The sequence below is a fragment of the Cibotium barometz genome, chromosome 4 (genome assembly GCF_041138505.1).
Source record: "Cibotium barometz isolate CiBa-2024 chromosome 4, ASM4113850v1, whole genome shotgun sequence".
Taxonomy (NCBI): domain Eukaryota; kingdom Viridiplantae; phylum Streptophyta; class Polypodiopsida; order Cyatheales; family Cibotiaceae; genus Cibotium; species Cibotium barometz.
In genome coordinates this window covers 40,402,361-40,474,449 of record NC_141049.1, presented here as the reverse complement: position 1 = coordinate 40,474,449, position 72,089 = coordinate 40,402,361, and the positions used below count along the sequence as shown (strand labels likewise).

General features: G+C 41.5%; 1 protein-coding gene across 1 annotated transcript; it reads right to left on the bottom strand.

Moving 5' to 3' along the window:
• Positions 1-36,575: 36,575 nt before the first annotated feature.
• Positions 36,576-43,469, bottom strand: LOC147639256 (putative cellulose synthase A catalytic subunit 5 [UDP-forming]). Its single transcript, XM_086788971.1, has 15 exons — positions 42,581-43,469; positions 42,083-42,348; positions 41,680-41,875; positions 41,291-41,505; positions 40,946-41,063; positions 40,667-40,856; positions 40,206-40,472; positions 39,724-40,069; positions 39,505-39,642; positions 39,281-39,406; positions 38,981-39,193; positions 38,574-38,856; positions 38,295-38,491; positions 37,851-38,201; positions 36,576-37,745 (listed from the first exon to the last, which is right to left on the bottom strand). Exons 2-15 carry the CDS (start codon positions 42,158-42,160, stop codon positions 37,158-37,160), a joined length of 3,306 nt encoding a protein of 1,101 aa, XP_086645097.1. The 5' UTR covers positions 42,161-42,348; positions 42,581-43,469; the 3' UTR covers positions 36,576-37,157.
• Positions 43,470-72,089: the final 28,620 nt, after the last annotated feature.

Sequence of the window (72,089 nt, the reverse complement as noted above, 5' to 3'; positions counted from 1 at the left end):
AGGCAATGAACAACTGCTAAGAGCTCCAAATCATGGGTGGCATAATTTGCTTCATATTGCTTCAGTTTGCGGGAAGTATAAGCGACTGGTCTTCCTTCTTGGCCTAAGACACCACCAAGTGCTAGACTACTAGCATCAGTAATCACTTCAAATTCCTTGGCAAAATCAAGAAGTTTCAGGACTGGGGCAGAAGTAATAATGACCTTGAGCTAATCAAAACTGTTTTGATGGATTGGCAGCTACACTATTTTGCAATCCTTCTTAAGAAGATCCGTCAAAGGTGCAGCTACCAAGGCATAATCTTTGATAAAAATCCTATACCATCCCGTGATTCCCAAAAACCCACGAGCTTCACGAATTGATTTAGGGGGTGGCCACTCGAGAATATCCTTGACCTTGGCGGGGTCTACTGAAATGCCATCTTTGGAGACGATGAATCCAAGATACTCAATTTGATGAGTAAAGAAGGTACATTTGCTCTTCTTGGCATAGAGTTTGTGTTTGCGCAACAATTGCAGAACTCTACGCACATGCTCCTCATGCTCTTCCATTGATTTTTGGAGTAGATTAAGATGTCATCAAAGAAAACAAGCACAAATTCATCCAAGTAAGGACGGAATATATCTTGCATTAGGCGGTTGAAGGTTGCAAGAGCATTGGTTAATCCGAATGATATTACAGTAAACTCATAGTGGCCATAACGGGTATTGAAGGCTGTCTTGGGTATATCTGCTTCCTTGACTTTGATCTGATAGTAACCAGACCTCAAATCTATTTTTGAGAAGACTTTGCCCCCATGAGGCCTGTCAAGAAGTTCATCGTCGATGCGAGGGATAGGATACTTATTCTTGACAGTGACTTAATTTAGCCCTCGATAATCTATGCAGAGGCGGAGAGTTTCGTCCTTCTTTTTTTGGAAAAGAACAGGTGCCCCCCAAGGAGAGCTACTGGGGCGTACGAATCCTTGCTCAATGAGTTGGGAAAGTTGCTCTTTAAGTTCAATGGCTTCAGAAAGGGACATTTTATAGGGCGTTTTTGAGACGGATTGAGCTCCAGGGATCACCTCAATTTCATGATCGACTTCTCGAGGAGGCGGTAGCCCTGTAAGCTTGTCAGCGAAGATGTCAGAGAATTATTAGAGCCAAGAGAGTTCTGTCTCCATACTAGGTTCAATGGCTTTGTTGAGCTTGACTAAGTAAACTTGCTGACCCTTACGTGTTCCCTTGAGAAGATGTTTTGCCTTGACTACCCTAGATTTAGGTTTTCTTGTTATCCCCTGAATAGATATTACTTGGCCATGCTCATTTTCAAAAGTGATACTCCCCTGGTTACAATGAATGCTAGCTTTTTTTGCAATTAACCAATCCATCCCAAGGATTCCATCATAAATTCCTAATGGCAAGACTCTAAAGTGGCCACACATGAGTTTGCTCATTACCTAGCTCAAAATCAAGGTTTCCTATAGAGTGGCGAGATACTACTTCTTTCCCACTGGCTAACTCTACAGTCATTCTTCTAGCTGTTTTTTGACTCAAGTTTAATTTTTGCAAACACCTAGGAGAAAGAAATGAATGGGTACTGCCACAATCAATCAAAAGCTGAAATGGCTTACCGTGATGAGTGGCTGGGGTTTGGATTACACCAAATTGTTTATTCGGACCTTGGTGTTCTACTACCACATGGACGGTGGCGCGCTCTTCTTCAGCCATTTCCAAGGTTGGTTCTTCACTTATAATACAGGCGATCCTAGCAACTGCTCCTCCGCGGCCTCTGCCACGCCCACCGCCTCTTGCACCTTGGTGGATAGGGGTTCCACGGCCTTGATTTCCTCTGCTACCTTGGGGAAATGATGTTGCCATCTTGGGACAATTGGCTCTAAAGTGTCCTGGCTCATTGCACTCAAAACACAGAGGGCCTTCTCTGGAAGAAGCAGCATACGAGCGGGAGACAAAAGAGTTGCCTTGTCGCCCTCTGTTGTAGTAGGAAAATTATGTTGGGGTTTCTTGTAGGGTTGATCTTTAGGATTTGCCTCAGGGTATGATCTCTTTTGATGCTTAGGTTTGTCAGTCTTCATTTCTTTCACAATGGGCTTTGCTCGCATGAGAGCATCCTGTAATGTGCTTGGCCTCATTGCTTCAAGGCGGGAATCTAAGGGTTCATTTAACCCTTGGCAGAAACGAGCCACTTGCTGGGAAGTAGTCATAGCTGGGGCATACTTCCGAAGAGTGATAAATTTGGAATAGTAGTCCTCAAGATTTAAGCTGCACTGCCTAAGACTAAAAAACTCATTCATCTTTATGGATTCATGGGATGGGGGAAGATATCTTTCCTTCACTGCTTGATGTCTTCCCATGTTTGAGAATGCTCGGTGACTTCCTTGTCATAGCACCACTGTTTCCACCAGAGTTTAGCATCTCCGATGAGGCGAAACCGTGCAAGCATAGACTGATTTGCTACTCCAGTACCGGCAGAGAAATAATCATCCATCTCCTCAATCCAGACTTCAGCATCCTTCTCAACCTTTGAGCCTTCTCCTTTAAAGGAGGGAGGTTGCATTTGCTTGAGCAGGAGCTTCTTCTCTTGGGTATCAGTGTAAAGCGCATTGGGAAGTGGAGGGTGATCGTCCTGGCCATCATTGTAAAAACAATTTTAAGATTACAAGATTCATATTTGCACAACACTTATTTTTGTGGAGAGTAAAACATTGAAATTACTTTATTTCCAAATATTTACAAGGACAAGTTTTATTACAAAGATCTGAGACTAATATAATTAGTCTTATTTGCCATCAAGGGAAATTCCTAAGCTTGACTATGACATAAGGGTAGAGCGGTCTACATAGGTGAAATATGGGGGCTCCGCTGTAGTTTCTAAGACTCTAAAAACTGATGGTAAGGGTGGTAGACTCTGGATTGGGGTAGATCCCAACACATCTACTCTATCAGGTAAGATTTGCATCACTTGGTCATACACCCAGTGATCCTGAGGTATGCGAATCCCATCTATAGTCACAGAGGTGTCAGCCCTGGGGGTACCGAACGAACCAAAATAAACGGATCATCTTCAACTTTTCAATCCAACGAATCCGCTTTAGGTCGGTTGTAAGGTTCCTAATTCGATCTGCTCGGATGAAGAAATATCTCAGCCCATGACTCCAGAAATCTCTACCCCATCCTCTTTCAATACGAGAGAAATGAGGGAGGGACATCTTCTCTAGTATCTGCACCATGGTGTGTTTGAACTTGAAATTTGAGGAGTGACAAGCCATCTCGAAGATGCATTGGAAAACTAGAAACTTCGAGTAGGCATCTTCCTCTTCCTACAATCATTCAAACATCAATTCAACTTGTTTGTTTTAGTAGGATTTTTATTAATTAGCATTATGTTAGGTAAAACATTCATTGCAAAACAGTCCTTAAATGGCAATTCCTAGGAGCTAAGATCGACTCTGATACCAATTGTAAGGTTCCCCCTTCTAAAATAGGAGAAACACTTAAGATAGTCCACTAAGTCTTAACTTGGAGAAAATTTCCTATTTATCGACACCTTAACCATGTAGAGATTCAAGGATACAATTCATAGGTAAGACCTAGTCCTATCCCACAGGGGAAGCATGATCTTCTAAAAGTCAATTCACCCATAGGGTAATTTATCATAAATTGGGCAACTACTAGACTTGATTTCTAGAGATAACGCTTTTTTCCTCATCCATGCAAGGCACAGCCGCTCACCTAGTCTTCTAGAATAGAGTTGCCCAAGAACCTAATTATCTAGCGTAGGGCTTTCACTTAATATGTTGGAAAGCTACTCGACTAATCGAGTCCACCCATCCGTAGGATGATGCCATCGGGGCATTCCATCCTCCCACTTTCCACCCTACTCACGCGTCAATTTGTTTTCTAATTAATCCTACCACACTGTTTGACATAAATAAATATGTTCTTTAATTACGGCTCTTTTCACAAGGTTTGTTAAAACAGCCTTTTTACACAATACAATCATGCCAAAGACAAGATATATATATATATAAAGTTGATACATGAATCAATTCCATACAAGCCAAACCGGCTCTCTTATTCTTTTCCTTTATTCTGCCGATGATCTAGAATTTGGCCTTCCAGCCTCTACATGCTGGGCAAAACCCTACGGGACCATACACCTCATCGTCGGCGCTGGCGAGGACTCAAGCCGGCCTGTCGCCCTCTCAGGCTCCATCGCTCGATCCTCCCGTCCCTCAGAGGGATGTCTTCGCACTAGGGTGGGCTTATTTACCGCACTAGCCTGGGCCCTTAGAACTAGGCAGCATCATAACTTCTCGCCTCAATCGGCGAACCTTATTCTCCCAATGGTATGAGGGATACCTTGGGCCATTCCTGGGCTTTGCTAATGACGTCGCCCGGCTACACAAGCACGGAACGGAGTTAGCGTTGAAGCCAAGAAAAACTTGCACTCTTTAGAGATAACAATTACAATGCAATTTATTGAATACAGCATCACACAATTCGTAACTTCATACAATTTTATGTCATTATTTTTAAAAGAAAAAGATACACATTTATTAGCACTAATATAGAAAAAAAACTCTTCTTTAAAATATAACCAAGCTAACCTTGCCACCATTTCCTTGAGGAGCTTGAAAAGGGAGGGTTGGAGCTGCATCGGCGGGGGCATCTTCCCTAATCTCGTTGTTGCGTGCTCCTCTCGGGGCAATATTTTGATGTTTTCGGGATGGGGCCATCTTGGATGTCGACTTGTAGGGCTCACTGCTGCGGTCAAAACGCTTCAATTGGATCTCAATTCTAAGATTGTTTGCTCACCGTATGAGCAAAAGACTATAGCGCACGAACCCTTTCTTAAGGCAAAAACCTCATTAAAGTCTACGCAAATGGGGGGGAATTGTGAGATGTCCTTAAGACAAAAACGTTTTGCAAAAGGGGAGAAGGGTTGAGGGCTGATGTAAGTCTATTCACACAGGGGGGAGGAGAGTTAAGGACACTGCCTTCTAGCAAGAGGGGGATGGAGGAAAATTGCCTTATCTGAAAAGAGGCCAATGAGGGGGTGTGAGAGGAGTGGCTGCAAGGGGCGACTGAACTATAGCAAGTACACCACACAGGGATGGACGACAGTACGGACAGTGGTACAACAGGGCATACGCTGCGTAGAAATGCGTGTAGCTTGTGGAGCACCCCGAGGGTTTATATAGCTGAGGGGTAGGGTACGGGCGTTGCGCAAAGCAAGGACGAAAGAACGGTGTACCATCAAAGGCTATGGATCAGTGGCCTGCATGGGTATAGGGGAAAGGTACGGTGTCGGTTGTCGGGAAAAGGAGTGGTACGCATGTACCTTATCTGGTCTGGGGTAGCATGGGTGTCCACGTAGCTGTACGTGTGGACCACACAGTGGGCGGCTGTCCTTTGGTTCTTGTGCAGCCATCGTACGGGCACCCTAGTAAGTGTGTACGGTCCAAATTTTGGGGTGAGGTCTCCAAATTTGGGACGCCCGTCTCGATTTGCGTGTCGGACCGCCGCCCCAGGGGGCGAAATTTTTTTTTGTCCACGAGGTTCTCCTTGTCGTTGGGTTCAAACCGTTCGTCAATCGGACGCCTGGTCGTGCATTTATTAAGGTTTAAAGGTCGTCGTCGTCGCTAGCTTGATCCGGTGTCCGTTTTGGATGCTGTAAAATCTTATAGTAGGTTAAAATCATGCGCAGATTCCAAATTTGGGCTCAAAATTTGAAGATTCTAAGTAGAAATGACTCAAATAATAAAATCATTGATTTTTATACCATAAAAACTCATAAATTTATCTATTACATGAACATTTCTTTATTAGTGAAGATGGGTATGGTACAAATTTTCAAGATATATCTCATTAATTTTCATATTATAAATTATTAAGATGATAAGTCCATTAGTTGACATGTGAATGTCATCCATTGGATGCTTTACACTAGGAAGATCATCCAAGATCTTGAACCCATCTCAGACAAACATGGTTCTAACTTCAGATGTGTAATTCCCAGAGGATCATGCTCTTAGATGTGTTAATCCCAAGATACTAGATGTGTAATTTTTAGAAAACTAATCATCCCAGACATGTTAATCCTGATAATCTTTGGATGTGTCAATCCCAAGGCACCAGATATGTAATTCTCAAAAAATGAAGATCTCATATGTATTAATCTTGAGTTCCTTCAGATGTGGTGCTATGATAAGTATTTGATAGTTTTGAACTTTTAATGGATACAATGAAAGAAGTAAATTCACCCTTGCTTGTCTAAAAATTGTAAGAAATGCCGAATAAGTTGGAAGCACTGTTGTCAATTCAACCACTAGAACCAGAATCAGTTATGGGATGCCATGAAAGTACACCTTCATGAAAGGTTTTGTCCTCCACGATTTTGAGAGGATAAAATGAATGAATTTTTGGAGCTAACCCAAGAAGGGAAGACCTTGGAAGAATACCACCAAAATCTTGCTAAAACTTCTCGGATTAGCTCCAGAGATGGATGAGGTAACTCTTCTCCATCGATTCATTTGGAAGCTTAATCTACATTTGAATAACCTTGTCAAGAATGTAAAACCATCCTCTATTTCAGAAGCCATAATTATAGCTAGAGACTATGATAAAGTTTTTTTATATGGAAAGTGTCAAGAAGGACATGAGTCCTTCCATGTTAATCACAAGAACAGGTCCCCTAATTCAAAAGGAACATCAAGCCCACCCTTTGGCTACAAGAAATCATGAGCTAGAGCAAAATTAGGTCAAGAAATAGGGATAGCAGGGTTAAAGATAACCAAATTCAACAAGTATTTCTATGAGTAAATAGAAGAGGATTGGTTCAAGATTCTAGTGAAGTAATGTACATGATGAATAGAGGTATTTTAGAAGACAATACTAAGATTATGCAACTGCTATCATAGGTTAGATTGCGTAAAGGATTGATTCCCTTACACTTTTCCATGACAATTTGTTAAGTACCATATTACATGGGGGTATAGAATAAGGAATTCGTAATAAGGAAGGATTATGATTTTTTTTAAAAGGTTCATATTGTATGAGAGGTATATGGATGCATGAACTTAGGATAATAAGGCCAATTAACTTTAGGTAGTTGCCCAAATTATGATCAGTTACCCTATGGGTGATTTGATTTTTAGAAGACCACGCTCCCCCTGCTGGCGAGATAGGACTAGGTCTTACCTACAAATCGTATCCTTGAATCTTTGCATGGTCAAGGTGTCAATGAGTAGGAAATTTTCTCCAAGTTAAGACTTAGTAGACTATCTTAAGTGTTTCCCCTATTTTGGAAGGTAGGAACCTTACAATGAGGTTTACAGAGATTATAGATCAGTCTTAGAAAGGGAAGAGGCCTAAAGCTTTGAGGAAGCCTCAAAGCTTTCATGTGATAATGCCTTAGTAAAAAGATCTACCACATTATCATGTGCATTACAATAGATTAGATTGATCTCTCCTACATTTGACATAATGAAGATGCACCTGAATGTCTTAAGTATTGGCATGGAAGGACATGATTCTTTGTAACTACCATTGTACTCTAATTGGCGGGTTTTTGAAGGGACACAAAGATCCTCCACAAATCTTCTCATACATACACACTCAACTGTGAATGCTACTTTATATTTAGCTTTGCAGGACAATGTTGCCACAGTTGGTTATTTCTTGCTTAGTCAATATATGCACAAATTGCCAAGAAGGAACAGTTTCAAGATATGGACTGTCATGTATCGTGTCCAATCAAAATCACTGAAGGGTTGCTGTTCTAAATCACCCCCTTATCATAGAAGAATCTAAGATCTTGAGTGGCTTGTAAGTATCTTAAGATATGTTTAATTGTCTGCTAATACTTAGTGCCTAGGAAATGTATGAACTTTGAAATTTGTGACACACCATAGTGGATCTTTGGTCATGAGTTGTACAAATAGATTAGGCATCCAATAGCTTTGATCATAAGTGCTTATATCGAATGGTTCACTGGCATCCTACAAACTAAGTTTTACACCAGGTTCCATTGGTGTAGAAATTAGTTTATAACTTTCTATATAGAACCTCTTAAGTAGTGGCTGTACTTTGACTACTTAGTTTTACACTAGGTTCCATTGATGTAGAAATCGGTTTATAACTTTCTGTATTGAACCTCTCAAGAAATGGCTTGATGTACTTTGACTGCTTAGTTTTACACTAGGTTCCATTGGTGTAGAAATCGGTTTATAACTTTCTGTATTGAACCTCTTGAGAAATGGCTTGATTTACTTTGATTGCTTAGTGACTATACCATCATCTTACTGCATAAATTACATACCCAAATAGTAGTATAAAAGAACAAGATCAGACATCTCAAAATTTGAGACAAGGTTAGCTTTGAAAGTTATAATAATCTCATTGGTGCCTATCTCACGAGCATGCTATCTACATATAATAACAATACGAAAATCTTGCTTGTCCTTTTTGATATATAAAGTTCTTTCAGTAGGACTATTTTGAAATCCCTGTCCAATCAAATAGGCATGAGAATTTTTGAACCAAGCTCTGAGATCTTGTTTTAAACCATATAGAGCTTTATTAAGCTTGCATACCTTCTATTCTGAACCAAGTTGGGAAAATCTAGATGGTTAACTCACATGAACTTCTTCCTTGCAAGTCACCATTCAAGAACATTATTTTGATGTCCAATTGGTGCACTTTTCAAACAATCTTGTGGAGTTTCATATGAACCAAATGCTAATCTTGAATCCTCAAAACTTGAAGATGTTTACTGTGGTCTGTAACTTGAGCACCCTCTTGGGGCTCTGCATCCATCCTCGAGGGATCCATGTCTCTCTCCATGGAAGGGTCTCTATGGGAGGGGTTTGCCTCAACTTCTTCATAGCATCCCTAAAATCTTCTTTCTCTACCATCATGGGGGAACTTACTAGGTCTTGGGATGGGTTAGGGGTAGGAGCTAGCACTCCTCCTTATGAGCACGTGATGACATCTACTAGAACCACTACATTTGAGGTAGGAGAAGAGGAATTGTTTCTATCATATTGGTACATTTGAGTTAGGAAGGGAAGAATTGGCTTGGTGCAGTCTCAATTGTACTGGTCCATTCTCTCCCTACCAATAATGACCACCACATGGTGGGGACCCCCACCAACTGGCTCTACATAGTTTCAGTACATCTGTCCACTCCCTACATAATGGAAACACAAAAGCCTATGTACTGGCATTGTACAATGTTGATGCATGTGCCCACTCCCTTCATGGTGGAAACCTAAGATGCCTACCGAAAGTGCATTGAGTCAAACAATTAAAAGCATTGAAATTTTGGGTAGCATAGACAATGCATAATGTCACTGTAGGTGCCCACTCCCTCCACACAGAAAAGATAAGGGGCCTACCCAAGTTTCCTTGAGTAGGCTAATTGTTGAAAGAATTGGAGTATTGGGTAGCATAGATAACTGGTTGTTGGAAGACTTATGCAAGTCTAGTGAGGGGAATATGGGCTTGGTTTGTATATGGGCTTGGTTTGTATATGAGTGCAAGGACCACCTCTTGTATTGCACCTAGGGAAAAGCCACATCGGTCATATGGGTTGACGACAGGTATGTGGGAAGGTTTGAGGAAGTGATTAGGGATTCACATAAATTATGATTGGGTCATGAAATGAGAAGTTGGGGTGGCAGAGGCCGCATAAGTCATTTCAAAAGAGGACTGGTGTTAGGGTTGGATCTTGTTGAAAAGAGAAGCTAGGGTGGAAGAGGCAACATAGGTCATTGTGAAAGAGGGTTAGAGGATAGATAGCTAGGAAGGGGTTGGATTTGTTGGAGTAGGACTAGCAAAGGTGGAGCTTGGAGTGCTCCATACACACATAGGTTGTAGGACTACCTATGCCACCACTAGACATATAGGCTATAGGACTAGCAAAGGTGGAGCTTGGAGTGCTACATAGCTTTATGAGAGCCAGACATGAGAGGAAATGTTCAAGGGGGTAGCAAAAACATTAGTCCCTTGATCAAGTTGTTGTTGCATAAAGTGGATGCCTTTTTAGTAGTAATAATTTTCATCCTCACATGACCACCATTTTTATAGAAGGAGAAATACTTCTTTGTGGGGTAGTCACTAGGGGTGTGACCTTGAGAAAGACACAAAGCACACCATGATGGGCTCACCTTGGGGGCCTTTGAATTTTGCTCCTTGATCTTATGCCTGAGAGTGGCCACAATCACACTTTCATGTTGAGACCTCTTAATGTTCTCTAGCTCCTTTCTCAGACTTCCTACACCTTCTGTACGCCAGATTCGCCACCCAAGGCTGCAGTTCTACTCTAGTATAACCATATTTGTCCTTATGGATTGTCTCCCTTTTTAAGCTTCTTCTTTCTTCCTCTATTGTTCTTCTTATTTTCTATTTCTCTCTTCTTCGTCCTTCCTTCTCTTTTCTTCTTCTTGCTTCTTCTTTTCTTCTTCTTCAAGATTCTTCTTCCTTTCTTCCACCCCACAGCTTCCTGATTCTATTTCTCCTCCAGCTCCCTTATCCTTTCTTCTTCTGGTCTTTGTTTTTTGACCTCTTCCGGGTCAGGCAGCATTTCTTCATCTACCCTGTGCTTTCTCTTCTTGCTGGATTTCTAAGCAATCTTTTTCCATTCCTCATCATCAATGTCATCTCCTCAAATGAACTGAAGGTGACCTTGGTGTCTTTCGAGGATCCTTCGGCCTCCTTGTGCTGGTGTCTGACATGGACATCTCCTGTTCGACGATCCAAAGGACCTGGCATCCTGAGCGATTTCTCGTAGGTGCGCATGTACCACTGTGGGTTGTTTCTCCTTGACTCAGGTGGTTGCCCTCTTCACCAAGTTTTCTTTGTAAATGGTGGCCCAATTTTGTTTTTCCCCTACCTCTACTACTCTAAGCAGTTTGTAGTTTTTGTTTGACATGTTCTCTGTCTTGCCCATAAACATGACATTTTGCAAGAAGAACATGAACTGCTCCCGTTGGGTTTTTTTTGCCATGTCCTTTACCTGATGCATGCTTCCAATTTTAGGGATTTCTTCTTTCACCCTCAGTTTCAGATTTGTGTCCATCGCACCCTCCCTTGGTAATCCCACTGCCCCTCCCTTGGTAATCCCACTGCGTGATGCAACGCGAGCTCCGAAACTTTTATGGGCTCCTTCCCCTCTATGTGGACTATATTTGTCTCCAAAAACTGATTTATTAGTTTCCCCCCATCTTTTGGGGTCCTTAAAACTGATGCTCTAGCAGTTTATCAAATCCATACTTCCTTGCCCACTCTTGATGCTCTTTCTTTCTCACATCAAGGATGATCATGGGCATGCAGAGGTTTTTCTCGGGCTTTTTGTCTGACCTCTAGGACTTGTTGATCTTTGGCATGTTGATGTTTTTTGAGAAAGTGTTACAAATGGGTGCGAGAGGTGTGAGCAAGAGAGCAAATTGTGAATGTGTGTTTTTAAGCACCTTTTGTTCTTTTTTGCGATGTTTTCTTCTTTTTGCTTCTTTTTTTAGGGCGTCTTTTTTAGCTTCCCGCTTTTTGATGTGATGTGACCCTTGATCCACATTATGGTTGTCGTCTCAGCTGAATAGTATTAGAGAATTCTTGCAGTCTTCCCCTTTAGCCTAGCTACCCTTGCGGACAGGCCATCCTTCCGCGGCTTTGTGGTCTTTTGAATTTTTTACATCCACTTCCACTAGTGAGATCATGCCATAGCAAATGCTCCGGACCAACTCTTAGTCCTTCCACTTCTGCTTCTCGGTGTACTCAATTCTGGGTGGCCTTTGTATTTTCTCATCCAAAAGCCGTTCTTGTTTTTTTTTGGAAAGAGTGTACCATCCAAGTTTTCTAAGGTAAATGCATTTTGGCTTATTAGGTCCTTCACTACTACAAATGGTCCAATTCATCAGATTTTAAATTTTCTGGGGTGAGGTCCTAGCTTGGAATTGTAGACCAATACACTCCTTTCTCAAAAATCATGTGCTTGAGATGCCTATCAATCCAAGCCTTTCTTCTTCGCCACACTATCTATGCCTCTAGCAAGCTGATTTGCCTCTCTTCCTCTAAGGCTAAGAGTTCTTATATTCTGATCTCCCGTGATTCTTCCATTGGCAGCTTCTCTTGAATGGCCACTCTCAAACTAGGTACCATGAATTCCAGGCATAACTGCTTCCAACCCATAGATGAGCTTGAATGGTGTTTTCCCAGTTAAGACTTTGTAGAATGTGTTGAATGCCCATAGGATGGCATCCAACTTCTTCCCAATCGATTTTGTTAGCATTTACAATTTTCTTTAGAATTTTGGTTAGAACCTTGTTGGTTGATTCCTCCTGGCCATTGCATTGTGGCTAGTAGGGTGAGGATTTTTTATGGTTGATTAGGTATCTCTCCATCAACCCTTTCATCACTTTGTTTATGAAATGCGTCCCATGGTCACTGACTATGCCTAGAAATGATGTCTTTCAAGAGGAACTTCACGACTTCTTTTGCGGAGTTTCTCTTTACAGCTCTAGCTTTCGACCACTTGGTAAAATAATCGGTGGCCCCACAATGATGTGCTCACATCTGCTGCTTTTTGTAGGTGGTTTAATTGGTCCAACAAAATCCAATCCCCACTTCATTAACAGAGATAGAGGCAATATAGGCAAGATGGGCAATCTATTGGAATCTCCGAGCTGGACAGACATCACAGTTCTTTGCTTCACTGTTGGCATCCTTTATGACAGTTGGCCACCATAGGCCTGCTTGTAAAAATTTTCGAGCTATTATTTCTCTGCCCATGTCTCCTCCGGTGATCCCACAGTGTGCTTCTCCTAACACGGCTTGCTACTCATGATCCAGAACACACCTGCATAAGATTTGGTCTATGCCTCTTTTGTAGAGCTACCCAGTAATCATAGTGAAATTTTGGCTTCTTAAGGCAATTCTCTTTTTCCTGTTAGCAATGTATCCTTCCAGAAATGTCCCGTCTTCCAAAAATTGTATCATGTCATAATACCATTTCTCTTTCACTTCACATGATGCTGATAGGGTGAATAAGTCAGTGTCTGGGAGACTTGATCTTCCACGCCCCCACAAAGCAAGTCTTTGAAATCTAGTCGGGATAAAAAATCTACCACTACAATTTCTTTTTCGGGTGTGTTGAATGGCGAACTCAAATTCTTGTAGTAGGAGCATCCATCTTGCCATCTTCCCCACCAAAAAAGCTTTGTTCACCAAATAAATGAGAGCTTGATGGTCCACATGGAAAACAAATTTGTTTCCCAAGAGATAGTGCCGGAATTTGTTCACATCATAGATCATTGAAAGAGCTTCTCATTCCGTTGTGATGTAGTTCCTTTCCATCCTTGTGAGGGATTTGCTGGCATAATGGATGGGTTGCATATAACCTTTTTGTTTTTCCTACATTAGTGTGTTGCCCAGTGCTTTGTTTGAAGCATCCACATAAACATGGAACATTAAATTCCATTCCATGTTGGTCATTACTAGTGCAGATGACACCATGCTTTTCAACTAGTGAAATGCCTTCTGACACTCCGGGCTCCATTCATACCTTGCATCCTTCTTGGTCAGTGCATATAATGGGTAGGCTATATGGGCTAGATACTTCAAAAATCTTGCATGCCACTTCACCTTGCCAAGGAATCTATTGAGTTGCTTGGTATTATGGGGAGAAGACATTTTGGATATGGCCTCTGCCTTAGCCAAATCTATAGCCAAACACAATGTGACCTAACAGTGTTTCGGATTTTACTACAAAAGCACAATTGGCCGGATTCAACTTCAGCCTTGTATCTCTACACTTCTACAAACATAGCCTTAAATGATAGATGTGCTTTTCCTTATCTCCGAACATGCTGAAATCATCCACAAATACTTTCATGAAGTCTGTTAGATAGTCATAAAAAATCTCCAGCACCATTCTCTACAAGGTAGCAGGTGCATTTTTAAAGCCAAACATCATAATAGTTGCCACAAAGACACCCCATTCGGTGACTCCCTATCTTTCGAAGCCATCTTCACCTGGTTGTATCCGTTGAAGCCATCTAAAAAGGAGTACATCTCCTTTCCGGCTACCTCATCTAGAAAAGAGTCTGTGAGGGAGTGGAAAAGGATCTGAATTAACTACGGCATTCAGATTGTGGTAGTCTACACAGATCCTGATTTTCATATTCTTTTTGTGAACTACCACAATCGGGGATATCCAAGAAGCATTTTCCACCACTGGCACTATGAAACCTACTCTTAATAATCACTCAATCTCTTCTTTTACTTGTTTTGCAAAATCGGGTTCATTTTGTACCTATGTTGTCTGACAGGTATAACTCCTTCTTTCAAGTTGATGTTGTGCTGGAAGAATTTAGGGTCAATGCCCTCCATGTCTTCATATGACCAAGTGAAGACATCTTGGTATTTCTTTAGCAAGGATACCAACTCCTGTGAATTCATCTTCCCCTTCCAGTTCAGGAGGCTAATCTTTACATGCTTTTCTTCTTTTCCATCCCCTCGATTTACTTCCTGTAATTTGTCTGGGCTCACCTTTGCTGCATTGTTTTCCTAGTTCTCCTTTTGCTTTTGCACCCAATCCCAAATCTCCTGGATCTCTTCTTCTTGCTCCCCAAATTTTGGGACCACTTGATTTCTTTTGAGGCTTTTTCATGCAAGGTTTTGCTCAATTTTAAGCCCTTTGTCTTTCCAGCATCTTCTTCCTTCTTCATTTGACTATCCAATGCCTCCTTCTTTTTACTCTGTACTTCTCCATAATGCCTTATTACTTCGCCCACATTTAACATGTACAGGGGCACCAGGTTCGGGTGTTCATGGAGCATTCTATCCTCTTTGTCGTCATCGAAGCCTTCTGACATGTTAAATGTTTCAACATCATGGACTGACCTCTAAGCGGGCTTTACTGGTCCCCTTACATCAACGAGATCCACATGCACTTTTTGCTTTCCTTTTGTGATGGTGATTTTGTTCCTACCCCAGTCTTGCTTTACCTTGCCATGTCTCAGCCTGGGCCTTCCCAATAACACCTAGTAAGACCTGGTGTGGTTTTCTGTGGGGTAATCACCAGTAAGTTGAACTTGAAGTCAACTTGTCTGATTTTCATTGTTGGGACATTTTTTATGATTCCTTTAGGTAGTACTACTACCCTGTTATCTGCCATTCTTATGTTAAAACAGAATGGGCTCCCAGTTGAGACTCAATCCCAATGCAATTTCCTCGGTGATGACATTCACTCTAGATCCTCCATATCCAGCACTATACCATTGATGAGTACATTGCTCATGCTCAGTTGAATTGTGACTTTGGCCACTTTATCATCTCTAGATATTGGGGGTTCTTTGGCTTGCATATTGCTGCATTTTGGGGTTCCTTCTTCTATATTGAGTTCTTCGATTCCTTGCTCAGACCTTCAATGCCTGCCACCATCAGGATTTTGGCCTTGAACCTTGAACTTGTCTATCCAGCAGTAATGTCATTACATTGGTTTGTACCAGTCAGCATTCTTCTGGTCTTCTTCTAGGTATTTTGGATTGAGGTGCTTTGAATGCTTGCTTTTGCTTGTTTCCAGCAATCCCATGATGATTTCGCATCAACCATCCTCTTTTTGCTTACTTTTCCTTTTCTCTATTTCCTTAGTAGTTTGCATTCTCACCTTTTCCTGAAGATCTCAGTCCACAACTTGCCTTCTTGCATGCTTGGGGTGCGTTTTGATTATGTAGCGGAGTTATCACTCCCAGATTCATTAGCCTTAGCCCTTGTGACTACCAAGATTTCATGTACCTCCTTGTGTATTTCATCTACGTGCATCATGTTGGTGCTTGGCGGATTTTCTTTGAGCTGCTTGTCTTTCTTCATCATGCTTTTTCTTCATGGCACATTCTACTTTGGTGTGTCCAGGTTGTTCACAATAATAACACGTGAAGGTTGTAGAACCACCAGCTCATTCTTGGTTTCTCCTTCCTCAATAATTTTCGCAAATACCTTCCCATTCCTGGGGGTCTTCTTTTTGCTCCTTCCATGTTCACCATGGGAAGCTCTATTTGTCATAATGTACCTACAATTTTATATACTATGATTGTACATATTATAGATGGTGCAAGTTGGTGGCACAGTGCATTCCTCCTTGAGGTGGCCTTCTTGCTTGCATTGGGAAGAAAACACATTCTTGCGAACTTGCCCTTACTCTTTTTCATTTCGTGTATCAGTTGTTTTACCTGTAGCATCAATTCATCGAGGCTTCCTTGTGCCTTCCCGGTTTTCTTCTTTTTATCTTTCTTCTTTTTCACTGTGCCATTGGTGTGTCATGCGAAGAGTTGCTTGGATCTTCCTCGTCAATGGTGACACTCTTCATGGGCTTCTTCTTTTGTGTCCTTTCTTGACTTCTTTTTCCTACCATTTTGCCCATCTCCACCATAGTTCCTCGAACTCTTCTTCAATTTTTGCTTATTTTGTAATGACTACTGCATGGATGTTCGACTTAAGCCCTTGGACAAACCAGTCAGCAACAATTTGCATCGAGGGTTGGGTTTGTTCCTCCACCACTCTCTCTACCTTAATCTTAGTAGCTTTGTTTCATAAGATTCCACATCCATATTGTCTTGACGGAGCTCTCTCATTTGATCACAGAGTTGAGTTGCAGACTTTATTTTGTGGAATCTTCCCAGAAAAGCAGTCATGACTTCTTCATAGGTCTGGAAACAGTTGTCTTGATATCTTGACACCCACTCCATGGCTCTATCTTCTTTGAAGGTATTCATGAAAGCATCTGTGCAAATTTCACTCAGTTATGGCTCTTCCACATCCCGAGGTCTGGCTACTTTCTAGTATTTCTTAAACCTCCTCACATGCAGGTCTGCATCTTCCCTTTCTCTCTTGAATACACCAAGAAATTATTGGCTAATGACATCATGACTCCCTTGAACCTTTTCCCGGGGTTTTGTTGTGTTTGTTCTTCCTGGTTTTGTTGTTCCACCCTTTTTGGGCTTTCCGAACCTGGACTGTGCCTGGCTTCTCGCTCTTGGCACTCATTTCCTTGTTCCAAGTTGTGCCTAAATTCTGACACTTCTTCTTGCTCGTGCGGGGTTGCAGAAGTTTCAGCACTGCCTTCTTGATTGTGATGGTGCAAGGCACTCCCAACTACTGCAAAAAGCTTCCTAGAGGGTCTTTTGGAAGGCATTACTTTTCATCATCCTTAGATCCCTGAACATGCATGAAGCTGTTTGAGTTGTGTAGTGGGAAGCTTTCCATATTGAATTCTCTAAAGAATTCCTTCCATGCTATGATTCCACTTTAGACTTGTTCTAGCAATTATTCCCCAACAGGATCGCCAAGTGTTTCTCGTTGATTTTCCTTACAGCAGAAAGGTTCTAAGACAGTTGTCTATGATGGTAATAGACCATCAGGTAATGCCGTGGGAGACGTGTAGTCACCCACCAGAGTTTTCAGGTACAAACACCAACTCCCATATGGTCAAGGGGTCACGCTAAACATAACTCTATAGAGCAACCCTTCACTCTCACTCTCTCAGCTTTGTTTATCTCTCTCTCTCTACAGCACTCAACTAACATCTCACTCACTTTCTTATGAACAGATAGCATATTCAGTAGAATGGCAAGCTTGCTCCTAGTTATATTCTAGAAACATGACAGATCAATATAGAACAGTTGCCCAATAGTGCTAACATTCCTTGAGTACAAACACACTCTCCAACTTCATGACACAACTATTAACTAACAGTTGAGAGCATACAACAATGGCACTCTTCATAGATTCCATCTACTTGAGCATCTATCTCTATTCTTGCCTAATAATGTGCTATCCTCTCATCACCATCTATAGTGACCGGGTGCTATGCTGAGTCTTCTTGTTCTTGGGTAACGGATCTCTGGTGGTTACAGTTCTCCACCTCCACACGTGTGATACCGAGGTGGTGCTCACGACGTGTGGCAAGTGGGTTGCGGGAACTTTCTACCACCACTGTGGGTTGCGAGGCGCAACAGCAGGTGGAGAAGTGGCAAGGGGATGGGCAAGAAAGCCCCTTAATATTAAGGTCCAATTAAATAAGGTTATTTTCTGGGCACACTTGGGTGTCCAAACATTCACTTATGAGGAATCAAAGTTTCATCTTTTTCAAAATTAATCACTCTAAAAATAATTTATCTCTAATTTTGTAAAATAATCTGATATTTTCTTTTGATTTATTTTACTAATGCACCATGCCCAACTTGAAATCAAGATTTATTAGCATAACTCCCAATAATGGGTATCTTAAGAATTTAGTTTTTCACCCAGTAAAAATTATCTCATCCATCGTTATCCTGTAAAATTTATATAATATCTACTATTATCCTCTTGGAGTCTCGAAATGAAAAAATAGTTTAATATCTCATTATAATGGGTAACTTAAGAATCTTTCTAGTAGCTTCCGAGGTATAATTCACAACTTCAATTTTTCTAGCAAAGCAGCTTTTGAGGTAAGAATGTTTCTAATAGCTTCCGAGGTAGAATTCACAACTTCAATTTTTACAACATAGGGGCATGGTTAAAGGAAATGACTGAGGTCATCAAATATGAAGAGGGAGAGGGAGGGACCTGAAATGTGTGCACGTGCACACGCATACACATTATTGTTTGGACATACTTATTGTTATAGATTCATTATCTCCACATAGTATTCTAAACAAACCTAGTTAAATGAAATGACTGAGGTCATCAGATACGGAGATGGAGAGGGAGGGACCTTACGTGCTTACACATGCACACACATACACAATATTTGTTTGGACATACTTATTGTTGCGCAAATTCATTACCTTCACATAGTATTCTAAACAAACCTCTCTCTCTCTCTCTCTCTCTCTCTCTCTCTCTCTCTCTCTCTCTCTCTCTCTCTCTCTCTCTCTCTCTCTCTCTCTCTCTCTCTCTCGATAAGATAAGATAAGATAAGATCTTACCTTATCCTATAGTGAAACAAGTATCATTTGATACTTCATCACACATAGAGCTGTAAAATAAACTTCTCGTGTTGGTATGCTAGCCCGTCTTCTCCTTGTTGTCGCTGCGCACCGAGAGGAGATTCCATGATGGATATGTGAGTGAAGTGAGAGCTATCTTTGCCTATATGGATGCATTAAGATAATAGCCTTCACTATGTTTCTCTCTTACAAGCGGTGGGTAGAGGATAAGCTCATGAGAGGGAGAGACCTATAAGGGGTGGGTAGAGGAGAAGCTCAGGAGAAGGAGAGACCTATACTCAATCCTTTTTATACAAGCCACCATCAAGTTATATAAGAATCTAATCAAACATAAGCAAATCCAAATAATAGAGAACATATAGAGCTCCCAATTATTCTATTTTGCAAGGAAATAAATGTGTATTGCTTGATGTCAAAAATGAATTATATAGATATGGCTAGCTTTCACACTAGATCAAACAAAACTTATAAAAAGAATGTGCCCACTAGGTCTAGTCTTAAGTAATTATATACACAAAGTTTGTGATTTTCATATTTGGCATACACTGAGGGTAAGGTTGTTTCATAGATTCTAGTGCCGTCTTACAAGGAATGGGCTTCTACTACACATGGGCAAGATGGCAAAGTGCCTTATGATAGGATGGGCAAGCAAAACCATGTAACCAGCAAAGTGGTTTACATACCCCCCTTCTTAATGGTGCTTATATCCTTGCATCACTAAGCTCGAATGGTGAAGATTCTAACAGTTTCACAGAGGTGTGGATAGTCAAAGATATAATCAATGAAGAGGCCAATCCACGTGCCTCAGGGCCTATTAGAGATAGTTTTATGTTGGGTGCTAAGTTAGGAAGCATGTTAAGGCTGCAGGTGGTGGCCTCATCTTCGAGGTTGTAAGGTATTTGGGCCCATATAAATAAAGAGAGCCCATGGCTTTTCTTTGTGAATTCATGTGCCAATGCCACCTTCATTTGATCCCCAATAACAACCAATGGTGGTCTAAAGTTATTCGGTGTGGTAAGGTATGATTCCGAGCTCTTAGCTCTTGTGGTAATACTAGAGATTGGGATACTTTGTTGTGTGCTGCACCTTTACTGGTGAGGTTTATGTTGTGATCGTGAAGGTAGTCAAAGAAGAGAAAATGGTCCAATGGAGATCACAAGGAATTTTTTTCTTTAAATATCTTTAGAGGTTCATGTACAATAAAAGAGAGTCCAAGCATTGGGTCATACTATGGACCAGGCTTTTGCCCATCATGCCAAATATGTACCTAGGTGGCTATTAAGATGAGGTTTGGTGCACATGATAGCTAATGTGAGTGCCTATGTATGAAAATATGATTATGAAGCACAAGGCTCCCTTGTGAGTAATGTAGGTGTCATCATACATGGGCTATATGAGGACTCTTGAAGGTGTGCCCATGTGTATACCCCTCCATGTGAAGACTCTAACTTTTTTCTTTCTTCAACTCTTATTTTTTCTTTCTTTGACAATTACCTTTTGTCCCAATCTTGGAGAATCAAGGTCATAAAGCTTTTGCATTGCCCCTCTTTGATGAGTTGACAAGGGTTGTGTACTATCTTCGAGTCCATAAACAAGAGGGAAGTGGTAGACTAGGCCTAGCATGGTAATGAGGAGACTTACCAACCTACATTGATGCCAAGATACCACCAGTCTCGTAAAAGGAATTGATGAAGGGCTTGTGAAAGCCATATCCGAGATGGCCACCCTGGAAGACCAAAATGGCATGGAACAAGGATCATTGGAAGGTTTGCAAAGAGCCAAAAAGATGGCACTAAGCATGATCCTCACCAAATCTTGCAAATGAAGGCACAAAAGAGGATGTGGAAGAGTATTTAAGGATGCTAATGATGTGGATAATTTAGAGAATGAGGTTTAATTTTCTTTTGACTCAAGCGAATCAAAGAAGAGGTAATATCATTATGATGATGGGTTACCATTACCTATGTGTGCTCGTGTGATGACAAGATAGCCACTTTGTGCGATATGTCTAGTGATGCCTATTCCGGTTGTAAGGGTGCAAGTACATTATTGATGCTTAAGGCATTCATAAATGGAAGGGTGGCACATGTTTTGGTGGATAGCGAGGGCACACATAGTTTCATCAACAGTCTCAAATTACAACCCATAGCTTTACCCTCATGACATGAAGTTCAAGTGGCTATTGCACATGGGTTTGCAAGGATATGGGTTCGATACTCACAAAAGATTACACTTGCAAGCTTGATTTTCCTATACTACATATGGGTCCCATTGACACTGTATTGGGATGTGATTAGTTGGCTACTCTTGGGTCTTTTGCAATGAATTTACAACATGGGTATATGAGATTTATGCATGGTGATGATGAAGAGGTTACATTGGTCGGGAATTATATGCTAAGGATCAAGATGATTAATGCCACACAAATCAAGATGGAGATCAAGAATAAGAGATATATATATATGCTATAGCTTTGCAAATAAGAACACGATGATGAAAAGGGTGAAGTTATACATAAAGGCATGAAGAGGCTGTTAAAGGAGTATAAGAATGTGTGTCAAATGCCAAAGTGCTTGCCACCCAAAGAGGGAGGTGGATCATGGGATAGAGCTTGAGCCACATACTAAGCCCATCAATAAACCACATTATAAGTTGTCAAAGGTAGAAAAGGATGAAGTGGCAAAGCAAGTACAAGAGCTTATGAATATGGGATGGGTTATTCCTAGCCAATCACCCTTTGCATCCTTTGCATATGGGATGGGTTATTCCTAGCCAATAACCCTTTGCATCAAGTACTCTTGGTCAAGAAGAAGGAAGGCACCTTTTGTATGTGTGTGGACTATAGGGAATTAAACAAGTAAACAATTAAGAATAGATTCCCTATTCCATGAGTGAGCAAGAGCACTTGATGTATGTAAGTGTGCTGTTTTGGATGCTTTGAGGGCTAACAAATTATATGAAAGGAATAACAACAAGAGAACTCGTATGGCACAAAGGATTTAGTATCTTGGACACATAAGGAAGGCATTACTTTGGACCCTAAGAAGGTTGAGTTTAGCAAGAATCAACCTAAACCTACAAACACTACTCGATTTAGTGGTTTCTTAGGCTTATCTTCATTTTAGGAGGGTCATTAAGCGATAAGCTCACATTTTTGCTCCTCTTACACCGACAAGCTTAAGAAGGAGATTTTCTTTTGGGATGCCATTGTCGATAAGAGCTTTGAGGAGCTCAAGGGAATGATCACATCAGCTCCTATACTTGTATGTTCGAATTTCACAAAGCCATTCATGGTACAAGCTGATGTATGTGGAAGAGGTGTTGGGACTGTTTCGTTTCAAGAAAATGGAGTTGTAGAACTTGAACGTCAAAAGCTAAATGAGAAAGAGATGTCTATGATCAAGAGATGTTGGCAATACCTTATGCAATAAAGCAATGGCATCATTATTTGTGTGAGAGTCATTTCTTTGTGAAAAGTGATCATAGAGTACTCTAATACTTCTGGTCTCAACCTACTCTTTCTCCTAAGCAAAGAAGATGGGTGGCCACTCTACAAAATTATGATTTTGAGATCTCTTATATGAAAGGGAAGGATAATGTAATGGTGGTGGATACATTGTCACATATGTTCGTGCATGGCAATATATCAAATTTACACAAGGATTGGAGGATATTTAAGAAGAGTACCTTTTGGATGAGGAAGTGGAACCAATGTGGCAGAAATTACAATAAGGTTCCCATGATGATTTACCACATTATGAGCTTCATAATGGTCTCATTTACTACAAGGGTAAGGTCTACCTTATGCCTACATCAAGCTATAAGAAGAGGGTATTTGAGGAAATGCATTCTTCTCCATTGTTGGGGCACATGGGGCTGTTCAAAACCTTTGTCAAATTAAGAAAAAGTTTCTATTTGGAAGGATATGCGAAAAGATGTACATCTACCATACCAACAAAACAAGGAACCACACATAAGCCCATTAGATTGCTTCAACCTTTGCCTATTCCCAAGGAAAAATGCACTCATATTTCCATGGATTTTATCACCAACCTACCTCACATAAAGAGGGGATGGGATAGCATATATGTAGTTGTGGACCACACAACAAAGGTGGCACACTTTATTCCTTCCAAAGTCAAGTATTCAGCATACATGGTTGCAAAATAGTTTGTGGATCATGTATTCAAGTTTTATCGGATTGTTTTAGCACCTACTAGCACCACGTCTTACCCCAAGATCAATGGGCAAAGCGAGAAGGTGAATAAGTGGGTGGAAACTTACTTGAGGCATTATTGACATGATACACAAGGTGTTTGGGATGAACTAGTAGGCAAAGCGAGAAGGTGAATAAGTGGATGGAAACGTACTTGAGGCATTATTGCCATGATACACAAGGTGTTTGGGATGAACAAGTGAGATGACCCGTGCTTCACATGTATATAATTCCCAACTTGATATTTTTCAAGTTCCTAGAGTAATAGGATCCCACCTCTTCTCTAACCTCCAAGTTCTTACCACATGGCAGCTTCGTGAAACTCTTCCTTTATATAATATAGAAATGGTTATCACTTGCCGAGTTTTTTCATGGTAGCACGCATCATGAGAGTATTGGCATGTCACCTTATGAAGCACTCTATGAGTATAAAGCAAATATGCCAATAATGGTTCAAAAGCATGATGGAGTTAATCTTAATGCAAAAGAGGAAATGGAAAAGATGGATGCACTCTTACAACAATGCAAGACTAATCTGAAGCAAGATCAAGAGAGGATGAGATGCAAATTCTCATAGGAGGGCCATTAGAATTCAAGGAAGGGGATTGGGTCTTCTTAAGAAGTAAGCTCAAGATAGGATGAGACATTAAAAAAATAATAATAAATGCTTATAGGTGGCCATTAAATCTCAAGGAAGGGGATTGGGTCTTCTTAAGAAGTAATCTCAAGAGAGGATGAGACAATATGCAAATGCTTATAGGAGGCCATTAAAACTCATGGAAGGGGACTGGGTCTTCTTAAGATTTCCCAAGACTAGATACAGTGCTCATAAGGGAAACACAATTGGGGATGTATATGGTGAGGTTGCTTACTAATTGGGGATTCCATCATTTTCAAAGATACATGATGTGTTTCATGTATCACAGCTAAAGGCATACCTTGGGCTGAAAGTACTTGTGCAAGATGAGCTACCTCCAAGAATAAGAAGGGGATGATTATGTGCCGAAAATAATTTTAGCACTAGAAATAGGGTCCTTCGCAATTGTACAGTGGTGGAATACTTAGTTAAATGGTGAGGATTACCTAATAAAGAAGCTACTTAGCAACCCGCCTCTACATTGGAAGGATTTGATGGGTTGTTAGATGCATTTGAGGGGTCCAATGATGCTTGATAACAGTAAGTTAGCTTGTTGGAAATTCTTGGAAATACACTTTGGACATCCTACACCCTTATGGATACATAGTTTTTGGAAGCTTCACGAGGTTCATATGCCATTATGAATCATGTGTTATGGATTGATTTGAAGGCATTAAGCGTAATTTACAGCCATACACAATGGTTTTGTTTCAACATACATGGCTCAAGCAAGAGCATGTTACTTGACATTAAGTCCTAGAAGATATTCTCTATTCATGCGAGAATGCACATGAACATTTATGGTTTAAGGATGAAACCCATAGGTGGCAATGGTTTGTAACAAAGTTAAAAGGTCTTGTTTCCATTTTGGAGCCAAGGCCAAGGGATTAAGTGAATGTGGAAGGGACCAAGGGCTAGGAAATAGCTAACTAGCCATTCCTTTTAAATGTAGTGTCAAAGGGTGGTCATGAATATAAGTGAAAATAAAGCTAATGAGGACACTTATCAATATACTAATCACAATTGCATTTTTCTCTCTAATCTTGGCTATGATGGCATCTCCCACTTGAGAAGAAGAGTGTGACCTCCTCTATTGAGTGCAACCATGAAAAATCTGGTTCATGAGTGTTCCAATCTATTTCATCAAGGTTGCTTTGGTAGGATCAAACTTATCAATCATCTCACGAATCGACCCCTTGATTAAATCAAATACCTTTGGTGCTCCCTTGATTAAGTTAAATACCCTTGGTTGTGATTTTTCCCAATGTGTCCTTTCTCTTTATAGTTCCTACTTACGATCTCTTGCTTTTTCTTGAATACTTTATAGAGTTGCAAATATTTTTGTAATCTTCTCAATGTTTTATTTGACTTGCCAAAAGCTTTATACCTTCGGTTAAGGCATTCTTATCAGCCTTTACTTCACTCTCTAGTTTTCTATATAAGATCTTTACTAATGCTCTAGTAAGAGGATTGAGAAAGAAAGAGGTAGTTGTCCTAGCTTGTTCTCATTCTCGTCCTCCTCTTATATAGTTGATATATTGTTCAATTTGGGGCTTGGTGCTTACCCTATGTTACTTTTATACTAGCAAGAACTAAAACTCTACTAGTGGTGTAGTCATATATTCATAATCTCGTATGTGAAAGTTCAATATACCATAACTTCTTCCTCAATGGGATGGCCCTTATTTCACAAAATAAGATATTAATCTTTAGTACTTCCATATTAAAGCATGTGGATGAGGTATAGGTACCTAATCACACCAATTTTTATAGGTTTAAGCATTTCTATGCAACAGGGCCATTATCAAGCATAGAAAACTTATTGGGATTAGTGAAAATGGCATTGTTGTGTCAAGGGAGATCACAATATTGTATAGTAGTATCCTTGAGTATAGAGGAATGAATTTATTTGGAATAAATTGTGCTCTTTTACTTCATAAGGGGAACCAATAAATGGGGAACCAATTTATTGTGCTCTTTTACTTCATAAGGGGAACCAATAAATTGTGCTCTTTTACTTCATAAGGGGAACCAATAAATGGATCCTAATTAATTGTATCGTGGCTTAAGAAGGGGAACCAATAAAAGAGCACTATTTATTTGGAATAAATTGTGCTCTTTTACTTCATAAGGGGAACCAATAAATGGATCCTAATTAATTTTATCATGGCTTAAGAAGGGCTTCTTGAGGCCAAGGTGTGTGTCCAAATTATAGTGTGCAATCTGGGCATTTAGGCAACCCTATGCATTGCTTCAGTTTACAAAGGTTCATTTGAAGGCATTTCTCTTCTTTACACTTGAGCAACCATAATTATGCTTCAACATATAAACATTTGTCAAAAGATTCTATGATGTGATTTTATCTTTTGGGGATTTTCCATGATATAAAAACCAAGCTAAGCATTAGTGAGACACCATCTTCAAGTCCATTACTATCCCTTTTTTTATCTGAAGTTAAGCTTGAATCCTTTATTTTAAAAAATGTATGTTATTTTTCTTTTGTTTGTGTATTATGAAATAAATTAAATTATTGGCTTACCCAAAGTAGTACTACATTCTATTTAGTCCTAATTGTGCTTATCAATTATCATTAATTTTGTAGGTTTGAATCGTTTTTCTTAATTGCAAAAGCATGTGATGTTCTTGATAAGCATTAAAATCGAGGTTTTGTAACTGTCTTGCATTTAACACATGAGCCATTTGGTACGTAATAATCAAAGGGTAGATCCTTAAATCTTGTAGGAGAAGAAGAACTATCTCAAGTAAATTTACATAAGTTGCTCTAATCATCAAGATCAAAAGTTGTGCAATCATGGAAGAGGATTTTTCTTTCCAATTATGTATTTCACTACCCATGTACTTGTTTAAGTGAATCTATGCAATGCAAATTTCCCACAGTTGCTTTAATCGTCAAGTTCAAGAGTCATGCAAATATGGAAGATATTCCTTGTGAGTTATGTTTTTAACTACCTTTAGATTGCTTTGGCTCGTGAGCTGAGATTTGCGCAATTAAGGGTATAATTTAATATGAAAATTGTTATTTTGAACTAAAATTGTCTTTTTTAAGAGTGCTCTAATAAGAAATTCTAGAAATCAAAGAGAAAAAAGAAGACTAAAAAGTACCAAAAAATAGAACATTAACATCGAATATGAAATATTCACATGTAAAACGGTGAATATTTGTCCCCCCTAATTTGAAAAAAGGACAAACAAAAGGCCCCCTTTTTGACAAGGATCCACATATATTATAAAATGGTTAAAAGAACATTCCACCCTCTTTTTGGAACGATGATTTTGAATCCAACCTTTTAGAAAGTGCTAAAGGGTTTTTATATAAATATTTCGCCCTTTTTACAAATATACATTAAATTGATAATGAGCAAACAAAATCTGTTCTTTTGGACATAAATCCAAACATACCACAAAAGGGTCAAAAGGATAGAAAAGTGGTTGAAAGGGTGGAAAAATAGTATGCACTATGTGATGGACACACTTTAGGGTGAACAAAACTAGTGGTAGAAAGGCATAATTCAAAGGGCAGGCATGCCAATCTACATTTTGTCCTAATTTTAGCCTTGGGATGGTAGAAGGGTGGAATTAGGCCACCCTTTCCATCCCACTTTTTTTGTAGGGAACAATCACACTCAAAAAGTTCCATTGCATTCCATGATCTCTCACTAATGTGAGGTGCCAACTTCATTTAATATCTCAAGAAGCATATCTACACAGTGGCATCTAACACCACCCATGTGGCCAGCCCTTGTGAATCCATGTGACCAAGGCATTAACCTCAATACATCATCAATGAGATCACCCTAGCTATACAGCTTTTAATCTTCCTTCACCTTTTTACATTCACCCAGTATAACCAATAATCATCTTTTATCAATTTTATCAATTCCCTTTAAGCGTTACTTGCAAGTATTTAAATTTAAAGACTATTTTCCCCCTCACTCATATAATGTGCATCACCACAATTTTTTACATTCCATCTTGTTGATAAGGTTCCCGATTCCCTATGCTTAAGCTTCATGGCTTGAGCAAAAAGACAAGTATCTTCAAAGCTGAACCAAATTTTTTTTAATGCAAAGAAATTTATATTAAGTATCAAAATAGATACAGCACCCTAAGGTGAACACTGGAGCTTATGGACTTTCCTAAGCAGTAGATCCACAGTAGCTTTTATCTTCCCTCTCTCCCTAGTACTTGCTAGTACAAGACCTTCTACCACTAGATTCCTTACTCTCCCTATGGAGCTATAGTCACAGCTGGATCCCCTGTGTAGTATAGCATTCCTAGATTCCCATATCCTGCTTAGTATCAAGCCTCTCAGTGTTTGCCAAACTTGATATATGGCAGGGTTCATCCTGCCCTTGCATCCAATGACTGCTTGCTTCCAGTTGATCTTGTCAAGCACTCCACAGTCATCACTGAGGATTCTGCTGACTGCTGTCCACACAGGGTACACCTCCTTGCACTCCCAAAAAGCATGCCTCATAGATTCCTTATGGGTTTTGCACCTGGGACAGTAAGGGTTCCCCTGGCTCCACTTGCTGGTTATGCCCCTAACTGGTAGTTTCCTGTTTAGTATTCTCCACAGGAGTAAGTCCAATCTACCTGAGCCTGTAGAGCCCCATGTCTGCCTGGCTCTCTGCCTGCAATAATCCACTGTCAGAGTGCAGTTTCCCTTCTTCCAGGCAACAGCTATTCTCATAGCCCATTTCTGTCTAGACACCTCGGATCTTATGCTTGGGAGGGACCAATACTTGATGCTAACACTTGTGGTCACCATTGGGGAGGTGGGTCATTCCCTCCTGATATTGCTCAGTACATGTAGCATCAATCTTTGCTCTTCATTGTTAAGTGCATTCCATCTACCAGCAGGGATCAGCCATTGTTTAGTAGTAGAGCACCAAATGTCCTTGAACTTTGCCAGACCCTTTGCTTCCAGCCTTTTTGCTACTCTGGGGTTAGCTTCCACTACTGGGACACCATTTTGCATTGCATCTTTGCAAAGCCATATGCTCTGCTCTACGGATGAGTCAAACCGGGAACCCATCCATACTGCCTCCTTAGTTGTTGCTTTCCAGTTGTTTACTAGCTTCATGGTGGTAAGGGAGGAGTTCCAGCCCTTTAGCTTGTCAGGGTGCATTAGCTTATCAATCCAGCTTGTATTGAGCCATTGGGAGCCTTTCAATGAGGCCTGCTCAATTCTCCACTTAATAATCTGTGCCCAAGGTTGTGGGCTGTCCAGTTTGGGAATCCATTTGTTAAGCAGGCCTTGAGCCTTAGCTATGATACAGGGATCCCCCAGCCCCCTTCCTCCCTAGGAGAGCAAATCTGCTCCCATGAAATAAAGGACCAGGTCCTCTTATCTACAAAACTCCAGAGGAATTCTCTGAACTGCATTGCAAGCTTGTTCCAGTCATTACCTGAGAACTTCAGTAGTGTGGCAACATACACAGGAAGTGCCATGAGGATGTGCCTTAGTGCAATGATTCTGCCAGCCAAGCTGAGTCTTAAATGGGCCCTGGCTTTGATTTTCCCTCTAATTCTATCACTAAACCAAGTAAAACATTGGTGGGGAGTCAGCCCCAGCCCTATAGGGCAACCCAAATATCTGATAATCTTCCCAGGACCCAAGTCCTTCAACCCCAAAGAGGCCAAACAGTCATCCCTATCAGAGAAGCTCAGTTTAATACACTCTGTTTTGTGAGGGGCAATTTTGGAGCCTGACACAGCACAGAAGTTGTCATACATTTGCATCAATCCCTTGATAGATTCTTCACTGCATTGCACTATGTTGCAATTGTCATATCTGCAAAGAGTTGGGTGGAGAAGGGTTGACCTTGGGGCAGCATCAGAGGCTTCAAGGTACCCTTCTGAATCAGTTTGTCTACATTTCTCAACACAGGGTCCGTTGCTAGGGCAAAGAGCAGGGGGGCCAATGGGCACCCTTGTCTCACAGATCTTGCTAGTTGAAAGCCATCAGACACATAACCATTGATCTAAATCTGTGCACATGCATTGCTGAAAAGTGTCTTGACCATTCCAAGAAACTGCATGCCAAAGCCCATTTTCTCCACAACTGCTAGTAGGTATTCCCAGCCTACCCTGTCATAAGCCTTCTCTAAATCCATATTGATCATTACATGTTCAACCCCTTGATCAGAAGCCCACTCCATGGCTGTGATTACATTTAGGATGGCTTCATGGATACTCCTCCCCTGAACAAACCCAAACTGCATAGGGTGAACTACTCTAGCCACAGTGGCTTTAATCCTGTATGCCATGGCTTTAGCCATAACCTTGTAAACTATGTTGAGCATGGTCAAGGGCCTGTAGTTTTTTATCTCCAACCTGTCACCTCCCTTGGGTAGTATCAGCTTGATCAGCCCTGTGTTAATGTCCTGTGGGATATCACCATTAGCTCTGAATGCATTAAGCAGGTCACACAGATCATCCTTAGCATACTTGATAAGCTCTTGGAGGACTTCTGCCTGGATACCATCAGGACCAGGAGCTTTCTCCTTTTTCATAGAGAGGACTACATGCTCCACCTCATATGAAGAGAAAGGTCTGCCAAGTAGAGCTTGGGTTGCCACAGGGATAGTGCTTTCTACTGGCTCCAAGAACTCCTGGAGTTTAGCCATATAGCTATCCTCAATACATAAAGGTGAGCCCACAATATTAGAGAGGGTCTGGACAAAGAGTTTATTCACACTTTTTTCATCTGTAACTATAGACCCATCTGGGCCTCTGACTGCAGCTATAAGCTCATTGTCCTTCTTGGCTCTAAGTGTTTTGAAAAATACCCTAGATGGAGTATCCCCTGTTTTGAGCCAATACAAGCCTGTCTGTACTCTTGCTGCATCTGCCCTTTCCATTTCAATGGCCTTAGCTTTATCCTCAAGGGTGTGGAGCAGTGTGTTGAGAATGGAATCATCTGAGTTGTGACCACAAGCAAGTCTTATCTTCTCAAGTGCAGTCTCTAGCCCCATTGAGTCTGCTCTCCTTTTCTTGGCTCTTCTCTTGCCCATCTTTTTAGCCAGGTTGATTACTGCCTCCATCCCTTTCTGCCATCTGACAATGGGGTTTGGAACACTAGATACTGCTTGCAGCCAAGCTTTTTCCATCTCCTCACAAAAGGCTACATCCTTCAAGAATGAAACATTGAACTTAAAGGGTGGGGGTCCTTTACTGACTTTCCTGTCTATTTTACATTTGAGGCTTATGGATACTGGAGTGTGGTCAGAAACTGTGTGGCAGTGTAGCAGCTTCCCCTTAATTTCATGATGGGTCCAGGACCCTTGCTCAGAGAGGTACACTCTATCCAATCTTCTTGCAATGAGTCTCTGCAGGGTGTGCCTATTGTTCCATGTTGGGAGCATGCATGGTTCACAACCTTTCAATTCTGCAGCATCTCTGATGTCAAACTTTCTGGCCCAATTATCCCACTGGGGGGATGGAGCATCAACTGCTGGTTCAAAGTTCCAGTCACCTGCAAAGCAAATGGGGACATCCCAGTCCAGCTGGTAAAGCAAATCCCACACCAGTCTTCGCTCTGGTTCAGAGTTGGGTGCATACACATTAATGAGACCAATCACTTCACCTTCCACATGGACCTTACATGCAATCATTCTACCACAGGGGGGCCTAATTACCTCCTCAACTCTATGTCTCCTGTTCACTAGTGTCATACAACCCCCAGTACCTCTGCCTGAGGTGCTTACCATACATTCAAACTGCTTCATGTTAAACAACATGGAGCCTATCTTGGTTTCCTGTAGGAACAAAAAATCAGGCTTCTCCTGACTGAGCAAGTGCCTGACATAGCCTTGCCTAGCTGGGCTACACATACCCCTTACATTCCAGGAGATTAGTTTTAAGGGTCTTCAGAGTACATATTATCCATCAGCAAGATTGATAGTGGTATATACCTCATCCTCTTGACTATCCAAGAGTACAACAAACTCCCTAGACCTATTCCTAGCTGCCTTTTTAATGCTGCCCTTGAGCCTGATTCTGTTGGTGATGTCATGAAGGGCTTTGCCTGTGCTGCTACACTGCCTGCCTTAGTGGTTGTTTTCCTTTGCTTGGCTTGTTGCCAGCCATCATTCTGCTGCTTCTCCACCACCTCCTTATCCTGGTGATTTGTAGCAGCAGGGGGAACTTGGGGGGTGACTTTACCCTTGCCTTTGTCTTGAGGAGCTGCTAGAGGAGGGACCTGAGAGCTCCCTTCTTTAGATTGCGCCTGGGGAAGGGCCTGCTGCTGCTGGTCAGGCCTGAGGTGGTACCTTGGGGTTCCCTGGGTGAGTTGTCTGCTCTGGACATTCCCTTGCAAAGTGGCCTTGCCCTCTACATTTGTAACAAGAGTCTGGGAAGGCTTGGAATTTGACTGCAATATCCACTTTATGATCACCCAATGTGAACTGTACCACATCTGGAACCTCAACCCTTCTGTCCCAAAGAACACATGCCCTCTTAGCTGACTTACTTTCACGCATGCCTTCCTTATGAGTGTACAGGACCTTCCCCAGAGCTCCTGCCATGACTTTGACTTGGTCCCACAAGTAGTATGGCAGCTCAGGGAACTCAATCCATACAGGGCACAGTATACACCAGGTTGCCTTTAAAGCTGCATAACTGTCCCAAGCACATAATCCCTCTGGGCTTCAGCTCCATAATGGCCTGGAAGAAACCTTTGCCTGCAAAGTGTGACTTACTAAGTCCAGCCCTGCCCCCATACACCTCTGCAAACCATCTTCTGAACTCATCCTCAGAAGGTGGTTTCCCCATAAAATACATGTATACCCCACAGGACATTGCTTTATGCAGCCCTGCAATTGCCTTCCCCATAGGACAGTTCCACCTTGGTCTGGAAGACCTTCTTGCCTTCCCCATTCTTGGCACATAGGTTGTCCATGTCCTGAGCCATCTCTTGATACAAGGAGGCTTGGGTCTCCTCAGAGATACCCCCATACTGCAGCTTTTCTGCATAAGGCTGCTCCATATTACTGAAGGCCTAATCTAGACATGATCTCTTCCTGCTTGGCGCCTGCCCACCCACGCTGTCCACGGGACCGTCCCAGAGCGCGCCCTTACAGAGCTGAAGCGTCGATCTCCACCTGTACCTCTGCGTTCGTCAAAAGTCCCTGTTCCCTACTGTCTCAAGCTGAACCAAATTGCCTATCCCCATCAATTGGAAATTTTGGAAAGATATCACTATCTAGATATGTAATTAAATATCAAAATTTTATAGATTTTGTGAATGACACCTATGTTGGTGAAGTCAAGTCAATGAAGCACTCTTCAATGAAGTCATTTTGAGACCCATGCTATCAATGATTATGTTGATAAAGATGTTGTTTCCAAATTTGATGAAAATATTGATGAGCATGTGGAGAAAATGATGGTAAGATGTACTGACAATGATAGACCCCCATCCTAAACATGGGTTGTAAATGGATGATATGTACATATGCTGGTATGCAATGGATCCAAGTGGCAAAAGACACATGGCAATCGAAAGGATAAACGCAGGTGCATGAAATCGAAATAGAAAAAGCATGGGCGATCATCATAAAAGAAGCAGCCGGCGTAAGGTTCCAAAGGGAAGCAAAGGCGGCGATGGCTTAAAGAGGAAGAATTGATGCAATTTGGTGTTCCGTGGTGGTTGATAGCAGTGAAGCTGGAGAGACTAACTGTGAGAGACTGCAGTTGAGTGGGCTCCTGCAGGTCTGTTTTAGCAAGCTGGAGTTCGTGTGCATATATTTTCAAGTTTAAAAAGGGAAGTCAGGTGCAGGGTGAGAGAATCGGTTGGATCATAGTGGAGGTTGGATTAGAGTGGACGGAGAGCTGGAGGCCAGAGAGTCTTGAAGGATGTGTGTGCGCCCTTGGATCTCTAAGGAGCTAAGCTTTTTGAGAGACTTGATTCAGATCAATTTCTTCTGAATTGTTCCTGTTTTCTATCAGCTGAGTGCTGGTTGTTGTGTGGAGAAGCCTATCGTGCGCGATAGTGAATTCGGAGTTTGAAATTGTGTTGCCAAGGTCCACTTGAGGAGGATCCTTGAGTTTTGTGTTTTCTTATGTTGATGCCCAGGTCTCAGGGCTGTTGAAACTGTGTGTGTTTATGTCTATCTAAAGAATCCAGAGAGTTTGGTGTGAGCCAGCAATGTTTGAATACATAGTCTTTTGTTTTGATGTTTCAGTTATGATACGTGAGTTGATTTGATATAGGTCTTGAGGATGAAGCCTCTGTGTAAAACAATCTGATGACTGTGGAGCTGTTCATGAATCAGTGTTGACTCAATTTGTGTCAGTGAAGGTACAAAATCAGCTCAGTGTCAACTCTTTGGGTCAGAGCTGACAATCAGAAGTCAGCTCTGTGAGAAGTCAGAAGGCTTTGTGGTCGAATGGGGATTCTATGGCAGATGACTCAGCTTCAATAGCAGCTGCTGTGAGTCAGCTATTCTCAGCCAAGTGGTTATAAAGTGGGGTTCTTGGTTTGGTTTGAGTGTTCAAAGCATCTAAAAGTGTCGACAGACGCAGAGAAGAGAGAACTTGCCTCAGCTGTGTTTTAGTGGACGCTTTAAGAGGACGGAGTTAGCTGCTGTGTATTAGTTGTGGCTAGCAGAGAGGACGGAGTTAGCTGTGTATCAATTGTGGCTAGCAGAGAGCCCAAAGTGTGATGTGCCTGAGGGCCAGAGAGAGTCCGTGGACACAGAGGAGAAGGTTTTTGCATCAGATAAGGGTTCAAAGTCAACCGGCAAACTGAACTACTAAGGCAGTTTTCGATCAGGTCTAGTCAACAAAAGGTCAAAGGAGAGTCAACAAAGGATCCAGGAAGGTATTGGAGGAGTTATGGATCAACTAATGCTGGAGGACAATAGAGGAGTCTGGAGGGAAGTTTTCAGCCAGTTCTGAGCCAACTGGAGGAGATTTTGGTCAACTGGAAGTCAGCTGAAGGTAAGGAGAGGCTTGTAATCGAATGGTCAAAGCTAGAGGAGATTTTGGTCAACTGAAGTCAGCTGAGGTCAGAGCTGACATGAGAGGACAGCTGAAGTCATCAGCTAGGTTGGGAGGGTGTTGGGGAGTGTTGAAGAGTCAGTCTAATTGAGTCAACTGGAGGACTGCTAGAGGACCGAGGACAATTGCAAGTCTGGTTGGAGCTCTTGGAGCTGGGATTTCGGTGCCACTGTGTCTTTTCTTGTGTGGTGACAATCTTTTTAGAAGAGTGTACATTTAGCACAAGCTTTTAGACTTTAAACACCAAGGCCTCTTTTCACAAGATCTTTAATTAGACGCCATATATGGTTTTATCCTCTAAACCATATATGGTTTTCACAAGATCTTTAATTAGACGCATCCTCTAAACCATGCAAACAAAAAAACAATCATTGATCGTTATCGAAAACTTCAATTTCTAATCGAAGGAAGGATTAAATACTACCAACAATTTACAATTAATCAACACAATAATAATCACAAAGAAAAAGCTTTGTTAAATTTCATAATATGACTCCAAGTTCAACATTCTATAGCCCAAGAGAGCATCTTTAGGAAGTGACAACTAATAAAACCCATGCCAAATTCAAAAATTATGCTCTTCCTCACTCGAGACAGTGAAAATTCTCCTCTTCATCTGCATGTGTGAGGACCAGAAGTGCCGACTGGAGGTGGAGGGCATAGTTGTTGAGAAGGCATTGTGATGCGCACGCATGTGGGTCTGGGTGTGTGTATATGCACGTTGAAAGCCTAGCAATCGTTTGTGGGCCGTGTCCCTTGTGTAGAGGAGGCTCATGCCATAGTTGTGGAATGGTTGAGAGCACTGTCGTCTGTCTATGGAGATACGGAGATACATATAGAGAGAGAGAGGAGGGGGAGGGGAAGAGAAAGAGAGAGAAACAGAAAGAAAAGGAGAAATTATTTGCCCTTCGAGAGAAGAAAAGGAGAAATTATTTGCCTTTCGAGAGATGTATAAATAATATCTATTTAATTAAACTTAAATAATCTCGTTAATTAAATATACAATAAATTTTATTTTGTAATTAAATAAATAATTTAATTACAAAATAAATATACAAATTAATTAATGCACCGAAAAATAAAAAATCTCAAGCATTGGTCGTCTCGCTAAATGCTGCATCTAAGAAAAATACGGCTATAGATATTTTAAAAAAATTATGAGAAAAAATCTCTGCTTGTCACAAATGCCAAAGAATCTCTCTTATGGAGGAAAATATATCACAGATGTACATTCATCTGTACATCAAAAGGTTTTTTTTTGGGGGAGAAGCATAGTCTAAAATGTTGAGAAGAAAACAGACGAATTAATTAACGACACAGTTTATAAAAAAACAAACATCTTGGTGCCCTATTATTCAAACTTTCAAATTATTAAATGACTTATTCATCAAAGCAATACATACATGAATTTAACAAACAATGTAATCAAAGTAAAGTAGTGCAAGAATGTTTAGACACATCTTGTTCATGCTAATCCAAGTCCTCCAATGCTGCACAAATCTGAGGTTTTTCTCACATCTTCTGTGTTTCTAAGTGTCCTTTTTCCTTGATCAAGTTGTGGATTAATGGTATGAAACCAAAGATTGTATTCACAAAAACCCTCCTACTACATGATTTGAGATGAAAAGCAACAAAATCTCTCTCTCTCTCTTCCAAAAGAACAAAAAGCAACAAAATTTCTCCCCATGGAGTTTTGCAAGGATACATTTTCTGTTTCTAACAATCTGTGGCCTCATTACACTTGAAACAATTCTGCAAACCAAATCATGTTCTTTTCTACCACCATGCTTGGCAGCAGTGTTTACAAATCAAAAACAAAGCCCATCTTCATTCCACTTGAGAAGTTCCGCAAGAGAATAGAATTACACATGGGAATATATGTCAACAAAGGTACTACTCACCCGGCCATTGCCTTCCGGCTTAACAACAGGTGCGTAACATGTTATTTCACAGAAAAAATAGGATAATAAGAATTCCATAATACACAGTACCATGAGATAGTTTTACCAATAAAGAATCACCTGGCATTCACAGCTCCACCTCTCCCATAGCACGTGGACAGCAGGGGCCACCAGGGAGAGAAAATCAAGGCCACATCATCAATCACAAGCATGCCGCGGAACATCCGGATCCTTGGAAGCCTCCAGCCACCACTACCACCCTTACATCAGTCCTTCATAAACTTGTGAGCTTAAATACACAGAGTAACAGATAGGAGACTACTTCTCAAGGGAATCAATAGAGCCCTCCCTCCCACAGCAGAATCTTCATGGCATGCCAACCACATCCTAATCGCATTGCAAACCACAGACTTCTAAGTTGGGACCTTGCTGCTTCGGTAGAAATGGGTTGACCCTCACCCACAGGAGAGAGAAGATGGAAGCTAGAAGAATAGACCATACAACTACAATAGTGGGTGTCCTGTTTTGCCGCCCCATTAGACCCTTCAAAAATGGATATAAGTGCATGATCACCCAGATGGAAAAGAAGAGTTTCCCAAACAGAGGGCCCCATGACTGGTATCCATTGTTGATTGCATCAGAGATACCCGCAACTATGCCAACCATGTTTATAACAAGTAGTGTGGTGGGGGGGATCAAAAGAGTGGTCCATTTGAATGCATAGAGCTCTCCGAATGAGTCGTTCTCATCTGTGGCCTTTGATGTCACTGTGAAGCTTGTGTCAATACCTGCCAAGACCTTCAACAAACCCTGGAACAAGGCAAAAAGGTGTGCTGAAACACCTCCAATGACCCAGAATTGCTCGTTTCTCCACCACTCATCAATGCCTACACCACTCCATCGCATTTCTAGAATACCGGTTGTGAAAATAGAGAGAAAGAGGGCGATGAACCAAAGGCTTGCAAAGCTGCTAATCTGAAAACATATGACATCAAGTCCAAGAAAACTCAAAGTTAAAACAGCAGATACAACACTCACATAGCCAGAGACTAGATTGTGAAGCCAGAGACAGAAGTGTACCGTTGGGACAATGAACTTCCCAGTGAGTAAGCAGATTGCAGGAAGTGTACAGTAGGCAAGAAGGGGTATGGATGTCAACGGGTAGACAATGGTATTGATGTATGCGAATCTCTCTAGCCATTTCAAGCCCCCACCATAGCCATACCAGATCGGACAATGCCGACTAAACAGAATCTCTACAGACCCCAGAGCCCACCGAAGCACTTGATTAAGACGGTCTGAGAGATTGATTGGAGCAGACCCTTTGAAAGCAGGTCTCTTCGGCATACAGTAAATAGATCTCCAACCACGTACATGCATCTTGAAACCCGTGAGAATATCTTCTGTCACCGAACCGTAGATCCAACCAACCTGTTGCACAACAATGTCAAAACCCTCAGTACTTCCTTCTCCTGAGACACTCTGGACTAAACAACAATTTTTTTCAGACTGGGAACAGCTAACCTCCTTTCCCCACTCAGTTTTGTCTTCATAACCACAACTGATCACATGTATGGCTTCTTTCAAGAGAGAAGCAGGACTCGCATTGTCAGGGACGCCACCATTCTCAAGAAAGGTTGACGCAACAAAGACAGGTGACTGCCCAAATTTCTTCTCAAAATTCTTCTGAGACATCAGAGAGGTCTTCTCACTGTCAAAGCCTGTAACAGTCAGCTTAGTCAGTGGCTCTGAGAAACTACTTAAAACCCATTCATAGCATCAGCTGTGTATCGGACCACTCACCCTCGACTCCCTCCTCAATGTCCTCCAAGTTCTTGAAGATCGGAGTAGTTGACTCGCCCTTTTTTTTGAACCACCTCCTCTTCTTTTCAGTTTTAGGCTTGGGCTTGGATTTCTTGCCTTTCTTTCGGGCCCCACAACACCAGCTTGCACAGCAATTGCAAGTCCTTGCTTGTGTCTTCTGCTTCTTGGGGGCATCATATGCATACAATGCTTGCCTTCTGAAAACACAACCTGTGCCAACATAGACAGGACCCTGGATCCCATCCAAACCTTTCAAGTTGATCTGCACAGAAGACAAGTTCCCAGAAATTAGCCATCAAGAAAGGATGTGCCCACCTCACGTTGGCATGCAAGGCAAGTGGCAAGTACAATAATGAGCATGATTGTCGACGTGTAAAGGTGCATACATCAAAGAAAACTGTGTTGTTGTTGGCATAACGATCGTGCCTATCGATGCCATCGAATCTTTGAGGGAACTGCACATAGCAAACCCTCTTTCCAAGAAGTGGATCCATCATGAAACACATGGCCTCTCGAAGTGCCTTGCTGTTATTGATATAATGGTCACAATCCAAGTTCAGTATGTAAGGAGCATTTGACAGGACTGCAGATACCCGAATCTGCAAGAGACACACCATACACTGTATTATAAAAAAGCCCAATGGAGCATCCTGAAGCACACTCCACTCTCGACAGAAGATTTATACCAAGGCATTCATGGCACCAGCTTTCTTGTGATGGTTGAAACCAGGCCTTTTCTCTCTAGAAACATACACCAGACGGGGAAGAGCATTTCCGTCTGTATCACGACCTCCAGTCTGTCCCAAGAAGACCTGCACAGGAATAGATAAGAATTGTCAAGCTGACAGCGATCATGTTACAACAGAGCCATGACATAAGGTTGCGAGTGATTTCTTGGATTTCTTTTCACCTGAATCATTCCTGGATGATCCCGAACATTGTTCCCAGGCCATGGAGTCCCATCTTGCATCGTCCATCCATCCTCAGGGACTTTATGGGCTTTTGAAACTAGAGAATTCATTCTAACCTTGTACTCTTCATACTCCCTCTGCAAGTTACCAGCATCAAAGCGACATCACCTACATGAACACCTGACAACCTGCAAAGGTGCATCCTGAACTCCTCTTACCTTCATTGCCCTGCGTTCCCTTACAAATGAAGGGTGAACCTTGTCCTTCAGGTAATCAATCTTCTGGGCAAAGTAGAACTCTGGGGCACGAGGTTCAATACTGAACTTCTTGCAAAAAGGTACCCAGCTTCTGGCAAATTCTGATGTCTCTGACAAAGCCTCAAAGGTTAGCATGGCTGCTCCGTCGTCAGATACATAGCACGTCACCTTGTCTACAGGGTAGTCAGCAGCTAAAATGGACAAGACTGTGTTGGCTGTAACCAGGGGGGGCTCCTTCATTGGATCCACAGTACTAACAAAGAGATCTACGGCTGCCAGTTGAGAGGGTAAGCCTTCTTTCTCATACCTGACAATTGGAAGCAAAAAACGCATATGTACCAATGTATTCCAGCAATGCCAACATAAACCCATTCAAGAAGGGAGGAGAGGGGAGGGGGGAAGCTAGAAAGGCCTGTGAGAATTCCTTGTAGAGCCAGAATTACCTCAAAGAGAGTCGATCCAAGTAAGTCTCCCGAGTGATTGGAAGCCACTTTGGGAACTGATCTAGAATCCAAGAGAGAGCAAACCAGATCTCACAGATGACAGATACGAGCCAGAGGGCAAAAGCATCCGGAACAGGGTTCAGAACCCGATAACGAAGAAAGAGGGCCAGCACTGCAAGACGAATCACAATGATCATGCGGTATGGATTGATCCGGGCAGATGGGATGGGAATCTTTCGGGATAAAGGCTGCCTTGCCTCATCCATCCTGACCAAACATAGAAATAACAAACCATTACTTGCAATGCATTGCTGAAGCTATATGCAACAACCAGTAGCATGATGTAGTATGAAAAGAAATGCAGGAATGTCAATCACAAAAGCATGCACAATGGAGAAAAAAAACAACCAGATACACATATAGGTTAGACTGCAGGGAAAATGCTGCCAGTAAAGACTTACACAGGAAGATCAGGATCATCAAAATCATCATCCCCTCCTTTGCCTCCAGCCAAAGCCTGCCTTCCGTCGGTTCTTATCACCTGCAACTTCTCTTGCCTGCTCTTCCAGCTTTCCATTCTGTCTTTCCAAGTGACACTCCCAAAGCCATATGCTGCCAAATCTTTGCTGGGATCCAATGGTCTTGGATTAACTGGAAACAACACGTGCAACAAGGTGAACATGGTCCATTGCAACTACTGACACAAGCTGTACATGAATTGGCATTGAAAATAGCAGTACCTGGAAAATTGGATTCTAGGTATGGAAGGGGATGAATTCTTTTCCCACCTCCTCCCATTGAAGGTGGCACCACCAGGGCATGATGTTCAGGAGGAATACCTAGCGGGTCTTCAGCAGTCTAGAATTGAGGCAATAACACAAAAAAGTTATAACCATATAGCAGCTAACCCTCTAAGGCTAGTCACAGAATGTTCTCCACCAGTGGGACAGGCAGGGAATTGGATAGGCAATGTTGCCCATTCCCCCCAATTATCTGGTGGAGATGTTATGTAACCAGCCTAAACTTAGATGGTGTGTTAATATGATAGAATTAGAAACTTCATGTACAGGAAACAGAAGGCTTACTTCTGACCCATTCGTTAAAAGAGGAACCGATGGAGGCATCGTCTGCATCCTGTGAGGCATGTCATGGTCACTAGCGCGCCCATAGCTCATGTGCCCTTGGAGCATGGCCTCTGCTATGTGTTGTCTGTCCTGCTTTCCATAATGGGCATACTCAAATTCATTCTCAAGGTCATCCACATCCTCTTCCTCTTCATCACCTTCCACTCTTGCACTTCCTGGCATAGCAGCACACCAGTAGAGATAAAAGATAGTCAGCATGAAAACATATTACAGCTTCTAATGCCTGAGATGGCAAATTAAGCCACTTCCTTGCAGATAAAGCAAGGCTCGGCTTGCTGGATCTCTTACCATGGGGACCAATTACGAGAGAGAACATGCAGAACACATACCTCTAAGTCTCTTATATCTTGTCTTGCATTGAGGACAGGACTGGTTGCCATCTTTGCGCTCATATTCATAACAAGATCGGCATACAGGAAAGGCGCACTCATTGCAAGCAACAAAGAGCTCCCCATCCAATGTAAGCCCAACATCGTCTCCACAAATATGACAGACATGGTCACTCAAGCGAGCAAGAGGTTTAGGCTGCAAAACAACACAATGTCAGCAAGGAAGAGGCATGGCAGCAAGCCAAGGAGAGCATCCCCCTATCCAGAGATCTTTTTACTGACAGTTTCTAGGTGAAGCATTCCTTAGAATTGCATGAATGGCCTTCTGAACCATCCATACTGCCCACATTGTGATGAAATGGAGGCACAATACAACAATTCAACACTACGAGCTCTTCCTTACCCCTGCATTTTCCGATCCAATGACCACCAGTTCATTTCTGTTGTGAGATCCTGCAACCAACCCTGCATTGGCCTCCATAGCTTGGAGCTGGAGGGAGGTCCACACGCAGAGCTAGGAAAACTCTCTCAGAGAGAGGGCTTGATAGGAAGGGGAACGAAGGTAGGGCGGGTGTCGAGATCAGGCATGTCTTGAAAGGCAGCAGCTCACCTTACGCCAAAGCCAGAGGAAGGTAAAGCACGACAGTAACAGCAAAAGGAGAGCATCACCTGCGTAGGCCAACCATCACTACTGTATGGGTGGGGTTTGGAAGAAAAGGGGATATATATATCTCTTTAATCCTTCTCTCTCTCTCTCTCTCTCTCTCTCTCTCTCCCTCTTTCTCTCTCTCTCTAACACACACACACATATACAGAGTCCAGACTCTCTCTCTCTCTCTCTCTCTACAAAAATGTACATGCATTAAGGAGGGAGCAGGTAAGAGGAGGACGACAAACCCACACAGCAAAGCAGTAGCAAAGGGGGTGTCGGTGGGTGACTTCAATCAATGGGGCCCTGCAACGGAAGGTAAAGCAAGCTTGTCGAATGGTGGGCACGCCCGTGCCCGCTGGCGTACTGCTAAATTGATAAGGACCGCCCGCGGGACGCCCGGGAAGCTCGAAATTGCGATGTCCGGAAATCTCAAAAATTAGCCTAGAATAATAATATCATTAAACAGTCATTTTGTACTGATCCCAACGGCAACGGCGACACGTCACCCACCCGCTGAATAGACAGCTTTTCACACGTCATACCGTCCAAGTCAGAAAGAGCCAGAGACACGTCATCTCACCATGCTGAAATGGCAAAGTATCAATCCTACACGTCATCTTTGCATACATCATCCAGGCTGCCACGTTACTATCTACTAGCCTCACACGTCACCACAGTTTCTAGACAGCAACACGTCACCTGCCAAATTTTCTTTTTTATACCCGCAGCGCTTGACACGTTGACACATCACTTGCAAACATGTGAATGTGACACGTCATCTGTAATTTCATTGTTGAGACGGTCTTGTAAAGTTTTGCCCCACCACGGTTAGCTCGTCTCTCTCTCTCTCCAGGAATCCACGAAGGAAGATAATGTTGCCCTTCCACATCGCTACAACAAATTGCCAAATGTTTTGGGCTCGTGTCTAATTGAGTTTGAATACTCTCTCTCCTCGGGCGTGTAGTCGAGCTAGTCGGGTCTCATTATGGGGACCCGAGTTCAATGCCTGTGAGATACACAACAGGGGCTGCTTGTGTGACCGATGGATTATTCCACCTTCCCAACACAAGAAGACTCTCTCTCTCTCTCTCTCTCTCTCTTTCTCTCTCTCTCTCTCTCTCTCTCTCTCTCTCTCTCTCTCTCTCTCTCTCTCTCTCCGTGTGTGTGTGTGCGCGCACGCGCGCCACTCATCATCAAAAACATTTCTCTCATCTTTAAATAGAGAACTCTCTCTCTCTCTCTCTCTCTCTCTCTCATGTGTGTGTTTGTGTGTGTGTGTGTGTGTGTGTGTGTGCCACTCATCATCTAAAACATTTCTCTCATCGTTAAATAGAGCTCTCTCTCTCTCTCTCTCTCTCTCTCTCTCTCTCTCTCTCTCTCTCTCTCTCTCTCACACACACACACACACACACACCTTCCTTTAAATGGAAGCAGGCAACTCTTCTACCCGAGTTCTAAATAGAGATTCTCCGTTCCATGGTAACCCTTAAAATGATATCTATAAAAATGCTAGAGTGCTTTCACAATCATAGATGCACCAATCAAATAGTAACACTTCAAAGCTCACATCGACCCCACGTCCCAAAGATTAATAAATTGGCTTTCATTTCAAGTAGAACTTTCACTTTTGGACCCTCACAATGTACAAGCTAAAGGTTTGAGTGTACAAGCTAAAGGTTTGAGTTTCTTTAAACCTTGGAAACAACAAGTCATGGTTGATATTCATGCCATCCTAGAAGTACTTTCCCATTGAAAGAAGATGCACTAATTCTAGCAACACGTAGCTTGTTAGTAACAGTCCTTCCCCATTGAAAGACAAATTCATTCCGTTGGCAAGTGTTAAGTCACGGAGGTAGGAGAGCAATCTGCATGACAATGTCTACACACATGGCATTCACCTATGCATGGGGTTTCATTTTTTGGTATTGTGAAGGTTCTTCCATGCAATGATTTTCACATAGATTTTGGGCTGTGATTTTTAAAATCTCAACAATTGCATCTAAAATTTTTATTTCCTCTTTTCGTAAAAATTGAGATCTTTAATGGGGCATAGCCCCTGCCATCCTTGTCATACACCTAGACTCTTAATTCCAGCATCTAAGCACATCTAACACATTCATAAGACCTGACTCTAAAACAAAATCCTCAAAATATTCAAAGCTATTGGCTCCACCAACTAACACTCAACACGATGTGAACAACCAATCAAAAGAGTGGAATCATAAATGTACTTATCCAAGTCATCATACCAATTCAAACTCTAGAATTCTAAGTTCTAAATTTGCATCATGATGGCATGCTTCTTACAAACATGTGGCCTTCCATAAGCTTAAGACATAGCATTTAGCTCTTCCTATAGGAGGACATGTGACATGTGTACAATATTTTTACAAATCTTTGCAAAACACCAGCATAAAATGGTTGGGAATGGCTCTAAGGCTAGTCATTCCTGAATATGAAACAAACTTGGTTTTGTGTTGCCCATTTTGACCAAGAATGTCTAGGTGAAGGCCACTCCCTACTTTTTCCCAAGAGTTTGGGAAGATATAGCAAAAGAGCAATCTCTAGCCAGTGGGGAAGATATAGCGACTTAATGTTTCGTTTACTTTTAAAATTGGAATCTCATTTATAATCTTGGGTTCCAAATTATTTAAATTTGAGAGTTTTTAGTTATAAATATCTTCAAAGTTCTAAAAAATGAAATAGAATTCCCTTCTTAGAAACTTAAGCTTTATCACCATTTGGGAAGACACCCTTTCTTGCATGCTGCTCCCCACCTCCATCCTATGTGTGATGTGGACTTCACGATGAAATTTTCCCTTTAGACCTCTATTTACCCCTAATTTGTATGCCTTTTATTAGATTTTGTCAAATTACCATGACTATTTGCACATGTTTCACTACAAATTATCATGATGGTGGCCTTTTATATAGTGATTACATAACACACATGTAGTAGTATTGACATCTACCAATAAAGATGGAGATGGGAAAAGACTTTAGCAACCTACTTCTCACAAGAAGCTCAAAAGCAACAACTACTTCCTTTCCTCTTCCAATAAGGAGAGGCTCTAAGCTAAGTGCTACAACTTTTCTCCAAGAAGGTGCTTCAAAACTTTACCATAAGCATCCCCTTGATCCACCACACCCTATTCCTTTTTTATTTGAAATTACCCTCTCCTATTCTCCATGGCTTCCAGGCATGAATATTGGTGCAAGCCTCGATGACAAATGTGGTCCCATATACATAACTAATAAGATCTTTGAATTTGGAATTCAAAATTACTACTAGCACTAGATGTCATGACACTCACATGAGATTTCCTCATTAAATCCATAATTCAATGAAGATTCTTGAAGAAAGATGGCTGTTCATACTAAAACGGAGATTTTACTTGTGAGATTGTCTCATTCATTGAATCATTCATGACAATTCTTATTGTCAACTTGGCTCAACAACTTTCAAAAATAAAATCTCGTCTTGATAAAGCAATGGTCTCAAACTCACTTTAATCTACTAAAATTGTATAGCTTACGTCTTTTAAAACAAATAGCATGTCCAAGTTTCAAATAATGATACAAGAAGTTCATAACATCTTTTTAAACTCATCTTTCACAACTATTAGTTCATGTTCCCAAAAGAATCTCTTAAAAGTAATATGCCCAAAAAATTTAATAAAAATAAAAATTAAATGATTAAATCAATTTGAAGGGAAAGATATTGACAGGTACCTAAAGCAAGGCTGAGAACTATGGGCCACTCCCAATCACTAAGCAGGTGCATCTTTTAATATATATTACATTTATAATCTATGGATTGGGTGCATAAATCACATTGTACTCAAAATGGAGGTATTTGGGCCCACATCCTATGTAGATGTTGGTAATTATGACATGAAACAAGGTGAAAATAGTTGTTAATGTGATTTAACATCAAATGAATCTACTCTTACCCTGTACAATGTCAACTTTTTGTAGGAATTGATTGAGTGGGACTTTAGGGTATAAACACCTCACTTTTAACCCCAAAGAAAAAACTTCAAAATTCAAGGTTAAGTATGATGGGATCTTTAGACAAAAAAAATGAATTAGGTCCATGAATAAGAGAGAGGAAGGCCTTAGTGGTTAAGAAACTTTTGTAGGTAATTGTGTATACATTTCAAAAATTATGTATAGGCCCACAAATAATAACTTATTTGTGTCGGCACACAAATAAGTTAATTCAAAGATTAGAACCCCCTAGAAAATTGTAAAATTATGCTCATGAAAAAGTAGTCAATGTCTTTTTTTAAAGGAGGCAGCAAAAGTAAAATTAATATTAAATGTTTCTCAATGTATATCCTTATTTTAAACAAAGAGGCATGGTAAAGTTGAAGGCACTACATTTTATCAGTGAATAAAGTACATATTAAACTTTTTCGTACATTAAATATCCTCTTAGTGCGTGAAATTTACATGAACATAACCCTAAACATTTTCATGCATTGAAAATCTTTCTTAGTGCATAAAATTTACATGAACATAACCCTAATATTTTTTGTTTATTTGTTCTCTAAAATAAATATTATGAATTTTATCTAACATCTTCTATATCAGTCTCTTAATTTTCACTCTCATCCTATTGTTTGCTTTATTTGAAACCTTGAAGGCCTTAAAGGATAATATGATGATATTAACATGTTGTCAAGTGTAGAACTTTAGCATATATAGACAATGTATCTTGATTTCAAAATATTTTATTGTTAGAATTTCTAATGTGTATGTGAGAAAAATAGTTCTCCATAAGGGTGATTATAGTTTACCACTTTAGGACACACAAAAGTGGAAATATTTAAAAGAGATGTTCTTTGTCATTTTTAGGTTGCAATGTTTCAAACTAATTCAAATAAGGTTCTTATCTCTCTAGTGAGAGGTGCTAAATAAATCTAGCACTAGGGGAAATAGGTCCTTGCATTCTCTTAAAGAATGGAACAATGATTTGCGATCTTAAAATTAATGTGAAAAACCAAGCAAAAAGAAAGGCATTCGTCTTTATCAAGTCAAATATGAATATTATTGCAACTTGACTTGAAAGGTAGGGTCAATATTATAATACACTTTACAAAAATCATAATTCCATGAAATCTAAATGTAGTCACTAGTAAGTGAGGTTTTGTGTGTATATAGAAACACTTCTCGTATATCAATGTGAGTCATGATTAAACTCATAGCATATAATATACATGCACATGTGTTACTATGCATGAGTGCATGCATAGATTTGTAAAGGTGTGACAACAGCTCAAAAACAAATTGAAGGATTTGGACAATCTACAAAAAAGTCATTAATATATTGATTGGGAAAAAAGAGCAATAGATTTCAAAATCCATTTGTATGTAATGTTAAAACTGCACAAGCTTTATAATAGCAAAAGTCTTACTTCTCTTCAATGCTTGAACATGATTTTTTTTATAGCCAATATTCAATATAAGAACCAACTTTATAATAGCAAAAGTCTTACTTCTCTTCAATGCTTAAACATGAATTTTTGAACTAATATCAATATAAGAACCAACTTTATATCATAAAGATAGTATATGATACATGTGAACCCAATTTTATACCCTAACAATCAAGAAAATACAACAACCACACATACAATACGTAAAGAATGGGCAATTAGGGCTGTGTAGTCCCCTTCCCCTAAGCCAATGCAATGCAACTTCTTAATGATGGGATCCATGGGAGTGAATACAACCCCATATTGCCAATTAGGGCTGTGTAGTCCCCTTCCCCTAAGCCATTGCAACTTCTTAATGATGGGATCCATGGGAGTGAATACACCCCCATATTGCCAATTTACCCTTTATAGGTCCATGCACGCACCACACTCATGCATATGGAATAATTACTTACAAGGAGCAAACCTTGTCCATTTTTCCCTCATGTAAGTTTTTCCATCCAACCTTCCTTAATATTCGGTTTTGTACAAGGAGAGAAGTTCCAAAATCGAGCTTCGCCGATAGCATATTCACGTTAAAATGCCATGTGGAGGTGAGGCATCCATTGTACTTGGGAATTCTACCAGTCTACTCTAGAGTCTCCTAGAACAAATATTGGCACTATCAATCTAATGTTCTTATAAGTCCATTCACAAAAACCACACAAATGCATGTGGGATAATCCCTCATAAGGAGCAAATCATAGATGTTCATTTTCTTACACAAATCGCCCAAAACACTTTTAATAGATTAGGTGAAACCACATGAAAATTGGTGTTTAGATCAACTTAATTATTCTTCTATAATTTAGAAATTTTTATGATAATGATTAGCACTAAGCTAGATCTAATTTCAATTATTTAAGATAGCACAAGAGTTCCATAAGCCTTAGCAATAATAGGCTTGAAAACCAAAATTGAGATATTGTCAACTTAAGTAAGACAAAGCATCCTTTCCTATAGACTTTATAAGAGGGCTCAATATATAGAGCTAGGAAGAGTGATCACTAAAGATCTAGAGCCAAGACCAATCTAATAGTAGGAGATTTATAGTTGAAATTTTAAAAAATAGAGAGGCCATGTGTGGGTATGGAGTTTACATTCAACTTCATTGGATACCAAATTTAGGAGCAATAGAGAAAAAAAGCCTAATGTTTTTAGTCAAAGCATCCTAGGAACTTGGACTTCTAAGTCACCCTTGCATACTATTAAAGTCATTGTTCATGAAATGTAACTTCTTAGTCATTGTGCGCTTTTGCCGCACAGGTCGTAGCTGGGGACTTGCCGGACACCGTATGCGAGCCACGAATGGCTGCAAGCATACAACCAGGGAAGGAAGCTCAAACAGAATGCCAAAGGGTGTGTCACTCACCGCTCAACCGCCGCCTTGAAGGATTCCCGCGTCGCAGCCGTGAAGAAGGAGCCGCCGTCGCCGCTCTACCGCCTCTCCGCCGCCGTGCCGCTACACAGTGCTCGATCGCTCTCTCACTCTCTCTCTCTCTCTCTCTCTCTCTCTCTCACGCAGGAGAAGGAAACCAAAGAGATAAGGCAAGAGCACTCTTGTATTCACAACACATGAGAATGAGGATTTTAGGGTTACATTTGACTCTTATAGGTGACTTGGCCGTTCACACTTGGGCACCCATACATGGCCGGCCGACCCTAACCCTTATCCTACTGATATCGAAGGTGCGCCTCTCATCGGCGATCACCCAATCCCTTTATCCTTAACATATGGTGCCGACAAGCCCGGCCCATGACTCAGAATATTTAAATTAATGACTTAAAACATAGTACGTCTCAATGTCCGCCATGGGTTAACATGCCCCCCTTCCTGATGTAGATTCCGTCCTCGGAAGCTATGGTATGGTAAGCTCGAGAGGGTTGTTGTGGTAGACCGTCTGCAAAACAGGGAAGTAGAGTGAAGGTATGCTGGAATTCAAAAGATATAAGGTGTATAAATTCAAGCATGTTAGACCACAATGGATGTTGCTATGTAACTTAGTTTAAGGGTCACATGAATGAGCTAGTGTAGCAAATTAACAGGAGTTTAAAATTATTGAAAGTAAATCAAGAGTAAGCAAGGTGTCAAAGGTTAATCAAGGTTTATAACTGGCCTAAGTCAAGGAAAATAACCAAGCTTAATAAATAAACAGATGACCACACTGTGTCTACTCTAAGAACAAGTTAATACCACAAGCCTAGGGACACAAGAAACATCAGAGTTACAGGAGCTTTTTGCCTTTATTTTTTTTATGCACGTGATATTTTTACACTCAATGGCGACCTTCCTAAGGCAAAACTAACATCGATCCTGGTACCATGTTTAACACAAGGCATTATCCAGGAATCTATTAGCTCACTTTAGGCAAGGCTACCCCCTACCAACCAAGGCATCGGTCTGGAGTAGAATACTCCTCGCCTACCAAGTATTAATAAGGCGATAGGCCAACATTAAAGCACATCATAGACTTGTATTGCCATTTATTGTAGGCTTTTTTTTTTAATCTAATTCTTTTGATCTTCGCTCCTGAACTATAATTTGTCTTGCATCCTTTCGACAAAGGGGTAATAGCTATGTCCTAGAGGTCAACACACACATGGCCAGGTGTCAAACATTAAGATGGTTGGACCCTAGACCTAAGACAATCGTATTCCAAGGTTAACTAAAGACGTCATGCTGCCTATGAATATTTCCAATAAAGTTAAGCTCATTAATGATTTACACTAGCATGCAAGCAACTTCAAAAACTAAGTAGTACATTGACAATTTCCATGTGGTCATGCCTTATAGTTTATGAAATTAATTGAACAGTAAAAATGAAAGAGAGTGGGTATGGAAGAATTACACCTGTAATTGGAGATCTCCTTGATTTGACGAGACAGCTTGCAATTTGATGTAGATATATTTTGATGAACGTTGCGGCAGTCTCAGGACTTGAAAGCGAACCCACCTCAAACTTTTTAACCTGTACAATCAACTAACAAGCACTATACCTCGAGAGGCACATCAGTGTGAAAAATTAAAGACTCGTTTTAAGGAATCCAAACTAGAAAAAACTTGAAAACACTAACCTACCTACCAGTCACCACACTACTACTGAGGAGACGGTAAGAGGATGTTGTAGAGTCCTGGCTCTAGCCCTAAGGCTAAGCCTCTATCCGCATCATCCAAACAAATAAAGTCAATCTCAGTAGTGCCATGAGTTTCATCCGTCCATCCATCATTGTCAGATATTTCCTTTTCATTTTCCCATCCACATAAACTCATAAAAAATGTAACCATGCGAGGATAGTCATCTTGTGGAAAAGGAAAGCATTGGGCTATCGGGGATATTTCCTCTACGGAGTAAGGGTCAGTCATGGTCAATAGGCGAATTAGCCATTCTAATTCCTCAACATTTTCCTCTCTGGCTAGTACGTCTATATGATCCCATTCAGTTTCAATAACAGGATAGCACATGTGAAATATTTGAGAAAGGTATAGATGATACCTCTCACCAAAGGTAGGAGTGGATGAAGTGTATGATGATCGTGCATCTGCCATATCTGCAAACACAGATATAGCATCAGTAGGTTTATGATAGGTCAATCTAGTTCTTGATTGTATACGGATATTTGTCCTCTTTTTGTGCTCTTGCTCTTTTTACTATTTTTTGTTTTTCTTTTCTTTGTTTTTTTTTTAAATGTATGAAGCTATATATATACATCCCCTTGAATTTGGCAATTACATGGTCAGGGGAGAAGGTTAAGGAGGAAGCCTTAGAATGTCGAGCGTGAGTACATGCTCCCCCTTTCCTTGGGTAGATCATATTATCTGCAATGATGTTGCAGCCTCTTGGAACCAATTTGTCCAGCGGGTCATAGGTTGTGATGTGGGCAGATAGCTTTTTATGACCCTTGTGGCCACATCCAATTGTAGAGATGGTAGTGTACGCTCCCATTGACGAATGGAGGAAATGGTTTCCGACGATACTATTACAAGGGGAGACGTAGACTCATCGGTAATTTGTTGGGTGTTGACAAGAGTAGGTGTAGAGCATGTAGAAACTTCTATATGAGTGTGTGCCTGGCATGAGGAGCTAGAAGCTTCATGTGGCTCCCCCTTCCTGAGCTAGGTGGTAATGATCGATATCGTTTGGGAATCCAAACTAACTCTGGAAGAAGTGGTGCGGAGCACTCTATTACCTTTCCCTTACCACGATCTTGAATTGTCGTTGGGGTGGCAACAATTGGTTTGCAAGGTGTCACAGGTGATGTAGAGGGATTTAGCTTATGTTTAGGGACCCAAATCTGGTCATTCCCCTCGTAGTACCCTTGGGCTACTAATAATTTTTTAGGGATCCATCGCGATGTTACATTGCCCTTTCTCGGGTGGTTAGCTGCTTTCCTGTTACGAGGCTTCTTGGTGGCTGAACGAGATTGAGCAGGGGAAGTAGCTGTTAACGAAGCTTTGGGGACCCATTTGTATGTACTCTTTGGCATAGTAAGCAAAGTTTTAGGGACCACCTTGCCTGTTTCCACTCTTGGCGTTGAAGCGTTAGAGGGATGGCCAACAATCGAAGATGGTTTTGCCACTGGGCTTTGTGATTTTTCATTATCTAATATTTGAGTGGATGACTTAGGTGCAGGATTTTGAGCGGTCAGACCTAGTGTTGGTTCTTGCGTTGTGACTTGTCTGGTTGCCCAATCGATATTGCACTTGGTGGCCATCATCCATTTGCGCCCTAAGATTACAGTCCCTTCCATGGTACCAGCAGGCATAACCAAAAAGCTTTGAATTATGGTTCCCTTGTCATAAGCAACCGGAGTGTGTAGAATTCCTGAGACATGGGTTTTCTTCTTGTTGATTCCTTGAACTTGGATAGAACTCTTGGTTAAAGGTGGTTTTCCCAGTTGACACCACACGCCATATGATAGCAAATTGTGTTGAGCTCCTGTATCCAATAATGCATTATATAGCACCTCCCCGTAAGGACTCTGTAACTCAATTGGGTATCTTAGAGTTGGGTCAGATTCCAGTGCATCCTCTTCTGCTTCCTTGAAAAATACTTGCGTAATTCCTAAGTTGGCTTCTCGTTGTCGCCTAGCACGCTGTTGACGTTCTTTGGCTTCAACTCTCGCTTGTATCTTTTTAAGCTCAGCTTGTTCTTTAGCTGTCTTCTTTTGATGGATTGCATGTAACTCCTCTTGGCTCAGGGGGTCATAGTATCTTTTGAATTTACTCCCATTGAGAAATCCAATGGTTTCGACTCCGTCGAGAGTCTCCACTCTGATGGTACCTTGCGGGGTAATTTCACATACTCTATATGGTCCCTTACCAGCATATTTGAGCTTCTTCTTTTCATTTCGCACTCCATACAACATCAGGACTTTATCCCCAACCTTGATGTCCTTGTCCTTTAGATGGCGATCAAACCATTTTTTCCTTCTATCCTTCTCCACAAGGGCATTATATACAGTCAATTGTCTTTCTTCGTTTAGCCGCTCAAGGATATATAGACGCTCTACTAAGGGATTACCATCCCAACCCTCTTGAGTAGCAACACGAAGACTAGGAATGACAAATTCCCACGGCATGACTGCTTCTTGGCCATATACCATTTTGAATGGTGTGCAATCAATAGCCACCTTGTACGCAGTACGATAGGCCCATAAAGCTGTCGTAAGCTTAAGATCCCAATCCGTGCGATGAGCTTCAACTGTCTTTGTCAAAATAGAGATTAAAGTCTTTTTGGTACTCTCGGCTTGGCCATTCGCTTGCGGATAATAAGGAGTAGATTTATGATGGGATATCATGAAATTCGTTGTGAGCTCCTTAATCACTTCATTTATAAAACGTACCATTGTCGCTCACAAGTTCAAAAGGACAACCGAATCGTGTGATTATATTTTCAAAGAGGAACTTGGCTGTTGTCCTCGCATCTGCCTTACGTGTCGCTTTCGCTTCAGCCCATTTGGTCATATAGTCAGTGGCCACAATAATATAGCGAGATTGTGTGTTTCGGGCCGCTGTACTAATTGGACCTACAAAGTCTAAACCCCACTTTTCAAATGGTTGGTTTACTTTGATCGGATGTAGGGGCATCTGATCTTTCCTCTGGGGTTTCTTATATCGTTGGCATTCATCGCAACCCTTCACAAAGAGTGATACGTCTTGGAACATAGTGGGCCACCAATACCCTGATTGTAAGATCTTTCACGCAGTTAAGTCTCCTGAAAAGTGACCACCGGCTACGCCCATATGTGCCTCTTGCAAAATGTATAGATACTCATCCTCTCGGGCACAACGCCTAAGAACGTCATCCTTTCCTCTTTTATAAAGAGTCCCGGCTATCAGGCAATAGGGTTCGCATTCTTTGATCAGCTTTCGAACTAGATCTTTACGAAGCTCCTTGGGTGGAAAGCCATTAACCAAAAAGTTAACAATCTTCTCACTCCATTCAGGCATTGTCTCCACCATGAACAGGGAAGTGTCCGGTAAGTCATCATCAACCCCCGTAGGAGCCTCACCATTAGGTATGCGAGACAAATGATCAGCCATAACATGTTTTTTGCCAGGTCTCACAACAACAGTGAAATCAAACTCAAGAAGAATCAATAGCCATCGTGTGATTCTTCCTGTGGAGCATGGTTTGTTTACCAGATACAACAATGCTTGATGATCCACATAGAAAACAAACTTGGTGGCAAGGAGGTAATAACGAAATTTCCTTACTGCATATATCATTGCCAAGCCTTCTCGCTCCGTAGTGGTGTAGTTCATCTCAGCATCGTTCAACTGGCGACGACTGGCAAAGCTAATGGGGTAGTCTAGCTTGTGTTCTCCAGGTTGAGTTAACACACACCCAATAGCAAAGTTTGATGCATCAATATGCACATGGAAGAGTAAATCCCAGTTAGGCATTCTCAAGATTGGAGCACTCGCCAAGGCCTTCTTTAATAGCTCATAGGCACGGTCACATTCTTCGGTCCAAATAAACTCGATGAGAAGCTTATACAATGGTCGAGCTATCTCGGCGAAGAATAGAATAAACCTTCGATAATAACCAGCGTGGCCCATAAAGCGTTGGACTCCCTTGTAGTTGGTGGGTGGTGGCAATTCCAGAATGACCTTGATTTTACTCTCGTCCGTGGAAATCCCATTTTTAGACACTATATGCCCTAAGATAACTCTGTGTTTAACCCAAAATTGGCATTTGAAAGGATTCAAGGAGATGCGATATAATCTACACCTTTCAAATATTTATCGTAAACACATCAAGTGCTCATCCCAAGAGGAATGAACACAAAGATCATCTAAGAAAGCTTCACAGAAGTCCCTTAGATATTCCTTAAAGGTCGTGTTTATCAATCGTTGGAATGTTGCAGGTGCATTGGTCAAGCTAAAGGCCATGACGCGGAAGGCAAACACTCCAAACTCCGTGATAAATGCTGTTTTAGCTTGGTCCTCGACTGCAATTGTGATCTGATTGTAACCCGAGTACCCATCTAAAAAGCTATATGCCTCCTTGCCTGCCACTCTTTCAAGCACATGTTCAGAATATGGCAAGGGGTAATGATCCCTTCTGGTGGCTGCATTAACCTTTTTGAGATCAACGCACACTCTGAGTTTCCCATTCTTCTTTGGCACGATGACTATCGGAGAAACCCATTCTGAGTGCTCAATTGGGTATATGAATCCACATTTTACAAGCTTTTCAATTTCTTCTTGTACAATCTTTGCGTACTTAGGATTCATTGGGTAGGGACGTTGTTGGACTGGTTTAGCAGTGCTAATCATTGGAATCGTGTGTTGCACCACCGAGGGTGGAACACCCTTCATATCCTGATATGTCCAAGCAAATATGTCCTTGAATTCTTTAAGAAGCTTCGTAAGTGCAGCTTCTTCCGACTTGGTGAGGTCTTGAGCAATAAAAACTGGTTTAGACTCCTCACCCGGATCTGCTAAGTCTATCTCCTTAACTACCGCAGGGCCATCGTAGACACCGCTACTCCCATTGGTAGGCGTTCGTTGGGCTTTTGTGTAGACTACTTTACGTTCCCCTGTGGTGAATGATTTGAAATGCTCGGGTGCGGGGTGTAAGTCTACTGGTTCTTGTTGTGCCAGGCTTTTTTCTTTCAATTCCGCTTCCTTTTGTTGCTGAGCCAACTCTTGGTTTTGCCGCCTTCTTGCAGTACGACTTAGTTTCGGCTTCTCTTTGATTTCTAATTGGGCGACGTCATGAGGTTGCAGAATACACCACATGACACTTTGGAGGTATTGTCCCCAATTATCCGCTATCTTCCGATGAGCGTCAATGGCTCCTACATAACTAAGCCATTCTGCAGTGGATCTTTCCTTGTTTATTGCAGTGCGTACATTAGCTCGATAGCGTTGGCGCTTATGTCTCGTTTTCTTCTTACCAAGTTTTTGATTTTTGTTTCTATCAGATTCGGACTCACTTGGTCGATCTTCACTTTCGGATGAACTGCAGGAGGCCACTGTCCTAGGCCTTGAGCACCTTGCTTCCACATTTGGGTGAATATTTGATTCATTTTCCCCATCAGGCTCAGGGTCAGTTTCTTCTTGAGATTCATACTCAGAGTTGCATTGGTCAGAGTCTTCGCTACCTTCAGTGTCGGTGGAGTTTGCCATGTTCTCGCCATCAGGAGTCAAGTGCATAACACCTATCATGTTTATTGGCACTAACGGTGGCATATCTTGCCCCTCAGGTGTTACCCAACTTGTGCCTCTATTTCCCCATGTGTCTATGGTTGCCGCTAGGTGTACCCAATCCACGTTATCCGACTCAGTCATACCCGGTAGGACATCCATATAAGGAGAATCTTTCCCATCATCAGTCTCTTTTTTGCATGTATAGCAATACCTTAATGGGGCGGAGTGAACAGTGGTATCCGATCGATTATCAATGATAACTTTGCTTCCTAAAGGATGTGCACGACCATTCTCAAGATCAACTCGAATGACAGAGTCCTGGAATTGTAGGTAGACATGGTTTTTCGACCAGTCATGCACCATTTGTGCTTCCCTCATGAAAGGACGTCCTAAGATCATTTGATATGACATAGGATGCTTGGAGAAATCCATTACAATGAAGGTATGTTTTACCTTGTATCCCAGAACCTTGATCTTAAGGTCCCTTAACATTCCAATAGGTTTAGCAATAGTTCCGTTTGCCATCTTAACCACTATGTTTGTGACTTCGAGGTGAGGTCTCCCCATGGATTCCCAACAGTTTTTAGTCACAATGCTCACTCCAGCACCACCATCAAGGATTCCCTTTAGAGTTAATCCCTTGGTAGTAATGGGGAGGGTTGCATTAGATTCGTCACCTTCAAAGTACTGTCCCAACTTGTTCACAGGTATTTCAACGACCGAATCTTCATCTAGGTTGGGTTGTAGATCCCAATGTCCCCCTTCATTTTGAAGCGTGTCAGGTCTATCCATATTTGCAAATTGTGGTAGCCCCGCCTTTAGTTCTCCATTGAGAAATGCCCGAAGAGCTAAGAATAGCTCAGGATCTCCGTATAATTTGGATATAATCGTGGTTCTGATTTCAGAGGACATGAAATCCATTAGCTTAGACACATTCAACGGTACTTTTCGAGATATCGCTCCTTGACTAGGAACTGGTGAAGATGGAATCACTTCCTCTTCAATGGGGTCAGGCATTCCCTCACTAAACATTCTTTCCAGCAAGAAGGGTGTTTGCCCACTTTCGGATGTCCTATCCTCACTTTCTTCCCTAATGATACTAGGTATAGCTAACGGTTTATGGTTCCTGTGAGGCTGAACTTGCATAGGAAACACTGTGTCTGGAATTTTGATTTTTCTCAGGTTTGGCTCCAGTTCTCTTTGTGTTTCTTCCACCAAACCCCTTAAGTGTTTCACTTGTTCAATCTCCTCAACTGGGTTTGGGTAAGTTCCAATCTTTTTCTTGAGGGTTTTTGGCCCACATGGCTTGTCTTGGGGAGTCTCAGTCAGTTTGGGTGGTCGAGAGGGCAGTAACTGACTTGGTTGTGGGGCCGAGGAAGTTTCCTTCTGTTTCCCCTTATTTATGTACTCGCTTGATTCTCCTTCATTGAGCTCCCGAGTGGGTTCCTCCCTTAAGGTAGTGGCTTTGGTCCCCATGGTTTCTATTGAATCAGAATCATCTTCAGGATCATTCATATACACGGGGTCGTTTCCTGTCCCTATGTTAGTCTTTGAACTAGTCTTGGAGCTAGTGGCATTAAGCGATCTCTTCCGCCGTGTTTTCTTTTTCTTTGCCTGAGCGATTGATACGGTATCCCTCTCTTCAAGAATGTAGTTTTGATTTTGAAGCATTGATCGTGTAACTACATTCACGGGTACAATGGGTGTGGTTTCTCGTGCCTGGTTGGTGACCTCAACCAAATTCAATGGCGTAATCTTGGGTGAATTAGGATTATGTGGACCTTGAGCGATCAAATGATCTATGCCACAACGATTACATGTAAGTACCGGCATTCCCGATGTGCTCCCTTGATTTGGTTGCATCTGAGTAGCGATCTTTTGTAACCTATTAGGGCACTCCGCTACACGATGCGGTCCACCACACTCGTAGCATTGAAGAGGTGGTCTCCTTGCCATGGTATTAAGGTTTTGCCCTCTTGTGGCAAGAGCAGCCGCTTGATATACAGGCTTGACTTGCCCGAAATGATCCTCCATGTAGTACTGGGGAATCATTTCAAACGTATCAACCCCGTATGGAGCAGTAGGGTCTATCTCCTCTTCATAATCCCCACATGCACTATGTGACTCACAACCCATCTGGTTTATTGGGGTAATCCTTGGATGTGGAGGTTGTGGTCCTAGCACTGGCGGTGGTAACGGCACAGACTGGACTACATTCGGATTCCTTGGAACTATGTGCTGTGACGGTTGCTCGATAGGTTGTGCAGGCATTAGCGCAGGTACTTGAGGTGTGTTTGACCAAGCTAGTGGTGCCTGGTTTGCCAACATTCGCTTAAGTGTTAGGCAATCTTTAGATTGATGGCCATACTTACCACATGCATTGCAATTCCCATTGAATTTGACTCTGAATGTGGGACATTCACTCGTGCTATGTGGTCCTAAGCACACCGAACACCATTGTTGCTCTCTTCTTGGGTACATATGGCTATTCTGAGGAGCTCGATTACCCCTAAAGTATTCTTGGAGAGCCTTAGTAAGGTCGGTCACAGACATTTCAGATATCTTGGGCTCCTTGGCAATAGGTTTCGCCGTCATTGGCTCGTGCCCAGATACTTGCGAACTAACGGATTTTGTTTCTGAAGACACCTTTTTACCTGCAATCATCAAGTTGTCTTCTAACTGGATTGCATTGGCAGTGACTGCTTCCCACGTTGTAAGACCTCTAATGACTAGGCCATTGTAAATGTCCTCGTGGCGCAATCCTCGGATGAATCTATCGAGGAGTTGGTTGTTATTGAAGCGTTCATCAGGAGTGCAGCGAGAATTTAGATGCTTCAATCGACTTATAAAGTCTCTCACTGACTCCCCTTCCTCGCGTTCAGCTTTTTGAAGTTGAGATGCTACCCCCCAAAGCACACCCTCGCATATGTATTCTTTCAAGAACAATCTCTTGAGAGTGGGGTAGTGAGTGCGCTCTTCAACCCTTAAGGTTCGATACCAATCTCCAGCCTTCCCACTCAAGGTTAAGCCTAAGGCTTTACACTTATGTAACTCATTGTGCTCTTCCAAGGAATCACACACGTGTTCAAAGACTTCAATGTGCTTCCTAACATCCTCGTTACCACTGAAGTTTTGAGTGAGCTTAGCCACTTGTACTGCCTTGCTTCTAGGTTCTCTCTCAGGCATGCCCCGCATGTTTTCCGCAATGGATCGTCCGATCATCTGAGCAAATGCTGCGAGATCACCTAAGTGAGCAGGCATAGTTGGTGGAGGCACTTCTGGGATAGCCTAGCTGATAGGAGTTGGCGTTGGTCTGAGTATGTTGGCAAATGACGTAGGATATGATATGTGACTAGGCCTAGCTCCTATTGGATAAGGGTGGTGATAAGGCGGTCGTGGAGCATACGCCATTGGCATACTAAGAGGCGTAGGAGCTACATGAGCATGAGTTGAGATAGGTACATAGGGTCGATAGGCACGGGCATGCACTGTTGTAGGTACTTTTCCACTAGGTAGTGGTGTTGTACTAACTACAGTGGTAACAGGTGCGCTTTCTGTCATGCTCATCATTGGGGTAGGCATTGTGGATTCCTTAATGGAAAGTTGAGCCAGGGTTGGAAAGCTAAAGTTACTGCTCGTGGGTTCAACCTGCATTGAGACTCTAGGCGAAACAACATATGAAGGGTCTATGGGACTCACCGAGGGAGTCTCCAATTGTGATAGGGTTGGTTGTTTGGCCTTGCCTGTATCCAAAAACCTCATAGGGCCAGTGGAAACTAGGTTCACTCCCCTATTTTGCCTCTCAATTTGGATAATCCTATGAATAACCTCACATATCATTTGCTGTTGCTCTTCTAGATTAGTGGCGCTAGATGTAGATCGTAGGACTTCTAACCAACCTACATGGTATGTGTAGCCCGTGTATAGGTCGGTTAGAGTCTCTGTGTGTAGATCATATTCCCAATTTTCATTGAGAAATATCCCATCTAGACTTGGTGTGCCAAACGGTTCTCTTGAAGTGGACGCAATGTCACTTCTTATGGATTGGCTTCTAGGGACCTCTACTTTAGGAAGAGCATCGGAATGTGGTAGCTCAGTAGGGCCCTCATTAAACGAAGTGGGTAGAATATCCACATGGACACTCTTTGGGAGGGTAGGGTCTACATAAGATGTGAATGGCGAATCTACTACCCCTCCTTCCTCATTTACTTCGCTTGTCGCATGTTCAGAGCGTGTAGCTCTACTAAAGGTCTCTATTAGACGACTAAACATGCTAGATCCGGGTTGTGGGGCCCACACTGGCATGTTTTGGCTTGTCTCCTCAGGATTCTTGGTAGGGTGCCCTTCCATGGCTTCTGAGTCAGAGGATGAGTCACTATCCACTATTCGTGGATCTTGGGTTGCACTTCCTTGGGTTCCAGCCGAAGGCCAAGATGCCAACGTGGAGGGATGGTGTGAGCCTGCGTAGACTGAAACGCTTTCTAGTGGTTCAGGCTCTAGCACCCGACCAGAACGTAGATGCATGTGACGTGGGTACCCTATGTGCGTTGGTGACTACCCTTGAAACTCACACAAGTGGTTTCTTAGGTGTTTCGCACCCCCTTTTTACTTGTTTTTAGATTGTTTTTAACCCGTTTTTGACCCCCTTACTTATGGTCGAACCTGGACTAGGGCGTGTGATAGCTCGAAACGAGCGTATCGTTTAAAGGGTCCTAGTGTGCTTTATAGCACCGTGTTTGCCTATCTAGAGCTCCTGTAGTCCTCAAAACAGTCTGTTTCCTTTAGGGGGAAGGGGCAAAAGCCTATTTGCTTGTGGAGGAAAGGGTGAGGGCTTTATCCCACATGCTCACTTTACTCCTTGGGGAGTGGGCTACATATAGGGCACGACTTCCCATAAGCTCTCACTTGAAAGAAAGCTATGGAGGCTCACTCTCCTATATATATATATCAAAAGACCGAGGCCGGGGCCGGGGTCGTGGGTCAATTGGGGTTCTTTCTTTTCAAATTTTTTTTCTCCAATTAGAAAATCTTTCCTCTCTTCCTCTCCACACGTTTGGTTCTTTCTTTAAAAATAAATTTTAATTTTTTTGTTTTTAATTTTTTGTAGTTTTTTTTAATTTTTATTTTCTGTTTTTTTTGAGATAAGTTTTCTAGGGTTTCTTTACGGTTCAGCCTTGGCCGCGGCGCAGTTCGCACACAGCACAGATCTGGGGATTCAGAAACCCCCCCCCCCCGCACGCAGATAACCAGATAACAGAACACACGCCCACACGCGGAGCGAAAAAATACCAAAAGAAACAGAAATGCAGAAGACAAATTGCAGAAACAGATTGCAAAACACAGAAACATCTCAACAACAAACACACAGTCGCTTTCCTACAGTGTATATTAAACTTCACGCAGCAGCCGAGCTGCAAACTGGAGCTTGGTGCAGGGCAACTCCCCGGCAACGGCGCCAAAAATGTGCGCTTTTACCGCACAGGTCGTAGCTGGGGACTTGCCGGACACCGTATGCGAGCCATGAATGGCTGCAAGCATACAACCAGGGAAGGAAGCTCAAACAGAATGCCAAAGGGTGTGTCACTCACCGCTCAACCGCCGCCTTGAAGGATTCCCGCGTCACAGCCGTGAAGAAGGAGCCGCCGTCGCCGCTCTACCGCCTCTCCGCCACCGTGCCGCTACACAGTGCTCGATCGCTCTCTCACACTCTCTCTCTCTCTCACACACGCAGGAGAAGGAAACCAAAGAGATAAGGCAAGAGCACTCTTGTATTCACAACACATGAGAATGAGGATTTTAGGGTTACATTTGACTCTTATAGGTGACTTGGCCGTTCACACTTGGGCGCCCATACATGGCCGGCCGACCCTAACCCTTATCCTACTGATATCCAAGGTGCGCCTCTCATCGGCGATCACCCAATCCCTTTATCCTTAACATATGGTGCCGACAAGCCCGGCCCATGATTAAGAATATTTAAATTAATGACGTAAAACATAGTACGTCTCAATGTCCGCCATGGGTTAACAGTCATGGGTGTCTTAGTTTGTTGTTCTGATCCCTCACTCCTCTTTTCTTACACTAGAGAGCTCCATAGCCATGGGTGTGGATGAAGAGCTTTATCCTCCTAGATGGAGGTGCAAGAAGAAGATTCCTACACTATGGATGAATCTCCCAAGAGTTTGAGAGGGGGGGGATGGAATCATGAGAGGCAGATCCTACAACCATTCCTACCCAAGTATGCATCCATGTAGCTATGCAAGGATTTAACAAAATAGAATCAAGAGAGTAATAGAAGCCGGTAGAGAGCTCACACAAGTATTGTATTGTGAGGGGAATGATTATGTATTACTTAATGTCAAAACTACCTTATATACAAATGGCAAGTGTTCATACTTGTTGGTCAACCATAACTTAAAAATAGTTCATGGCTACTATGTCTAGCCTTAAGTAAGTATATACATGAAACAATAGAATTTGTTGGTTAGCCATAACTTAACAATAGTTCACACTTGTTGGTCAGCCATAACTTAAAAATAGTTCATGGCTACTATGTCTAGCCTTAAGTAAGTATATGAATGAAACAATAGAATTTGGCATTTAACATTAAGCATAGAGTAAGGGTGCTTCATATATTTTAGCACCATCTTACAAAAGGTACAAAAGGGTAAGATGGTGAAACACCTTACAAGACTAGGATAGGCGAGGCCATGTTGAACGGAATGGTTAACATATCCCCTTCCTAAAGGTGATTGCATTCTCACATCACCAAGCTTGGGTAGTGAATAAGTTGCCTGGGATATTCAGAAGAGCAAGGGGTATCTTTTTGATTGAGTGGTTTGGGGATGGATAGAATTTGGTGTGGAGGCTTTGAGCTTTGAGTGTCCATGGTTGGTATAGTCAAAGAAGAGGGCAACCGAGAAGTCAAGGAGTGGGATTCTTCAAGAGCTGAGAGGTTTTTGGATAAAAAGATATTAAACTAAAAAGGAGTGAGATGAAAAGGAGTGAGATGAAAAGGCTATGGTTGATGAGCATGAGAGTGTCCACGACAACCTACCGGGCAAGGTGTCAAGGTTGATTGCCCAAGAGAGGAGAAGGTCCAACTTCTTTTGGTCACGCCCTTCCAATGGGATATCATCAAAGGCGTTGGCTTCCAACCTTTTGATTTCTTTCTATACCTCTAAAATGGTGTGTCTTGTTTATGTTAGAGGCACTCTTGGTATGTCATATCTAGTGCCATCCACCTATGCTAGCAAAGTGTGTGCTCATAGTCTAGTGCCATCCACCTGCTGGCAAAGCGTGTGCTCATATTCTTTATGGCATTTTGTTAGGGCCTTTATTGCCTCTTTCCTTAATGGCTCGCATTCTTTTGGTATCTTGACTTCTTGTTTATGCTAGAGGAGCTCTTGGTATGGAGTATCTAGTGGCAAGCAAGCGTGTGCTCATAGTCTTTAGAGCATTTTGTCAAGGCCGCCTCTTTGGTTTCTTTAATCGCTTACATTTTTTTTTTATATATAAAAGAGTAGCTCGACTTCTTGGGCTTCTTCAGCTTTAGCTTTCGTGACCTTTACCATGAGACTATCCTTTTCAATGCATATGCCTTGGTTGCCTCAATCCTCGCTACAAGGGAATAGAGGCCTACCATTGAAAAAAAACCAGCGTTTCACTAGCAATTTTTTTGGCTAAATTACGCCCGCTGGTACAATCATTCGCTAGATACCAACGAAATAAGTGCTCGAATTCAGCGATATTTTCCACTTGTAAAATCGCCGGATACACCAACGAAAAGATCGCTGGCATTCAGCGACATTTTTTCACTGGTAAAAATGTTGGATATACCAACAATTTGAGTTCAAACCTTCATTTTGTCTTTTTTATAGCATGTGCATGGTTAATACATTGGTTTTTATATTCCCTAAAAAAAACATAAATTTCCAAGAAAAATAGTACCTGGACTATTGTGGCTGCTTCATGTTTTTCAAAATGCCCATCCATACTTTCCAACAATTTCCAATATGGTCCTAATCCGGATGATTCCATTGTCTTGTTTATCTAAAGGATCAATAAATCTATAAATATTTAGAATTGAATCCCAGATTGAAAGGAAAGTATGTAGCATTTCATATACTGCCATATTTAGAAAAATGTGTCTTTATATAAACATATCATCATCATCATATTATCAATAATGGATTCACAACTCTCTCAAAGTCAAAACCTCTCATACTAATGTTATAAAATATACATGGAAGTTTTTAAAATCACCTCATATTATCTTTTGCATTCTTTTTTACTGTTTCTCGTGCCTTGGCTTGCAATCGCATAAGCACATTCAAGGGTACCATGGACAATTGCCTGTTTTGTACACTTAAGATGTTTAGAGTTGTATTCGGTGAGACAAGTTGCAGTGAAGCAACTTGCCTTAAGCAATTTTGGAACATGTTGAAAGATCCCTGCCCCCACTGTGCATCAAATTTGGGGGTGCTAGCAGTAGAAGTAGCACTTCTTGCGCAGGGCAGAGTCTTCCACTCGAAGCCTCACCCACGAATATCCAAATAAGAGACTAATCCCTCGGTTCTTCCAAAACCGAACTCGGAAAAACTTCCCTCAAAAATTAATAGTTAATACATCATGCCCAAGATTGCAAAAATTAAAAGACTAGCACACACGTCCTCTTCTTTCTCTCTCTCTCTCTCACCGTTGGTCGTATATGCCCTCATGTTGCATTCTACCAACGTTAATACCGCTCTCTCTCTCTCTCTCTCTCTAACCAACACACACAGTACCAACGTTAATACCGCTCTCTCTCTCTCTCTCTAACCAACACACAGCACATAACCAACTTTATCTTGTATAAATAGCTTACAAAATCCCAAAATAAGGAGGCCAATAAAATTATTGAATGATGCCAAATGTATCTAAATATGTTTCATCAAATCCCATCTTGTAGCAAATCTACTCGAGTATCATGATCAATGTCTAGCTCAAGCGAGAGATAAATAAAAAGTCGATCCAAGCCATCATCAATCTCAGGGTCTACATCTACATCATCACCATTCAAGCCCTATTTCATCTTCTTCTCTTTGATGTACACCTTCCTCCACATTGTCTTGCGAGTCTTCAACTTGTTCTCTTTGATCTGCACCCTCTATATTATCATGATTTTCATGATCCTCATCATCCACTACATTGTCATCCACTTTCTCCTTAACTTCTTCATGTTGAAATATGTAAGTGGATCACGGGGTGGTTTGAATCACATACCACCATATTGGATCAATACGATTGGTTTGAAAAATAACCTACAAAATCACAAAAGAATGAGTAAGTATTCCATTTTAATCTATCATGAGTAAGTTGCTTTATTTAAAGATTAGTATAACTTGCTCACAATGTTGAGGGAGCACAAAAGTATCTTTCTCATCTCTCCAATGCTTTGTGGAGTCAATTTCAAATAAACCATTTGGATGCTTCTTCACAGTTGCATGAGCACCGCTACATATCACTTTGAACCACTTCACATCAAAGACGTAGATAGTAAAATATATAAATCCGACCTCTATGATGTCTTGAATTGTTCCACTTTTATCTAATTGGTCAGGTATGATGTTTGTGTCATATCTACTTGCTCTACTATCTTGCTCAAAGTTTTCCATGACACCACAATCAAATGTGCTTCTTTTACAATCCACATGCTCAGTGCAAAGATGTCTCCCCTTTGACCACATTGCATTGTACACCTTACACTATTATAGCAAAAACATGAGTTACAATTAGGATGCTTCCACATATACATAGAAATTATATGTATATCAAATCGAAATAAAAATTCCATCAAATATTGTATTCAGGTCTAGTAATCAAGGGTGAGTTTACTTACTTGATAGTCACATCCTCATGCATACTCCCACTTAACCTTTATCACCTCTTCTCCATTGCTTGAAGCATATGCAAGTGCCTCATGTAGCCGTTCAAGGTTGATTTTTTCATTTAGTAATGCCTCTAGGTGATCGGGGTAGGGCACCCTTTGGTTTGCTCTCTTGAAATCTTTTGTCTCAGCTTATCGCCTCTTTTTAGCTTCTTTGCATCTTTGAACCCACTTCTCTATTACGGCACTATGGAGGATGAAAAATTAGTTGATCTTTTCCTCAATGCTTCATCCATCCTTTGAGGGCTTTCCCTTTTCTTGTTGCAGGATATTAGAAACCATTTGCCTCCACATGTTGTAATGCCAGTGAATCCATTGGGATCCTTATCTTTCCATCATTTAAGTGATTTATTGCATGCCATATCATCATATCCACTATGGATGAACATCTAAACATCTGTTGGATTCTAGGGATAATAGGAAAGTGCATCAACACCTTATGAGGCACTTTCTCTCCTTGCAAGTCACTTTTATATTGTGGCTCTTCACGTTGAGGACATTGCGTGGAGTGCTCATAAATGCATCTATATCAGTTGAGGACATTGCGTGGAGTGCTCATAAATGCATCTATATCATTTGAACATGCATCAATCCTCTTGTAATCCATACCAAGCTTAGATAGTACCTTGCGAGCATTACTCCTTGTCTCTCGAGCAAGTGGTTGCCTTGTAGATAGTACCTTGCGAGCATCACTCCTTGTCTCTCGAGCAAGTGGTTGCCTTGTAGATAGTACCTTGCGAGCATCATTCCTTGTCTCTCGAGCAAGTGGTTGCCTTGTAGATAGTACCTTGCGCGAGCATCAATCCTTGTCTCTCGAGCAAGTGGTTGCCTTGTGGAAGCATAGTCTTGAGGAGCTTGAGGAGGTTATTGACACTAACATCACTCCATCCATACCTCACTTGCAAGTTGAGCAACTCCAGGTGGCTCGAAGCTTTGAGTAGGAGTAACCATCATACAATGGGGTGGTTGCCTCTTCCCTCAACACATCCTCATCTTTTGTACTACGTGGACCAAATTCTTGTCCTCCTCATGTATGAAATCTTCTTCTTCATCCTCATGAGGCGAGGGGGAGAATATGGGTCCTCATCGATGGGGTCAATGTAGGATGCTCCTCCTCCATGTGTGCCACTTATTATTGTGCATTTGTGTGATGCCAACTGGATGCCATGGAAGGATGTGGTGACATATTATTTTTATCCTCCTCCTCTTCTCCCCTTCACCCTCATCCTATACACACACAAAAGCACATTTATGTCATAAAATAGATCACTTTGTACATTTATGTCATACAGTATGTCACTGAGCAAAGGGTGTGGATGAAAGATGTTTACCGAATTAAAGTTTTCATTGCTTGGTCATCCACGAGGTAATGCATTATGTAGGCCATGCATGCTTGTATGATTGATGGTGATACGGTGCTCCCATCTATAGTCCCCCTTGCATAAGGCACATGGGCACCAAAACTCAAGAACCCATGACAAATCCCTCCTCATTGTTGAGATATCGAGCTCATCTAGTGAGGCCTTGGACACTGATGACCCGTCTGGGGGATAGGCCCCACACTTACACCACTGGCATGGTTGGTGAGATCATGGGTGATATGCAGCCAGTGGGATGACAGGCTGTGTGACAGCCATTCTAGAGACTGGCATAGTTATAGCGCTAGCTCATTTAGTTGGGTTCACACTATAGAGAATCCTAGTATGTATTTGGTTGAGTACCTTTTCATATGAGTGTACTCTTATCTTTGTATATGGTGTGTTGAGTGTTGTGTGAAGAAGAAGAAGATTTTCAGCCTCTCACCTTGTGTGCTCTCTTTTAGGGTTTTGTGTGTGTGTGTGTGTGCTTGCAAGAGCTCAAGATCTCTTCTCCCCTGCATCTTTTCATGGTATCAGAGCCTGGTTCATGCTAAGGGCTGAGCTGCAAGCAAGAGAAGCACAGGAAGCGGTACGAGGGTAAGAGCTTCATCTACTCTTCCCTATTTGTGTTGGCGACTACACCCTTGTTGGGAGCTCTACGGGAGGCACCGGCAAACGATCTCTGATTGAGGAGCTTTCTTCGCGGGAGTAAAGCTATAGGGCAACTATACTGTCCTAGTATGTATTTGGTTGAGTACCTTTTCATATGAGTGTACTTTTATCTTTGTATATGGTGTGTTGAGTGTTGTGTGAAGAAGAAGAAGATTTTCAGAGGAATTCCCATGATATTTGAGATCCAAGTAATTAAATGGTAAAAGAGGAATTTTTGGCATAATTCAAATTATGAGTATTTATCAAAAGTGAAATTTTGAGTATTATTATTTTTATTGGAAAATATGGGTAGAATTGATTTTTGTAAATCCCATGAATCTTTTCTTCAAAAAGAAGAATATTGAATATATCTTACTTGAGAAATTTGAGAAAGAATGTGAAAATATCCATCGAGAAAACTTGGATAATTCTTATTCAGAAAAAAGAATCTAGAATCCCTGGAGGATCGAGCATCCAATGAGTAAATGGAAGTTTAGAATTAATTCTCATTAATGAAGCTTAAGGAATGAAAATACATTACGTGAATGCTTTTTCTGAGTTTTTACTATTCAATTCTGATAAGGTTTATTTTCCCTTTTTAAACCTTCAACAACACTCTGATACGTAGATTCAATGGATCGAGAAAAAGTACCTTTAACTAGGCCAAACAATTGGTAGAAACTCAAAAAATTCTTATCAATATCGAAAGTAGAAAATGGTACTAAAAGTGGATGTGATAAGATGTGATGTGGATCTGAATGAATGTGATGGGATGTAAATAGATGCGATAAGATTAGATGAGATGTGAATGTGATGTGATGTGATGAGATGTGAGTGGATGTGATGTGATGTAGATGGATGAGAATGAGATGTGATGTGATAGATGTGCATGTAAATGAATGGATGGATGTGGATAGATGTGAATGTGAATGAATGCTTGGATGTGGATAGATGTGAATGTGAATGTGAATGAATGATTGGATGTGGATGAATGTGATGACCTATGAATGGATGTAGTGTGATATGGATAGATGTGAATGTGATGTAATGTGGATGGAATGAATGTGATGTAATGTGGATGGATGTGAACGAGATGTGATAAGATGAGGATGGATGTGACGAGATGTGAATGAATGTGGGATGCAAATGGGTGTGATGGATGTGAATGGGTGTGATGAGATGTGAATGGGTGTGATGACATGTGAATGGATGTGATGAGATATGAATGGATACGATGAGATGTGAATGGATGCGATGAGATGTGAATGGATGTGAATGTGATGTGATGATATCTGAATGGATGTGGTGAGATGTGAATGTGATGTGAATGGATGTGATGTGTTGTGGATCTGGTTAGATATGAATGGATGAGATATGATGTGGGTAGATGAGATGTGGACCTGGGTAGATGTGAAGTGATGTAAATAGATGCGAACGTGATGTGATGACATGTGGATCTGAATGAATGTAAATGGATGTGATGTGATATGAATGGATGAGATGTGATGTGGATAGATGTGACGTGATGTAATAAGGATAGATGTGATGAGATGTAATATGATGTGATTGGATGAGAATGGATGAAGGACGATGGGAATACATATGACTGGATGTGGAATAAGCAATGTGAATTGATGTAGAAGAATGTGGAATAACGAGAAATGATGTGGAACAATGTGGAAAGGTGAGAGTTCATTAGAAATTGTATTTATGAAACCTGTTTTTAAATGACTATTTCATGTCAAGAATGCTGGGGAAGCATTTTGACCATCTTGTGAGTGCGGTCGTTGAGACCTAAGCAACAGCTGACGGAGAGTCAATGGAGGATGTCTCGCGTAGCAAGGTCGGCCGAGGTCTTGACCAGCCTCGGTTCGATTTAAATGGTGAGCTTCCCGTATGGTGGATGAGGGACCAAGGAAGCGGCCTATGAGTGAAGCGCTAGGTGACTTGGGAAGGAGCCTAGAGGGTGCTAGCCATACGGTGCTCGGGTTCTAGGTTGCTGAAGATACCCACGCGTGAATCGGGAAAGAAATTGGAACAAGGAGTTAGAGTTGTTTTCTGAACTTGGGCATGGAGTTGAGTACCTTTCATATGTGAGTACTCTTATCTTTGTATATGGTGTGTTGAGTGTTGAGTGAAGAAGAAGAAGATTTCAGCGTATCACCTTGTGTGTTCTCTATTAGGGTTTTGTGAGTGTGTGTGTGTGCTTGCAAGAGCTCAAGCTCTCTTCTCCCCTGTATCTTTTCAGTACAAGCACGGAGGAAGAAGTGGGTGGATCGTAACTCTAAGTTCTGGATATTCCAGAAAAAGGATCCAGTTTTGCTGTTAAATTCCCGTCTTGGTCATCACCCTGGAAAGCTGAAGCTCTGATGGGTGGGACCGTACTGGATTGTGGATAAATTCTATGATGGTACTTTTTTATTGGGCACTCTGCAGGGGGAGAAATTCACCAAGCTCGTTAATGGGTACTATCTTCGTCCGTACTATGGCTCTGATACCATGAAAAGATGCAGGGGAGAAGAGAGCTTGAGCTCTTGCAAGCACACATACACTCACAAAACCCTAAAAAAGAACACACAAGAAGGTGAGAGGCTGAAAATCTTCTTCTTCTTCACACAACACTCAACACACCATATACAAAGATAAGAGTACACACCATATGAAAAGGTACTCAACCAAATACATACTAGGGTTCTCTATAGTGTGAACCCAACTAAATGAGCTGGCGCTTTGTGTGCTCTCTTTTAGGGTTTTGTGAGTGTATGTGTGCTTGCAAGTGCTCAAGCTCTCTTCTCCCCTTCATCTTTCCACTCATTACTTGAGGATGCCATTGACATAGGAGGACATGAAATCAAATAAAACTCACAACAAATTATAAAATAAAAAATTAAAGAGAGGTATGGCCTAAATTATATGCAACCATGCATTTAAAAGTGGTCACATGCATCAAATAAGGATCCATGGGCCCAAAAAATTCATTTCATTAGGCCAAATAACATTTGGCATTTTGCAATCGCTCGTAATCGGCACTCCTACCATAGCGATCTAGAAAAAATAACCGCCTGGCACGAAACTGGGTTTTTGGCATGCCTTTTTTCCCTTTCTATGTGAAGTACTACGTTGCATCAATAGCATAGGCTACACCTCTTCTTCTCATCATTTCTCATACACAATGTGATTCTCCCCCTCTCTCTTCTTCACACACCCTCCCTCCATAGCCATGCTCGTGAGGGTTTGGTGGATAGGGTGTGGAGTTTCTCAATCTCCATCTATCTTCCTTTCTCCCTCCTCTCTTTCTCATGAGGGTTTGGGGATTACATAGTATATGTGTGTGTAGATTGAATAGGTTATGTGTGGGGGGGGATTACAAATAGTGTGTGTATCTAAGTGTGTGTGTGTGTGTGCGTGTTTAGATTAAATGGTGGGTGTAGATTAAATAGTGAATGTTTAGGCACTAACCTTTGTTTGATAGTTTGATTTCTCTCTTTGTTTGATAGGTTGATTGCTTGCTTCCTTTAACAAGGTTGTGTGTTAACTTGCAAATAGGCTTCTTATTTATAGATCTTAGTATTAGGGTTTTTTAAAAGTAGTTTTAATTCATAGTTTTTTAGTGTTCTTACTAATGTTTTTATTATATTTTGTAGCCATTGCAGGGTGGAGTAGCAAGCTTTTTGCCTTCTCC

Coding starts and splice junctions, on each gene's coding strand:
- LOC147639256 (XM_086788971.1), bottom strand. CDS start 42,160: ATGGAGGCCAATGCAGGGTTGGTTGCAGGATCTCACAACAGAAATGAA. Junction 40,070..40,205: donor TTGGATCGACTCTCTTTGAG/GTAATTCTGGCT, acceptor TCCAATTGTCAG/GTATGAGAAAGAAGGCTTAC. Junction 38,202..38,294: donor AAACTGAGTGGGGAAAGGAG/GTTAGCTGTTCC, acceptor GTTGTGCAACAG/GTTGGTTGGATCTACGGTTC.